The sequence below is a fragment of the Pinus tabuliformis genome, chromosome 1_1 (assembly GCF_031772625.1).
Source record: "Pinus tabuliformis cultivar Carrire ecotype Pingquan chromosome 1_1, CPIR1, whole genome shotgun sequence".
NCBI classification, from domain to species: domain Eukaryota; kingdom Viridiplantae; phylum Streptophyta; class Pinopsida; order Pinales; family Pinaceae; genus Pinus; species Pinus tabuliformis.
In genome coordinates, this window is record NC_142297.1 from 165,562,614 (window position 1) to 165,634,702 (window position 72,089).

The following is a 72,089-nucleotide window of genomic DNA, read 5'->3' on the forward strand; positions in this document are numbered from 1 at the left end:
TTCTTATTCTAATGGTAATGAACCAAGAGTTGGACTTTGGAGGAGGTGTTCAATCAAGTCATCCTCATCTTGTTGTCCTCCTCCCATGGTTGTTTCCAAAGCATAAAGTTGGGCGGAATAAACCTCATCTTCCTCCTCCTCCTCCAAACATAAAGGTAAATCATGCTCTAGAGACAGTTGAGCAGGAATGTATAGGGCTAACTGCATGGACATGTGCCCATTCTTGATGGTCATATTCCCAACTCTACAGCTATTGTAAGCATCACCTGTGGCTAACCATGGCCTCCCAAGGATGAGAGAATAACTAGTAAGCTTATCCTTAGGCTGGAGAACTAGAAAATATGTAGGGTACTCCCAGGAGTCAATGGAGACCATCACATCCTCCACAATTCCCTTAGGGGTTACTGTGGAACGATCTACAAGTTGCAGAATTGTTGTGGTCTTCCTCAATGACCCTTGGAGGTTGAGCTTGAGCATGGTGTCCTTGGTCATCACATTAATGGTAGCCCCAAGATTGATCAGAGTGTGTGGGAAAATGGTGTCATTGATGTGCACATCTACTACAGGGCTTCTAGGGTCCAAATATTTTGGACATATTACCTTCCCCAACATTAAGTCAGACAACTGCCCAATGACATTAATGGTAGGGGCATCCCTTTTTCACCTCCCTAGATGCTTGAAGCATTTCTCATTAATCAACTTATTGTAAATGGGAACATATTTTATTGCCTGGAGAAGGGGGATCTTTACACATAGATTTTTAATTCTCCCATAAGTTCAGTTTCTTTTAGGGTAGGCTGGAGTGGTTGGACTAATCTCTCAGGAAAAGGTGGATTTACTTTAAGGTTGTTTTCCTCTCTTTCTTCCTGAACCTCCCTAGGTAGGGGGGGTTGGTTATCTGGGAGAACTCTCCAATATCTTCGGTTAATCTCATGCATTTCCACAACATAAGATGGATATGATGTCTCTCCAATGTATACTTACTGAGCCTACCTATTGTTTAGGTTCAGATTTGGCTGGGTAGGAATCTGAAGTTGCTTGGGTGGATTAGAGTGTAGGAGTTGTGATTGGGAAGGTGGTAGAGGCAATAGAGCTGGATCATTGTTGTACTGGGGCCTCCACCCCTAGAGTGGTGTATTCCACTGAGGTTGTGGTGGAGCGCAAGGTTGAAATGATTGGCTGGCTTGCTGGGAATGATACTGAGATTCATAGGACCAAGGAGGGGGTGTAGACAAGGAAGGATGAGTAGGGGGTCCCCAAGAAGGTATAGTTGTGGTTTGGTTGGGGTTGTAATATGCATGGGATGACCCTTGCATTCCCTGCTGATATGGTCTATGCCGAGGAGGTATCCTTTAGTTAATGTAGCAAAGCTACTCAGTGATCCCTTCAACCCCTTGATATATAGCTTTGAGTCCAGGTAAAGAAGGGCACTTGTATATGGAGTGGTTTTCTTCAAAGACCGAGCAAATTTTAATACAGTTCAATGGACAATCATTCCTAGGATGCCTCCTAGTGTATCTAGGACAAAAGATGACCAAGGATCTCTCTGCTTCCTCTTGCTTCCTTTTAATGTTCATGGTGTCCATTTGCAAGGCAAGGGTTTTCACCATCTCACTTTTGAAATCTTCCAGCATATTTCCAATTCCACCCTTGATGACTGAGTTGGAAGATGATGTACTAGCCATAGGTTGACTACCCATACCCTTTTTCCTAACTGCCCTAGAATGGTTTCTAAAGATAGTCTTGATATTCTCATAGGGCAATTCATGGCTATCTCCTCCTACTAATAAGTGTAAGGTATCCAGAATGTCTTCTCTTACTCCCCTGAGCAGGACCAGCTTTAGTGACTTAGGGTCAAGTGTGCACCTGGGCCTTTTGTAACTGAGTTGGAATCTTTCTTCGTAGTCTTCTAAGGATTCATCCTGGCCTATGGTCATCCTGAAAATTTCTTCTTTAGTATCCTTTGAACTAGAATAGTCCCGATATTTGTTGTTAAAGGCATGTTGCATCTGAGCCCAAGTTGTGATGCTATCTCCACGTAAGCCCATGAACTAGCGCAATGCTGCATCCTTGAGGGTAGATGGAAATAGTTTTAAATTTTTCTCATCCTCTGTATAGTCATAGGTTCAACATATAACAACAAGCTCAAATAGGAAAGTTTTGGGGTCCTCTGTATTCAGGCCATGGAAATGAGGTAGGGCATAGGGGCTTATATTTTTCATCTTAGTGTCCTCGCTGGTTTCCCTGATGGGGAAGGCACCCTCAACTCTCTCTCTATTCCCTCTGTCATTTCGGTTTTCATCCATTGGTTCAGTAGGAATGGGTTCCTCTTCTTCTTCTTCCCCTGTAGGTTCTTCAAATATGTCAGGTTTCTCACCTAAAGGTTCCTCCAGTTCACAGCCACCGAAGAAGAGAGAAGGTTGACTGTTGGATGCAGTGGGGGTATTTGGAAAAAAATTTCCTAGGTTGTCCCTATTCCTATGAGGCATGAAAGGAAATGTTTTTGGGTTGGTTTTGTATTTTTTTAGAACTGGAAAGTACTTGTAGAAATGAAATTGTTGATTGAATGAAAATCACTGACAGAATGAAAAAGCTACTTGTTGAATTGAAATCCTACTTGCAGAATGGAAAGGAAAGCAGATAATGGACAATGAAAGAAAAGAAGCAACTAGATTACTTTTGCAGAAATAAACTAACAGCAGAATATTGAAGACAAGAAATGGAAGAGAAGCAAGCAGTAATCACATTCTACTCAAACACCTCCCCGGTAATGACGCCAAAAAGTGATGAGCGCCAGTATTGCAGGAAGGATGCTACAACTCCTGATCTACCAACTTTACTTATCAACCCGGGATTCGTACAAACTTGGAGGTGACAGTGCTATATGCACAAGTAAAAGTGAAGGTCTTGCCTGTTGTCACTCTTCTTTTAACAAGAGACCCCAAGGGTTCCAAGCCAGACTTCTATAGAGTCAGAAGAAGCTTGATTCTTTGATGGAAGGAGATCAAATCTACTCTAAGAGAGTTACTCTACTGCAGTAATGAAGAAAACAATATGTAATGTTAAATCATGCCATATCCTAGTTAATCATTTAAACAGCTATGCTAAGTAGAATTTCTAAATCAACACTAAAACAATTCTACTATCTAAGATGTAGAAGCAAAGAGCATCAAACCATACTAATTTGTAAGAAAAAAACTAGATAAATATGTTTTCACATTTTTGGTTTATTAGGCAAAATCAAGTATAAAAATTAATTGTTCTTGTGGATGGGACAGGTGGATGGAAGGTGATTGAGGATGGCTAGAAGGTTTGTGGAGTGATTAGATGGTGTGGAAGGGTCCTGGGAGGTTTTATGTGACTTCCTAGAGGTTTTCGATCAATTCGGCCTCAAAACAGGTCGTTTCTGGAAAACCTACAGGATGTATTAGAAACCTATAGGATGATCTTGTAGGAATTACAGGAAACCAACAGGATATAACAGAAAGATAATTGTGAGGTGTTGGAAAGCTTGGAAAAGGTGTATGATGAGTGGAATGGGGTGTTAGAAAGTATAGGAGCACTCAGGAATCAATATCCAGTATAAGAGATAGCTAGATTCGCTCAATGTAACTAAGTGAATTTCAATGAAAAATGATAAAATAACTAGTGAGGGTGATGGTGGAACAAGAGATGGCTAAGGTGGATGAAGTGGAAGGTGGTTTCTAGTGATGAAGTTTGGGTCTCCTCCTGAAGTTCCTGCTTTGCTTAAAAAATGTGTGTCTTCCAAGAACTATTCAAGAAGATACATTTTCATAAACTAGAAAAGCATGAATCAATTGCCTATATAATGCATGAAGAAATTTGTTGAAGGGAATGAAAGCATGAGTGAGAAATTATTGAAAAAATGGAGATGTAAAAAGGTGACAATGAAATCTTCCTTGCAACATGAACCAAATACTAAATCAAAGACAACAAACTCCAAAGCTCGTGCAAGAACCAGAAATTTGTGTTTTTGGGGCTGCTGAAGGGTCCCTTGCTCAAGTCATGGTCCCAGAGGGAGGAAGTGAGCCTGAGACACCTGCTGATAGCCTTATGGTGATCATTTTCCTCCTTGCTAACCTGCTACATGAAAGAAGGCACAAATGGAAGAAAACTATCACACAACCAATCTAATCTACACTATTGTAATGGAAATGAATCTACTAAGAAAATGAGCAATTAATCTATGAATCTATACTAGCATACATGTAAAATAAAAAGGAGCATTGGTTGCTAGGGTTGGGACCTAACCTAAGAGCTTCAGCCCTCTGAGTTAACTCAGTGCTGGCTCAAAAAAGAACTCATTCTTATTACCAAAACAATGGATTACATTAAAAATTGTCACAAGTCTTGCAGCTCAAAAATAGAGTAGAGTTTTACAATAAAAAATCTGAATCCTACTAAGGTCCTCGGCCTCTCTACTTATACATTTGAAGTCCCCAATGAATTCCTTAAAATTAGGGAGGCTCGGCTCCGAAATGCGAGATAAACGAGTGCTTTGTCTTTCACTTGGTCGGCTGCCTTCTAGTCCTCATGATTTGGTTGTTTGCAGTCCGAGTTGATGGAGGAATATTCGAATGGAGGGGTAGTAAATGAGGAGGATTTACCTCCTATAATCCCTCTCCCTTGTCCCATTTGATTTTTGACCATGGTATTTGCCAAAATTCCTTGCTTTTATCCTCTAATCCTACATTAAATGCACATTAGACTACAAAGCAAAATATCCAACTCTAACTCATCTCATAAACAAAATATAATCAAAAGTATGCAATAAGTTATGAGAATAGTTGGTTTGACTAAGCTAGGAGGTGAATTAAGGCCCATAAAATTACCCAATGATGAGGCTCATCAATAGTTTGGGAGAATTTTCCTGAAGGAGGAGGAGGAGATCCACACCAGTTTTGGGACCATGAAGAATTCAGACCAGATTAAGGATACCAGTGTTGCCATGGCATTGGATACTAGTAATATTGCAACCAAGAGGGTGAAAAAGGTACATAATTCTGACCAAAGTTCGTATTACTAAAATACTAAGATGGGTCTTGAGGCATACCTTGATTCATACTTGGTGGCTGTGATTGCCATGGTTTCCTTGATCCCATAAGATATAGTTGTTCTTCTTTTTCATTTGTCTCCTAAAAGACTGCCTTCAATCCAATAGCAATGGATTTTCCTCCCAAACCCATAAACCATCTCAAAGTTGGGCCCTTCAAAGTAACGAGAAATATCTTCAATTTCTGAGCATCAAAAATGTAATCATACCCCAAAAAAACAAGATCGAATTCGAAAATGAATGTGTCCGGATCCTTAGAAGTAAGAGAATGGAAATTGGGTAGTGTTGTCAAGGGAATTGGCTTCATAGGTGCATCACCTCTGATATCTCCAATTGGAAATTCAATTGAAGAAGTTGCAAGGGACATGAATATATGCCAATGCTCACTTGGAATTTCAACATGTTCTGGCTCTGGTTGTCCTATAACAGGTTATGGAAGTTATTTGATAACACTCCCTTTATATAATGGTGCCAAAAATTCCTTCAAACCTTCTTCCTCTGAACTTGCAATATGTAGTTCCTTAGATCCTCTTCTTGCCACTTCTTCTTCCCTACATTGCACTTATGCTCTTAGAGGAGGTTCTCATTGTGAAACTGATTTCCCTCCAGATCTCGTATGAGATCTTATCCTAGCAGTGGCTCGTGACGATTCTCCAGACTCAGCCCTTGAGATGATCTCCTGGATGTAAGTTTTTCTGCCCAAATCAACCCCGTTTCTTTTCAAGGGCCTCCCTCTACCCCTTTTATTAGTGTCTATGTTCATACAATCAGGAAATAAAAGGGAAAAATTTAAACAAATTAAAATCTCAAGACCTAGAGGAGGATAATAACTCCCTTCCCCAAGACGAGAGTGGCCCCTAAAAGAAAACAAAAGAAATAAAATAAGAAAATCATAGAAATCAAGCTCAGGACTTGAAACAGGGTGAAAAATAAAACTTCCCTTCCTAGGACGAGAGAAAAATACTCATGAAAAATAAACAAAACAATCTGAAGCTTTAGACCTGGAGCAAGGTGATAAAAACTTCCTTCCACGAGATGAGAGAATAATCCTACAAAAAAAATAAAATCAAAGAACCAAAGAACCAAACAATCTAATACTCAGGACCTGGAGCAAGGTGTAAGCTTCCTTCCCAAGGACGAGAGATCACTCCTATGGTCAATGTTGGTTGTACTTTCGTGCATTTGAGAACCTCCCCGGAAACGATGCCAAAATGTTGGTGTCCAAATATGGATCGTGCAATTCACCCAAACCACATTTATTGTCAACCCAGGGCTCTACGAGTTATTTCAACGCTATCATGCACTGTATATGCAGGCCATAGTTTCCCTTCCCATGAGTGAACATTAACTATAAATTCATCAATGTGTAACTTCAAGAAATACTGTAACAACAATAAGATTAACAATAGTTAATAATTGTAACAAAAAATACGAGTAACATCAATAAGGACTCATAACAACACACTAATAAACATTCACAACAATAATAAACTTATAGAAATAAACCTAACACGCATCCAATCCAAGAACACTTGGTCAGGAGAGTGGGCCCAGCTCCCTGATTAGGGTTGTGGTGAGATCAAAGAATCACTGTATGCTCAAAAGATAAATTTATCATTAATAAAAGGGATATTACAACTGTGTTGTTACACACTCAAAGTTAGAGTATTCTCTTGCAAACTTTACACCTCTTAACAGTGTTGGCTTTCACAACCCACAACTCTACTTTATACAGATTATCAATGATACAACTCCTGGAATTATGGCACTATCTGCCCTTAATTACATGGTGGTTTCTAGAATGAAATAGAATGCTAAAACATAGCAGTGTGTCAATTGATGATTTTATTCACCATTGCATCCAACATTCAATAATAATGCTTCGATTTTGATAACATAATTCATTGAGTCACGGTCCTAGCCATTCTCCCTTTAAATCTGTAGAAATAACTGAATTGGCAAGTCACTTTGGTAATAATCCCCTACGACTATGCTTCATTGGCCAATAATCCATAGAGACATGATGAGAGGTATACATGTGTACTTTAACATATCGATTAACCACTCTTGGCGTGAAATGGATAAGAGAACAGGGTAAAAAGGGTGAGTAAAAGTATGCAAATCTAGCCACGAACAAATGCCAAACATTAATTACCTTTATGACAATCTGCTCCTACCCCAAAGTCCAATGTTGCAACCTCATTATGATGTTCTTCATCTGCTACTCTATCTCATCCAACACATTAGTGTCATAACATATCAATATCACCCTGATGACCTAAATTGCATACCATGACTTCACAAGGCATATTTGACCTACTATTCATGCATAACTATAACCAAGACCATACGTGCATGACAATTGCATATAGACATATAACACATGAGTACAAAACCAGATACCCATCATTCTAGCTAGAGTCTAGTCATCAATGCATGATCATATCAACTACAGAAATGATGACCTCATGCATGACAACAACCATTACTCAATTGTACACATTGCCACATGCAACTATCAACATGAATAAGCAATGCCTAATCAACTACGCATACGTATGAATGCATGTAGTCAAGCATAAATGATCAAGTCTTGTAATCAACCTACAAGACTGATACTGTAATCAAAACATTCAAGAATGCACTTGACATACAAGGATGTAGTTAAGCGACATATAATCAACATGTAAGTGACATATAACCATATGCAACCAGTTATAAACTTTTGATGATACATCCCACAAAGTCACATCAAGTTCCTCATGAAAAGCTTACTACAATCATGATCAACATGATGCAATGCAAGAAGCACTTGGAATGCAAGTGTAAGAGACACACATGCAACTGACATGCACGCATGACTCAACACCTTCACCCAAGGAGAGCACAACCACGATCTGATACCACTATGTGGTATTAGATATAACCCAAAGAGAGCTCAACCCGCTTTAATACCAATATGTAACACCCCTTCCTCCTAGGTCCACCCAAGCAACCTTGCAGCCAAGAAAACATGTGATGAGAGAGGTTAATATAAGGGATTTAATCTCCTTGGTTACCTTAAGGAAATGGAATCAACATAACTCATCAAACAAACCCATCCACATCAACAATTACACCCCCAAGAGACATGTCAACCACTCAAACATCTTGTCCTTGGGTCCCACTGATGTTTTAATCCTATTAACCCAAATTCGTTCTCATGCTATAAGCAAGACAACGACCAACAAGTCAAAGTCGCTCTCATAGGCCTATGTGCCATCAACTGTGGACTTTTCTTAGAATCTTATGCCAGCGACCCTGAGATTTGAGCCACTTTTCTAGCCTATAATCTATGCCTCTTCTGAGAACATGCTACAACCTTCAAAATCAATCAAAGACATGATAAAAATGTTGATAAATAAATAATCAACCTCAGGACCAGGCCTGCTCATCCCCAAACATGACGAACATTCTATCAAACACTTGGCATAAATGCAACCTACAGGTCTAGGATACAAGACAAAGCATAAATGACTAAAATATCTTCTGAAACATAACCAGAAGGATCACCTCCTTCTCCATTGAACTATTATATCAACAATTAGGTCTTGCAACCATCCATTTAACAATTCCAAGTAAATACACCAAATAACCATGACATGAACCAATCATTTAACCATGCTTATAACTAGCATAAAACCATATAAATATCAAATATATGAAATCCATTAAATCCACATAAAAACCACTGAAAACATAAGAGAACTTAGCTTTTAGTAATCATACGCGAATTCAACCAGGTTCGGGACTTCCACGTATCACCCAACCATAGACATGGCTAAACCAAATCTCTCTTTCAGCTAGTCACCCCCGTGCCATATTGTAATCATGAATGTGAGAGCTCATATAACAACCAATCCAAGAAAAACCAAAGGATATTAGAGGTTAAACCATCTCCACCCTCACCAAACCGTGATCACACCAAAATCAGTGCTTCAATCTCAACTGAACCAAACTTGGAATGCCATCCATAATCCATACTATCCTTAAGGAAATTCCTGTCTCCTTGTCTCTCAGGCTTTACTACAATCCAATCCTGGAACACTAGGCCCTAAACTAAGACCAGTCTCTCAGGTTTTACCGCAAACCAAACTCGAATCACTGGTCCTCGAATTGAGACTTCTCCCTCGGGATTTACCATGTATCCATCCAAAATCGATCAAGGGATTCCTAAGATTTTGGGACTGAAACGTGATACCACCCCCACCTTGGATTCTAAAAAAATCTGGTAAGCCAAAGCTCAAAACCGAGATAAACATCGCAACATACCATGGCATCCGGAAGAAAGGCAAGCCTAGGATGAAAACCATTGTCTTAACCTGGCAAAACCATTCCACCAACAGCAAGAGAACCATACCCAAACATGAAAAACTAGGTATGACCAAACCATCTAGGAAATGACACATGCAAAAGGTTAGCTGCAAGTATTCCTGTTGAAGCTGGATCATCCTGCTCTTCTTCCTTGATCCTTGCTTTCCTCCATTTCCCTTTGTTTGTTTTTCCTTCCTTGATCCAAACTATAGTGCTCCAAGAAACTCTAAGTGACCAAGAGTCAGAGAGAGAGAGAGAGAATAATGAAAGAGCTCCAAAATTGAACTAATAAAAGGTTACATTGACCGAGCTTACCAACTGATCCTCAGAAGCCTTTTTATTAACGAGGCCTCTAATTTCTTCATTTTTCATTATTTTCCTTTAATTTTCTCGTCATATGAAAACTATGACCTTTCACCTTACTTTTCTCCTAATTTCCTTTATTTTCATAAATAAATGTGCCAAAAATGCATTTTTTCCTTTTAATGCCTTTGCCTTAGCCTTTTCCAATTTCCTTAGCAAAAACACACATCGAGTGATGACCACTACGATATCTTTTCCCAACATTAAGCTTGGAATACATGTCCCTTACCCATGGTCTTTTTTTTCCTTTATTAATGTTATTGTATGGAATTTTCATGAGGGTTTTTACAAATAATAAAATTAAATGTTTGTTGGTTTTCACCCTACGGGGTTTCTAGAGTATATCGATGTCTAATGATGTTATTATTTGTTGTGCAATTTTTATGATGTTGATTCCTTACATGATGAGATGGTTATATTATCAAGAACATGATTAACTAACTAAGTTAAAATAATCATAGAATTGATGCAAGGTTAATTAGGAAGTTTGAGTTAGTATGCTACAACAATGGCAGTTAATGGTTGTGTAACTCACTATTATTTTACTAAATATTACTATATGTAATGATGATGGTTTATCTTATGGTCATTGAAGAAATATGGAAATTAATTTAGAAATTAACACATTGGTAAATGTTTTAAAATTTCCTAACTCCATAGTTTTTCATGTAAGGTTATTGAGGGATGTTACAAGTGGATCAAAGAAAAAGGTTGTAACACTCGGGCCTTTTGGGAATAGTTAAGAGAAAAATAAGTAGAGGTATGAAGCTATTGGACATCATCTCAGGTATGATTCTAACTTAATTGTAGTAGACTATATTTGACATGAGATGCATTATTAATGACCGCATTAAAGAATAGTAAGTGATAATATCTACTTTAAAAATTGTTCCTATAATTTGAATATTGATGTGGATAAAAAATAGCAAAATCTCTATTTCATTTATGAACAAACTAATCAGTCACAATATATAGAGAGGATTAATTACTAGCATTTGCATGCGTACTATTACAATAATGATTATGGTCCATTTAAAAAAACAACATTACTAAAGTTACAATGCACTACTTATACAAAATGAATGCATGTATTTCACTCTGTGATAAATAAAAGATGTAAAAGGTGGGGTTGTTGTTGAGGAGGACAATAGAATGTTAAAGGACATTGAAAGAATCCCTTTAAATGTTGAAAATCAACAATAAGTCGAGTGGTAAAACTTGACCGCAATGGTTAATTTATGATTGAGTCTTGTCATGGTTGAATTTAAGATGATTGGTAGCATTAACTAGTTAGTATTGCATGACTAACTACCAAAACTTATATGGATGAATCGATTTTGATGAAATCTTATTGCAAGTTGTAAGCAAGTGATTGTGGTAGTTTACTTCATATTTTTGGTTTGCAAGTAACAATACACCATGGAATTGAGATTTTTTTTATTGTTTACATAATTGTTATTAATAGTTACACGTTGATGATAAATGAGTGTATTTGAATGATTAAAGTTATGTTTAAGATTCTTTGCACATGCAATGAAATTACAATGATTACACAAGTGAATATTGGTCTAACCATGCATAGCTATGATTGTATGTTCTTGAAGGTGACAAAGAACTTGGATCATGACACAATAATGTTGTTAACATAACTATTTTGGTAGCTCTACTAGCTTACTTTTAGAATTAGTAGTAATCAAATGATGTTGCTTACCTTGTTTGTTTATAAGTCACAACTACACGAATTGGTGATTATATGTTGATTTAGCTAGGTTACATCTTATATTTAACAAATATGTTAATTACATATTTTAGAAATTCATCCAGTGCATGTGAATACGGCGGTGACAAAACATAGTAAATATAATTATAAAAGTCCACCATGTTGTGGAAACATGGTGTTTTAAGTTATCATTACAAAACAAAAAAGATGGTGTTTGAATCTATTAGTGTTGCTTACAAATTGTTGGTTAGATGCATATGTGTAAATGAAATGACATGTTGCATGAGTTAGAAACTATGGGAATGACAATGATTAAAGTATTGTTCCCTTAACTGTTGTTTTGGAAACAACAACTTATGGAAACTTTATTGTGACACCTGGAGGATGTATCTTTACTTGTTATATTACTTTCAATGTATAAAAGAATGTTACAAAATATTTTCACAGAGTGCTATTACAGAATGTTGTTTATGGAAAGTAACAGGACCAATACCTTTCTACATGTTGAAATATTGAAAACATAGATGCATGTGAAAGTGAAATGCATCTTGAATGTATTTGACAAATGTTTTGTGCATAATAGTATTTTGGTAGAAGGTATGGTTTTATTAAAAACTGTTGTGACTAATATTGCTAATGTGATTAAGTAGGTGGCTTAATGACAACATAATAACCTCTGAAAAGGTAAAATGTTGCAATATGAATTGCAACCACAAGTGAAAAAGTATAATTTTATGATGTGTAAGATATGTTAATGCTTTTTTTCCAAGTTGCATAATTATTAATATGTCGAAATTTGGAATGTATACCACATGTATGACCTGTGATGATTTCCTGTCAACTTACTTTTACAGATTGTGGGACCCATGTTGAGGGTCAAATATGAATGCATGATGCACATAAATGTTCATTTTCTTTAATGATAATACGCAAATGTTCAATTATGTAAATTACAATGGATTATTAGACACTAACTATTTTTAGACATGGACTATTTTTTGATTGGATGGTTGTGGAAGCCATGTTTAAGATTTTGTGATGATATAATCGATTTAATTATTATTAAAAAATAAAAATGTTAGAAAAATACTCAGGAAATACCACTAGAGTTAGAATATTTCTTGCCACTTTAGAAACAACTGTTAGATGTTAAGTCTAAGATGAATCTTCCCTAAAAATCTCCTAAAAATCCCAAGGAGAAAACAATTGGAAATAAATGGATTTAATATGATGGGAGAGAAAGATCATATTAAATCACTTAGTTGGAGAAATATATTAAGTCTGGGTGAAATAAAGCATTGTGGGAGAAAAATGAAAGTTTTAAAGAAAAAGGAAATAACCTTTTTCGAAAATAAAAGAAAAAAGGCTTAGGCGAAAGGGTTCGTCGACCTAAAAGTGGGACGCTGCTAAAATATGATGAGGAAGAAATTTATAAAAGAAACCACTAAGGAATCAATGAGGTTGCTAATTCTAGTGGAAAGTAAATATCAACTCGGGTGAACTTGCAGAGGCAGTTCGTGGTCAAGAGGAACGTGCTCAGTTCCTCATTATTTTTCCTGATGTGGTTCTCATAGTAGAATAAGTTAATCAAGCAGATAAATGGCATGTTAAAGAGTAATTTTCTATATATTTGTGTTAGCATTTTATGTACATCTTAGCAAGAAAGGATGCTAGTGCTTAGAAAGTAATTATAGGATATGTCTTGTGAATGTCTTTATTAGGGGCTAAGACAATTTGCACTTGATGCAATTATCAATCATTTTGATGATTAGAGAGCTATAGGCTCTCTAAGTACTTGTAAAAAGTATCAATGTGTGGATTTATTTAGTGGGGTCTAAGACAATGTGCACTTAGTACAGTGATTTATCACTTTCATGATTACAGAGTTAGGTGCCCTATAAGTACACATAGAAGCACAATGATTGAAATATCACTTGACATTGCATAAGTGATTGATAGTGAAAAATATTTCATTTCATTGAAAATTTTGTGATTAATGTGATAGAATTTGTTGATTAGACATTACACGGTGTTTGCCATGGAGGCCATGGAACCACCTATAGTTAAATTTTTTGCATAAAGTGACCATGAATTCCAAGATTAATTGGTAAGAAACAATAAGTTGGTATATATATGTTTTTTTCATCTCAAAAAAAATATAATAATGGCTAAGTGAAGGAAAGTAGAAATTGCTTATTTTTTCCACTGTAAATAATTTCGATTATTGGTAAACATTATTGGTTTTACTTATTGAACATAAAAATTCTTCATTGTGAATGGAAATGATTTTCTTTTTGGCTATTTATATTGCTATATTATGAATAAAAGTTAAAGCTCCAACAATAGAGGAACACCAAGTACGATGTTCTCTTTAAAGTGGGGGAGTATGTAATATCCTTGGCGTAAGCTAGCGTAAGAACTCTCGTAAAATGAGTGTTTTTCAATAATTAAATATTATTATTTCTTATGGTGATATTACAAGAAGAATATTCTTCTAATTCTTAATCACAAGAATATTACAAGAATTGATTGTATTCTTCTATGTAAATTAAATGTGTTTTCCAAGTTGGTATATTTTATCAGTGTTAGAACTAATGAGTAATAGTTTTAGAAAAACTATGGATAGGTGATATTTTGTAAATAAAGCAAAAGAAAACCTACTTTGGAAAATAATGAGAGATTTAGGGATGATTTATTGTGTGATTTTAAAATTTAGAAAAATATGATTTATGGATGATTTATTGAGTGATTTTAGAATTTAGAAAAATATGATTTATGTATAATTTATTGAGTGATTTCAGGATTTGGGAAAAATATGATTTATGGAGTGATTTATGGGGATTTATGGAATGGTTCTAGGATTTAGAAAACCTAGTTCTTTTCATAATTATACTTATTGTAAGCCTATGGATAACGAGAACTAATCGCCAAATGTATGTACAATCAGGCCAAGGGAGATGAATGAGTGTTTTTGAATAATTATACGTACAAAAATTTGTTGAATAAAATTTGGTCCAATAGAGAACTCAGCGTATGATTGTTTCATCTCTTACCCGACCATTTTTTGCTATAGTGGTGTGGCAAAAAGTATCAATTCGACATATCATACTGTGTCATGAGTCTCGTTGGGATGAGGAATTCCAAGCATTAAAAGATAAGTTATATGTGCATTAATTTATTAAAAGAATTTTCATATGTGTGAGATCAATCTCTATTATATTATATTTCTCTTAGAAAATAAATCACATAGGCATGAGACTAATATAAAGAAAATCTACTTTGAAAAGGCATGAGAGATTTATGGATGATTTATTGTGCTATTTTAGAATCTAGAAAAATATGATTTATGGATGATTTATTGAGTGATTTTAGAATTTAGAAAAATATGATTTATGTATAATTTATCGAGTGATTTCAGGATTTGGGAAAAATATGATTTATGGAGTGATTTATGGGGATTTATGGAATGATTCTTGCGATGAGCACCAATATTACAGTAAGAATGTTGCAACTCTTGGGACTACCAACTTTACTTCATCAACCCAGGTTTCGTACAAACTTGGAGGTGACAGTGTTGTATACACAAATAGATGTAATGGTCTACTTTTTTCACTGTTCATCTTGGGAAATAGACCACTAGAGTTTCTCTAACCAACCTTCTACTAACTAGAAGAAGTCTGACTACCAACTGGAGAAGGAAAATTTACCTTAAATGAGAGAAAAGAAATTCTACCTACTTTAAGGAATGAAATACTAAATTGGAAGATGCTTGTAAAGTAACATGAAATCCTCTATCTACTCATTGACACATTTTTCTTGCAAAAGAACCCTAGTTTAACATTATTTATCACATGTGATGATTCAAACTAACTGAGCATGGAATCTGATCTAGAGAGTATTAACTTTTGCATGCATGTGCTACTTGAGAAATAAAAAGAACTATTTTGTATTTATCTTTTCGTTTTATGAATGCAAATGATAATCTTTCCTTGTTCTTTGGCAGGGAAGACAAGTATGGAGGAAGAGGGTTAGAATGGTTTTGATTGCATGGAGGTCTAGTAGAGGCCTAATACTAGATTTATTGATGATTTTTCTCAATTACGACTCAAAACAGGCTGCTACAGGATTTCCTACAGGAAAACTACAGGATGTCCTAGTTCTCCAACAAGATCCCCTGTTTTACTACAGGAACATGTCGAAAACTTAGGATGTGGTCTAGAATGTGGAATGAAGCTTGGGAAAGGTAGGTAATGGGAGAATAATCCATGGAGGTGGTGGACACTACCCAGAGCTCAAGCAAGTGCTTCAAGATGGTTGGATTTTCTCAATGCAATGTTTGCTTATAAAACAATAATTCAAATTAAGATTTTAGTAAACTTTGGCGACATGGGTAGATAAGGCTTGGATGAAGCAAACAAGATGCGGTCTCCCTACAATGTAGAAGCTCCTGCACAAACACACATTCTTTTCTACGTCTATACACAAATTCATTTGTTCATAGGAAAGATTTACTAAATGTAAGAAAATAGAGTTGTTACCATCCAATGGCTAAGTGCATGAATAGGAGTGATTGAAACCAATACAAAAGTGGTTTTAAACCAATAAAAAACCTAAGATATTAGAAAACTCACTTGCAACTTATCCTGAGAAACCTAAAGATAACTTCTCATTTTCATTAAAATATAAAAAATACAAAAGAGTGATCACTCACAAAGTTTCAACTCAAAAATGCTTCTTAGCTACAATGAACAAAAATCTGAATCCTAATGAGGCTCTAGGCCTTCTTATTTATACAATTGAAGTTACCAACAACTTGCTTAAATCTAGGGAGGTTTGAATCCCAGTCTTGAGATCAACTGGTCTTCAACTGTCACTGGCATGGCTGCCAATGATCTTAATGGCTTGGCTTCCTGCAACTCCAAACTAATGAGATTCGATGGAGGAATATTCGAGTGAGTGATGAGTTAAGGGGGGAGATTCCATCTCCTAAAATCCCTCTTGCTTGTCTCTTTCAAGTTCCTGCACTTTAATTAGCCAAAAATTTCTCCAAAACCTGCAACCAATGCACATTATACCGCTATACATGACATCTCATCTCCACCCTTCTCATTAAGCAAAATATAATAAAACATGTAAATAATTATGAGAAAAGTTGATTTTAGTAAGATAGAGAGTTGTATTAAGCTCCATATAATTTACTCCTTGATGAGCATCATCATCATCCTCTACTGAAAGTGTTTCTCATCCTCTGAGAGGTTCAATCTATGTCCATGTCATTCATTGCTTTGGTGGCCTCCCTGGCATTCCATGCTTCTGTTGTAGTCTCCTCCTATTGTGGATAAAACCTCGCATGCTTCTCTATCTCCTCCCACTGCTTTCTTAATTCTTCCTCCTTTCTCCCTTCTAACATGACCAAAAGAAATGGTGAACTGAGTTTCAAGCCAATTCGGTTGACTTTGAGTCTCTATAATGTTTGCTTATACATTGGGGTCCTTTCTAGTGCATCCCTCATTTTTTCAGGAGAATGATACTCCCTGGCCTTTAGGCTATAGGGAAAGGTCTTCCACCTCCTTTGGTAGGCTTGTTGCCTTTCTTCCCATAGAAATCTCAACATGTCCTCAAATGAATGACTGCTTTCGCTTGTGCAACTAGGTATCTTGGTGCAAGTTTGGGATCATTGTAAATGAGGTTGTGGGTACTAATGACAACCATGGAGTTGGCCTGTTCTACTCTCATGTAACGGGATTCTATTTCTTCTCTTGCTAATACCATTTTTTCTTATGTATCCTTGGCCTCCTCATGATATATCCATGATGCCAAGGCCATCAGTTGTAAGTCCCCTATCTTTAGATTAGGGTACCACACATTCAAATATGTTAGGGCCAATTTATGTAGGTAGAAATAAGATATATTGGCTTTGTCCTCAAGGGTGATTTGGTCACAGAGGTCAATGAACTGCCTGTAGTCTCGGAAAATCATAGTTCCTCTTTCTGCAAGGGTTTTTATCTGAAACTACAATGATTGTTCTGTGAGGTAGAAGGAATATGAATTTTCTAACATCCTGCACTGGGGTACCTCCATGGATAGAATTTCCATAGTTTCCAATTGGTTCTACTTCTCCTATTTTGGCCTCCTTAGCCATGTGTTCTCAGCCTCTAGTTGAGATTTCATCACTCTTGCCCTGTCTCTTATTATAATCAACTCTCTCCAAATTTCTATCAACTTTTCTTCCATATGACCTACATCCTATACACTTTTTGATTTATCAATTTTCATCCAATAATGTGTCCTTTCTCTCCCCTTTTCATGTTCAAAGAATAGAGGGATGGAATTATTTTTTGGTATCACTCTGCCCCCCTCAATGAATATGTAGTAGGAGCTGAGGTTTGGCTATGGGCTAGGTTCCTTCAGCTGCTAGGACTCTCCCTTTACTGTTTCTTGAGTATTTTCTACCTCTTTTACTTCCCTTTTCCCTATCAGTCCTTCCTTATCTTGTTTTTGTGTTTCCTATAGTTTTAATAAGGTATCCTGTAGGACTATTTTTGTAGGAATTTACAGGGTAAGTTCCTCAGAAAGAATACCAAAAGGACACCGCTCACAACCAGATCACAGATCAATACACCAGTACTTTTGACGTGGTTAAAACCCTCAAAGAGGGAAACAGTCCACGGCCTGTCCCAACGTGGGTACTACAGGCAATTTATTAATCAAAGAATGAAAATTTACATAAGCTTCTCTCATGCACGGATTACCCGAACAATGACCCTCCATGCGCTTTAAATAGAACTCATGGACCAATCGGGTGTCAAGCCACAGATCAAGTGTCGGTAATATCGAGGTGAGAGTGAATCGTCGGATCACTACATATCGTGACCGTCGGATTGTAAGTTACAAAATGTACAACGGTAAAGAAAGACACTTTACCTAACTCTATACCTAACTCTATACTAGACCAAGTTGAACTTAACTATATCCTATGTGTCGGAATATCCTAACATCCCCCCTTAAGAACAACTTGGGATAGGATTGAAGGATTTAAAAATATGACACAATAGGAGAAGGAAGGAGGCACTAGAGCCTATCCCCCCTTAGTGACAACTTCTTGAACTCCAAGCATATATCGAAGTTTAGTGAACTTCGCCTCTGTGAGAGCCTTTGTGAAGATGTCTGCAACCTGATCATCTGTTGAACAATATTGCACTTCAAGAACATGGTCATGAATGAGCTTTCTGATGAAGTGCATGTGTAGTTCAATGTGTTTGCTGCGCTGATGCTGGACTGGATCTTTGCATAGATGATGGCACTTTGATTATCACACCAAAGTGTGGTTGGATGCTGCTGCTCAAAGCCAAACTCTGATAGGATCTGACGAAGCCACAAGGCTTCCTTACTAGCTTCCACGGCACCACGATACTCTGCTTCTGCTGACGAAAGAGAAATGGCAGCCTGTTTCTTACAAGCCCATATAATAGGTCCTGAACCAAGAGTGAAGACATAATCGGCAGTAGACTTCCGATCATCAGGGTCACCAGCCCAATCAGAATCAGTGAAACCAACTAATAGAGGAGCTGCTTTGGCACTGTAATGAATCCCAAATTGTACTGTACCTTGAACATAACGAAGTATTCTTTTGGCTGCTTTCCAATGACTTTCACGGGGGTTTTGCATAAAACCAGCAACAAGGCCAACAGCAAAGGAAAGATCAGGACGAGTGTGGGTTAAATACAAGAGTTTTCCTACAAGTTGACGGTATAAGGTAGCATCAACTTCAAGAGAAGTACAAGAGACTGAAAGTTTGACTCCAGACTGAAAGGGAGAAGGGGCTGGCTTACAGTCTTCCATGTGAAAATGACGAAGAATATCACAAGCATACTTGGACTGGGAAAGGGAAATACCCTCCTTGGATTGCAAGACTTGAAGACCGAGAAAATAGTGTAAGTGTCCTAAGTCTGTCATTTCAAATTTCCTTTTGAGGCTAGACTTCACATGGTTTATAAGGTTGGGATCACTACCAGTAAGGATAAGATCATCAACATAAAGAACAAGGATGATAAGAGAGTTGCCCACTTTCTTGGTGTAGACAGTATTGTCAGAATGACACCTAGAAAAGCCAGATTCTAAAAGAAAGCTATCCATTTTGGCATACCAAGCCCGAGGAGCTTGCTTGAGACCATAAAGGGATTTCTTAAGTCGACAGACAAGGTTGGAGTCTGTTTGTATGAAGCCAATGGGTTGTTCCATATAGATTTCTTCCTGCAAGTCCCCATGCAAGAAGGCAGATTTAACATCCATCTGATGGACTTCCCATTTTAAGGAGGCAGCAAGGGAAATAACAAGGCGGATAGAGTTCATTTTGGAAACAGGGGAAAAGGTTTCAGTGTAGTCAATGCCTTCAACCTGTGAAAAACCCTTAGCAACAAGACGAGCTTTATGTTTATCAACTTTCCCGTCTGGTCCATACTTGGTTCTGTAAACCCATTTACATATAACAAGTTTGCGTCCCTTTGGTAGAGGAACAAGATCCCATGTATCATTTGTCATCAATGAATGATATTCTTCATTCATAGCTGCTTCCCAATGTGGATGGCCTAAAGCTTCTGCAAAAGTGTCAGGATCATGATTTACTGGAGCTTGAGCCAGTAAAGAAGAGGCTCTTTCAAACTGAGAACGTGTACGTCGCTGATCTGTAGGATCACCGGCAAGATCACCTGCTGCATCCCGAGTAGCACGGACCCATCTTGGAAGTTGAGGATCTTGAGAAGGTGGGGGAGGATTATCATCCTCACTCTCATCATCTGAAGAAGAAATGTTTTCAAAAGTAGAAGAGATAGGAAGAGGTGGCACATCCGCCGGACTAGGCTCGCAGGCCGATTTATTTTCATCAAATTTTACATCTCTTCTAATGATAACATTTTTGGAGTTAAATGGAATAAGTCTATAACCTTTTACATCTTCAGAATATCCAACAAAAGTACATTTCTCACTCTTAGGTTCTAAAGCTTTATGCTTTTCATCTGGAATATGGGCCCATGCTTCACTTCCAAAAACACGAAAGTGACTTACATCTGGTTTAATGGAACTCCAAGCTTCTTCTGGAGTGATATTCTGTAGAACCTTAGTAGGAGTGCGATTGATTATATAATTTGCACAATTAATTGCTTCGACCCAAAAACTAAGACTGAGTCCTTTAGATTGCAGCATACAATTAGCCATTTCCTTTAAGGTGCGATTTTTCCTTTCAGCTACACCATTTTGTTGTGAAGTGTATGGAACAGTATGTTGCATTTGAATTCCATTTTCGGTGCAAAAGTTGATGAATGTGTTTTTAACATATTCTCCACCATTATCAGTTCTTAGCTTAAGAATTTGATGTCCAGATTGTTTTTCAACAAAGGCTTTGAAGGCCAAAAATGTGTTAAATACTTCGCTCTTGAGTTTTAAGAAGTATACCCAAGTGCATCTGGAGAAATCATCAATGAAAGTTAAGAAATACTTGCAGCCAGAGAATGAAGCAACAGGAAGTGGACCACATAAATCACTGTGCACAAGCTGTAAAGGGGCTGAGGCGTGCCAAGAGGCACGTTTGTCAAAACTGTCCCGATGATGTTTTCCAAGTACACATCCGGAACAAACACCATCTCTGCAAGATACCATAGGAAGACCTGTCACCATATTTTCTTTACATAGATGCTGAAGGGAGCGATAGTTTAAGTGACCAAATCGCTCATGCCAAAGTTTGCTCACTTCATCATTATGAGCAACAAATGCTGAGGGAAGATTTGATGACCCAAAGTTGTGAAACTTATACAACCTTGTGGAATCATCAGCAATACCAGTAGCTAGAACCTGTTTAGGATCTCTTAGATCCTTGATTACAACATCATGAGGTGAAAATTCAACAATTTTACCTTCACCTGAATGAGTTATCTGATATACAGATAGAAGGTTGCAGGATAAGGTTGGAACACATAATACATCATTAAACTGACCATTGTCTAGATGAACAGTTCCAGTCCCTACAACATTGAGAGATCTATCATCACCAACATATATATTTTTGGTGTCACAATCATTTAAAGAAGAAAACATGGCTTGGTTTTTGGCCATGTGATAAGAGGCTCCAGAATCAATGAGCCACTCATGAGAAGGTGAAGAAGAAGATACATTTAATGCATAACCAGACTGAGATGATTGACAACGACATGCAGAAAGTGCCATTCTGGAAGTTGAAGTTGAAGTATGCTCCACATGGATGTTATGTTTCTTCATTGCGGCTTCCAAGGCTTCCATCTTCTTAAAGCATTTAGATTCTAAGTGGCCATCTAGATTACAAAAGTTACAATGTCTATCAGTCTTCTTCCATTTGTTTTTATTGGTCTTATCATTTTGCTGAAATGATCTTTCATTTTGAGGCTGAGGACCATTATTTTTAGGATATGACTTCTTAGGATTCTTTGAATTTGGTTGCTGCTGGGCGGCTAAGGCTTTCGTGGAAGAGTTTCCAAGATTAAGAAGACCAAGGTGTAAGAGTTTTTCTTGTTCTCTTATTAAGGAATCACAAAAGGAGTCAAAGGAAGGGGCCTTGTAGTCTTTTCCTTGACAAATGAAAGCTTCCCTTGTAGAATGGAAAGTGGAAACAAATACAGAGTAGGCTGGTCCCAACTTAGTAAGGATGGAATAAATAAGGTTACCATCTTCTTTCTTAACTTTAACACCTTCCAAGAGATATCTAAGGGTCTTGAATTTGGACAAGAAATCTTCAATGCAAGAAAAATTATTAGGATCCAAAGTAAGCAACTCATTTTCAAGTTGATGGGCTCTAATTTCATTTTTAATCCCAAAAACTTCAGCGAGTTTTTCCAATGCTTCATGAGGAGTCTCAAGTTCTGCAATATGGAATCTAAGATCAGGAGAAATAGACATCCCTATCAAACCACGTGCTTGATCTTGTCTATTTTCCCATTTTGCAGCCTTGTCTTCATCTTTTGGTTTCTTCTCTTGGTCTGTGGCTATTCTGAAGAGACCTTTACTTCTAAGTAAATCTTCCATGTAGGCTACCCATTGGAAGTAGTTAGTGCTGTCAAGAATGACTTGGCATGGACTTTCCATTTTTTAAAAAAACTGAAGCTGAAGATGCTGAAAGTAAGTGTTCCAATGGATAGATCTCGAAAAAATAGGCCGTTTTAAAAAAAACGGCTCTGAAAAAGGCTTCCGGATGAAGAAGTTATGGCCTTTTGAAAAAAATTTGTTGAAGTTGCCGGCAAAGTGCGCGAATGTGCGGGAATGAAAAAATCCGCCCCCACAAAATGGAGACTTGAACCCAAGACCTATACTCTCTTAAAATAGCTTTGAACCAATTGATCTATACAAAAAATTTCAGAGAGAGAGAGAGAGAGAGAGAGAGAGAGAGGGGGGGGGCCTTGGTTTGCGTGCTTGCCTTGAGAAAGCTCTTTTTCCCTACAAAACACAAAACACAAAACCCAACACGAATATGCAAAGAAAAACGAACCTTGCGGCTCGAAGTTAGCTTTAGCCAAAAAACTAGATATTTTTTTAAAAAAATCTCAAAGTTAGCTTTAGTCGAAAAACTAAATATTTTTCTCAATGTTTATGATTTTCCAAGATCACACTAAGGTGCAGGGAAAAGAGCATACGCATGAGAAAAATCCTTCCTTTCTGTTTCTGATTTGCCGAGATCGCACAGAGTCGCAGGGCAAAGAGCATACGCAGAAATGAAAGGTATAGATCTGGTTAAAAAAAAGGCTAAATAAACCGAAACCGAAATAAGCAGAGAGAAAATAACAGTAAACTGCAAAAACACTGTATACCTCCCGATCTGAAAAATGACGCAGCTAGGGCTACCGAAAACCTTTTCGCTTGAAACGAAAGGGGTTCTTCACTGGAACAGATGCTCCGAACGCAACAGAGCAGTCCTCTCAGCCCGAAAGCAATCAGAAACAACAGATCTAGGAAACGACAGCCGCATGCAGTTCTACCGGCTTCAGATTTGGATCACCAACGGACGCGGCCCTCAAATAGCTCTGATACCATGTAGGAATTTACAGGGTAAGTTCCTCAGAAAGAATACCAAAAGGAAACCGCTCACAACCAGATCACAGATCAATACACCAGTATTTTTGACGTGGTTAAAACCCTCAAAGAGGGAAACAGTCCACGGCCTGTCCCAACGTGGGTACTACAGGCAATTTATTAATCAAAGAATGAAAATTTACATAAGCTTCTCTCATGCACGGATTACCCGAACAATGACCCTCCATGCGCTTTAAATAGAACTCATGGACCAATCGGGTGTCAAGCCACGGATCAAGTGTCGGTAATACCGAGGTGAGAGTGAACCGTCGGATCACTACATATCGTGACCGTCGGATTGTAAGTTACAAAATGTACAACGGTAAAGAAAGACACTTTACCTAACTCTATACTAGACCAAGTTGAACTTAACTATATCCTATGTGTCGGAATATCCTAATAATTTTTCCTTCTTGTAGGGATGTCTTTCTTTCTTGTAGGAGACCTTTCCCTTTTTGAAAAGGGGTCAAAGGTTCTTTAACTTGATTTTTTGAGGTTCACCAAGTGATAGGACTCCTAGCATAGGTGATTGGTGACCTTGGGGAAGCTTTTTGTGAATTTCCTTCTTCTCCTCTCTTTACTAGAGGGACTAACTTCTCTTGTTCTTTTAGTGAGTCCTCTATGATAATGGGAATATTAGTAGGGGTTTGAGGTCTCCCCTGTTTTATTCTGGTGCTCGTCCTTGTTATGAAATAAAGTAGAGTCTGCCTCTGCCTCTTTCCTCTTAATTTGATAGGTGTACTTAGGGTAGTTAAAGCAGCTGCTATCTCATTCTTTGTGGGCTCCGGAGACACCCTTGGAGATTCCTCTTCTTTCCTGCTCTATATTTCAGGACTTTCTTCACCATTTTGTGTTTCATCCTTTGTCTCATTTATTTCTACCTCCTCTTCTTTGTTTTCTTCTTGTTGAGGCTCTTCTTCAAGATCTTCTTCTTCTTCAGGCTCTTCTTCTTCTTCTTTACGCTCTTCTCCCTCTTATTACCCACTATAAGTAGGTCTTTGTCATACTCAATGACTTTAATTTTATCTTCTTCATCCATGTCTACAAATTTTGACCACATAATAGGGATTCTAAAATTGTTTAGAGAATCTTCTAGGATGAGTTTGATGAACCCATTGTTGAGTTGCGAAATGGGTATGTATTTACTATTAATTTCATTACCTTTTTCCTTGGTTCTTATCGTTTTCATATCTTAATGCACTGATATATTGAGGAATTATGGTAAGAAATAGATGAATTATTTACAGTTACGATTTAGCTAAGTTTTACCCTTCTTTATGTAGGAAAGCGACAAAAGGAATGATTATTGTTCCCTGACGTTGGAACAACAAAATCTGACAAACAAAGGAAGGAACGCGTTAGTTGTAGATAAGGCTGAGGGTGAACCAGAGGGATTAGTGCGAAATAGGAAAGGTGTCTGAGGTTAGCAATCAGTTGCGAATCCCTTAGGATCAGAAGATCTTGAGGGATCGCATTCACCATTTACCCTTTACCCATTTCTGATTATAAAAGAAAGCCATTGTAGGAAGAAATGGAAGAATCTATGTTATTTTTCAAGTTGTAAATTTCATTACAGTCTTGCATTGTTGGAGAACGCAATTATATTGTAATGCTACTTAATTTTGATGATTAATATATAATTGAAGTTGTTGTTCCTTCCCATTATCTGAAGTAGCTCAGCAGCGTTTGTTGGCAGCTAAGGGCCCGACCTTTGGTGGATTTAACAGCTTTCTTGTGTTATATTTATGATTCTTCTAAAGTTTGGTTGGTTTGATAATTCCCTGTTTTTGTGAGTTTACTTTATTCGTTGTTTAGCATTCCCTGTAATGCAGTAGTACATGTTCTTTATATACTTTACAGTGTTGTCATTTGATTTGAGTTATATTTATTATAGAGTAAATTACTGAGATGGTGAATTGTATTGATTTAATCAGCTATAAGAGTTTGATTATCGCTATTGGACTCTCATAATTGATATCATTTCTATTTTGATTGCTTTATAGAGATTGAGTCTAGTTTAGATTGAATTAGCTAAGAAGAGGTGAGTTATTATTATTGTGCTCTCGGCTGATGATATTGTGATTTGAATTGCTATAGGATTTGATTTCAGTGTAGGATTGAGTTTTGATATTTCCTTTAATAATTGCAATTGGATTTTATTAGATGCATCCATTTATTCTTGTATCAAAGATCTATACTACAATTTAAGAAACATTACTCTCTGAATTTATAGCATCCACATATTGTGTACACTCTTGAAATAAGAGGACTTGCTCGGGTTTATAATTAATGTGGGGTAATTAGGAGTTTTAAAAGACACATTTTATCAGCCAACATTTTGGCACCGCGTTAGAAAGAGTGTTGTATATCTGATAATTGTTGTTGAGAAATAATTGGGTATTGAAAATGGAAGGTAAGAACCTATGTAAAGAGCAAGTAAAGTGCTTTCTCCTCCGCCCGCTTTTCAGTACAATTACAGAAAAGTGAAGTAGGTGTTTGATGCTCGTCTGTTGAGAGAGAACTGGGTATTAAAAATGGAAGGTAAGAACCTGCGTATGAAGCAAGTAAAATGCCTGCTCCTCCGCTCGCTTTCTAACAGAATTTCTAGGAACTTAAGGTAGAAATAAACATTTGAATTTTTTTTGCATGAATGACTAAGAATAAAAGACCACAAAACAATCCAAATCCACTTCCGAAACCTAAAAAATCTAAGGGACCGGTGACCCTTGGACGATCAACTTTTATCGGCGACATCTTAAGAAAAGCTGAATCTCAGCCATCAGTAGGTCCCTGAACCATTGCTTCCAAACAACCTACTATCTCCCTTCGGGCCACAGGCTCACCACCTATAGCCTATGCTGAGGTCCACAGTAAAACGGAAGGGACTGAGCAGAGTTTTCAAGACATCGAAAATTCATGCCCAATTTCCTCACAAGAAGGGAATTCTTGCAATATTCGTGAAGGAGGAGGAGAAATAGGGGAAACAAAGGAGCCGAGAACCCCTTAGGTAGTAATTGAGCAAAGGACACCCAGAGTCCCAAATCAAGGGAGTCCTGTTAGGATCATTTCCACTTCTTCTAGAGATCCTAGGGATAACTCTCTAGCTCCAGATATCCAGGAAGGGTACTGGCATATCTTTGACCAAATGGCCAATAATCCACAAGCACCCCAGACCTCTACATTATAGTATCCTATCGTTGATACAATTGTCAATGCACCCATGAAAGCTATCCCTCTACAAAATATTCCCACCTTTCATGGAATCACATCAAAAGATCCGGATGCATTTCTGTTTGAATTTGATGTATTATGCCGGGGTTATGGTTACACCACCGATCCCCAGAAACTAAAGCTATTTCCCTCTACATTAAAGGGAGCAGCTCTGCGTTGGTTTATGGGACTAGGTGGGGGCACCATAAATGATTTGGATCAAATTTTCCTTAAAAAATATCAGGATTATTGCAGATCTAGGGAATTAAAAGATGAAATATTCCAAATGGTAGCAAGACCTAGTGAAACGTTGGAAGAGTATGTGGAGCGTTTTCAATGTAACCTCCAAAGGTCTCCCTACGCAACCCTGCCTTTTCCTGATGATGTGATAAAAACTACACTAATTAAGGGGATGAAAGACCAATGGATAGAGACGTTAAATATTTTGGGTAAAGGTGATATATATCAAGAAGACTATGCTAACATTATTAATTTGTGCATTAGGTGCTCAAGAGTCAATACAAGATTGAAACTAGCAGAAAGAGATATGACCACGAGGGACAACAAAATATCTAGCGGAAGCATTACTCGTGTAGAAATCGACAACCTGCTGGAAGATTTCAAAACAGATATCTTGGGAACTTTGACAACACAATTAGACATTATGCAAGCCAAGCAAAAGCAGGCCGAAGTAGAACAGAACCTGGTGGTCTTTCGCCCTCGATGCAGGAAGAAGCATAGTCATAAAGAATGTCCACTAGATATGGTACAAACCTATGCCATATGCACTAAAGATCATACCACAGAAAATTTCCCATCGCTCCCAAGGTTAAAAGCAGTCTTCAAAGAGGCAGAGGAAGAAACGAAACCAGTCTACCTGTTAAATCAGATCGCCAATGACAAGCATGACAAACAGGTATGCCTAATGACCCATCTTCATTTTTTCAACCCTCGCAATATAATTCTCAACAATACACAGGAGATACATGGCAGAACTAGCCACCTTTTCCTAATTGGTCACTGCAAGCATTCTCTACGCCACCTTGGTCCAATCAATCAAATCAAAACAATTGTTGGCCAAATTTCTCTTACTTTCAACCATTCAGGCAGAACAATACGTATACATCCCAATGGCCACCCTCCACTTCACAAAACCAGAATTGGAAATTAAGCTAGCAAAGACCTACAAACCAGCCATTAGGAACAATCCCCCTACCTCAAGCTACACTGCCAGCACCTTACACATTGCAGTAGAACCATAAACCCAATCTACGACCATAGCTCCTAGCCCAGCGCAACCCGAACCCCAACAATAGACCAGTCCAATCGGTACAAATTATTGAAGGGCTGGATCTGGAAATTGAGTTGAGAGAGTGTAATGAACTCAAATTGAGATCTGGACAGATAATTGAGTCAGAGGGGGATAAAAATATACAATTAGAAGAATTGTTGCCTGTAGAACAAACACCTCAAACGGAGAATACAGTTAAATAGAATACCCACGATCAAACTATTACTTCTTCTCCACCATTCCCAAAAAGATTGATTATACCCCACCCAATGGAATATCATGATTTCGATCTTCTGGGAGAATTAAAAATTATTTGTGTAAAAATACCCCTCCTCCAGGCTATTCAGGACATTCCAATTTATGCAAAAAATATTAAGGAATTGTGTACCAAAAAGCCTAAGAGGAAAATAAAAACAACCCCAATTGTCCATGTAGTTGGAACTTTGTCTGATTTATTATCGGGGGGAGAAACATCGATGAAATATGAGGACCCAGGAAACCCTATAGTCACAATACAAATAAATGGATGTTCGTTTCCTAATGCATTAGTCGATCTAGGAGTAGCCATTAATATTCTCACAACAACAACCTATCAAAAACTTGGCATTATAGCCTTAGATCCAACTACGACCTTGTTGGAACTTGCTAACCGATCAATTGTCAAACCAGAAGGGACATTGGAGGATGTAATGGTGTCTGTATATTCTTGGGAATGCCCAACATATTTCTTGATTATTAATCCTAGAAACTCGCTAGATGGACATCCCCTAATTCTAGGAAGATCTTGGCTAGAGACTGCAGATGCTTATATAAGCTATCAAACAAGTCGTATGACTATAGCAAGAGGAAGTAATGTGAAGAATCTAGCTTTATATCCTCCATCTTAGCCAAGCCTAACAATAATAAAAACTCAGAAACAACTTGTGTCATATTTAACTGAAAATATTGGATCACCGGTAACTGTAGCATATGCTCTTGAATTTAAGAATCAAACAGAAGATGACATTATTAACACTTGCATTAACCACCCAGATGACGTATCTAATTTAAAATGTCACATGATTGAAACAACCCTGGATAACGAAATTGAAGAAGATCGTTAATCAACGACCAAACAATACCAACAAAAATAGTCTATAATGACAAACCCGTTGAAATTGAGCCAGGGAAAGTCCTAAACATTAACAAAATATTGACTTATGATCAGTAGCAGAGGCTTGTTCAACTCCTTAGAAAATATAAAGAGGCTTTCGCTTGGGACTACCCAGAAATGAAAGGGATTTATCCCCAATTATGTATGCACCAAATTTATACTAAGAAAGATGCGAGATCCACTCGACAACATCAACAAAGGTTAAACCCTCACCTTAAAGATGTTGTGAAAGATGAACTACAAAAACTGTTAGATGTAAATTTTATCTATCCTATATCTGATAGCAAATGGGTTTCTCCATTAGTTGTTGCTCCTAAAAAGAATGGGAAGTGGTGTATATGTGTCGATTATAGAGAGCTTAATAAAGAAACCCAAAAAGATCATATTCCCTTTCCATTCATCGACCAGGTTTTAGACACATTGGCAGGTAAAAAATTATTCTCTTTCCTAGATGGCTTTGGCTGCTACAACCAAATCCAAATTTCCCCTAAAGACCAAGATAAGACTACCTTCACCTACCGCTGGGGGACATTTGCTTACAGGGTATTACCTTTCATACTATACAATGCACCTGCCACTTTCTAGAGAGCCATACTCAACATTTTTTCAGACTTGATAAATGAGGGACTTGAGGTGTACATGGATGATTTTACACCCTGTGGAGATGACTTCGAGCCGGCATTACAAATGCTAGAAAAATTCCTAAAAATATGCATTGCTACCAGAATCTTCTTAAGCCATGAGAAATGCCACATGATGATGACCGAGGGCCTCATCCTGGGTCACTACATCTCAGCAGCTGGAATTCAGGTAGATCCAGCAAAAATTCAGATAATACTCTTAATATCTACCCCCTGCACACAAACTGAGGTACATAGTTTTTGGATTTTCTGGATATTATAGAAGATTTATATAGAATTTCTCCCAAATTGCTGCACCATTATATGCTTTAACAAGAAATATCGATTTTTTATGGACTAACAAATGTGACATTACCTTTGAAGAGTTAACACAACTAGTATCAACAACCCCAGTATTACGGGGCCTGAACTGGGATTTGCCATTTCAGATTTCATTTGATGCATCAGATACGGCCATTGGAGCAATTCTTGGCCAGGAGGAAGATAAGAAACCTTATGCGATATACTACATCAACAAGAATTTAACTCCTGCTGAGTTGAATTACACTGTGACTGAGAAAGAATTTCTAGCTGTAATATTATCAAATTCAGACACTATATAACAGGATACCCTATGGTTTTGTATACTGATCACTCTGCTATTAAATATTTAGCTAATATACCTGTTACGAATGGAAGAGTGACATGATGGTTAATTGTTTTTCAGGAATTCGACATAACAATCAAGGATCAACCAGGAAAGGAAAATCCGGTGGTAGACTTCCTCTCACGTGTGCCAAAGACAGACGACTCGGCAACAGTAGAAGACTAGTTCCCTGATGAGCACCTATTTGTTGTAACTGTGAAAACACCATGGTAAGCGAATGTCGTGAACTACCTAGTAGTGGGAAAATTACCCAAGCACCTAACACCTAGTGAAAGAAAACAAATAGTACAACACAGCACTCGGTTCTCCTAGATCGGAGTATACCTCTTTCACACAGGAGCCGATATGCATATCCGAAGGTGTGTCAGGGAAGATGAAATCTTCGAAATCTTGAAAGCTTTCCACGATGGGCCTTAAGGTGGACATTTTGCAGACCGCGAGACTAGGCATAAATTCTTACCGATGGGCTATTATTGGCCCACCATTTTTAAGGATGCCAAGAAGTTTGTCCAGCCATGTGATAGCTGCCAAAGAATGGGTTGCCCTGGTTAGTCTGATGAGATGCCCCTGCATCCACAGTTAGTCGTTAAACCTTTTGAACGATGGGTGTTAGATTTCATTGGCCCAATAAACCCATCATCTAATCAAAAGACATATATACTCGTTGCAACAGAATATGTGACCAAATGGGTGGAGGCAGAAGCAATACCAAGGGAAACGGAGGACACAGTAATCCACTTTCTTTTCCAAATTTTCATGCGGTATGGCTTGCCTAGAGAAATAATCACGGATGGAGGGCCACAATTTGTAAGCCATAAGATTGCTGGTACATTAAAAAATCATCATATTACACACAAAATCACATCTCCATACCACCCGCAAGCAAACGACCAGGTAGAAAGTACCAACAAAGTAATCAAGGCTATACTAACAAAGACAGTTGCCTCACATATACGTGACTCAGCTACCAAATTTCTAGAAGCCCTGTGGGAATATCACACGACTTGGAGGAATACCACAGGATACTCCCCATATTAGCTAGTGTTTGGCAAAGAACCTATCTTCCCAATAGAATTTGAAATTTAGACATTGAGGATATCCTAAGAAGTAGGCTTGGATTTGAATGAAGCACAAATTAACAAGCTACATCAAATCAATGAATTGGATGAAATCCAGCTATCAGCTCTTCAGCATACTGCACTGATCCAACAACAAAGAGAAAAATGGCATGATGCCCTTATCAAGAAAAAGATCTTCCATGAAGGTGATTGGGCACTTCTGTATGATTCTAGGTTCTAGGATTTCCTGGGCAAAATCCAGACTAGATGGTTAGGCCCCTACGAGATACAAGAGGTGCATGACAATGGCACCCTTACATTAACCACCATTGATGGGTCTGGCTACTCTTTTAAATTGAATGGACATCGAATATGCCTCTATCACAAACCTCTTACAAGGGAATCCTTTTGCCAACAGTTACGGGAAGATTCCACTATACAAATTCTTGTTGAGGAGGGCAACCATTCCATGGCACCAGTCCAGTGAAGAATTTATTCTTTTGAAACCTGTACATAAATTTCTCTTTCTGTTTTCTTTCTATTTTATTAGATATTCTTGGATAATAGAATGTATATTATTATTTTTCTCTATTTTTTCTTTGTTGTTCCCTATAGGGAGCAGTTGTTGTTCCCTATAAGGAACAGTAATTTTCATGTCTATTTCGCTTTGCTGTTCCAGGGAACAACAATTTTCGTGTGAATTTTGCATTGTTGTTCCCTACAGGGAACAACTGTTGTTCCCTCTAAGGAACAACAATTTTGGTGTGAATTTTTTCTTGTTGTTCCCTATAGGGAACAACAATTTTCATGTGTATTTGGACTTGATGTTCCCTATAAGGAACAATAACCTTTGCGTGTATTTTTCCTTGTTGTTCACTACAGGGAACAGTTGCAAAATTTTTGCGTGTATTTTTCTTTGATGTTCCCTGTAGGGAACAACTATTTTTCCCTACAGGGAACAATAATTTTTAGCATGTATTTCCCTTGTTGTTCCCTACAGGGAACAACTGTTGTTCCCTCTAAGGAACAAAAATTTTCGTGTGTATTCCCTTTGATGTTCCCTACAGGGAACAACGTCGTTTTGCATCTGTTTTATTTGTTGTTACCTACAAGGAACTACTGTTGTTCCCTATAAGGAACAACACATTTTTTTGCAATTTTTCTTTGCTATTCCTTACAGGGAACAACTGCTATTCCCTATAAGGAACAACACTTTTTGTGTGGAATTTTCTTTTGCTTTTCCCTTCAAGGAACAACACTTTGTGAATACTTTTGAGAACATCCTATTTCTCTTCCTTGCATAATCATCCCTAAACCATCCCAGTTCACTCTTTATGATCCTTTTAATGGCATGAAATGTACAATACATATTTAAGGACAACAAGTATGGATTCTAGTGGAACAGGAAAATATCTTGAATACTATCATCTTTAACAAGATTGCTTTGTGATGATCAAAAAGGAAAAGGACACAGTTATCTATAACACTTCATTGTCCACATTTCCACTATAAACCAAACTGATTGATTGTCTGTACCATGCTGGTTCCCCGTTTCTTGTATAACTCTCTCTGTGTATTATCAATAAGATTATGGGTATATATATATTTTTTTTTCTATTGATATGTTCAAACTACTTCTGCCATCCCTACTCTTAAGGAGTGCGGAGCCACCCTCTATGTATAAAATGGGGAGTCTCTCTCTCTCTCTCTCTCTCTCTCTCTCTCTCTCTCTCTCTCTCTCTCTCTATATATATATATATATATATATATATATATATATATATATATATATATATATATATATATATATAATAAAAATAATAAAAATATATTTGCGAATAGTTTTATGATTTTTTTCCACAGATGGAGGATAGGGGGTCTCATCACGAGCAAGCCTACCATGATCATAAGGAAGGATCGAAGTGGCATTCCCACTATGGCCACCACACTAGGGATATGATCCAATGGATGCATAAACAAACAAAGTCCTTAGAAATAGGAGGTCTCATCACGAGTCGGCCTGACCACTTTCACTACCTCCCAGTGAATGGCAATGTGATCACCTGGTTACCATGCCAGCACATTGGTCTCTACTATAAACATCATAAGGAACTTCCCCAATTATACATAGAGGACCATGGTTACCAAGGGTTAGAAAGAAACTCTGTCGAGGCTATGGATGCCTGCAGGCAACAGACACTCCACTGATGGTATTGAAGCTTTATTTTACATCAATAATTATTATAATACCCTCTTCTTATGTTTTTATCTTTTCTACAGAGAGATTATGTCCCTAACGTACCTTGAACCTTTATGCATGAGTAATTTTTTTAAATCAATCACAACAGTTTAAGTGGAATAACGACAGTAAAGTAGTATTTCCTGCATATGCTGTCCCTTTTTCTTTATCATATCACATCACGAAAACCTATCACTTATTGATAGTTATCGTTACCTGCCTTGTTTTCATCACTCCAATATTCTTTATGATCCTTTCATTAATATGTGTACATTTCCACCTTCATTACTCAATACATTACCCCTATACTTCGCCGCCACCACGTTATCCTTCCATTCATTCGGTCGTAGGTGACCTATTATTTCGGAGGGGGGCGGGGTGCTCCATTGTACTTACGCATGCGTTGTCATATTTTCATTGGATTTTGTAGAATGATATGACATTTCGTGATCACAGAGCATGTGGCATTATAACATTCCTCAATAACAGTATTTATGCTTATAAAGTATCACCTGATAGAACCATTACAATCATTTGATGTTCCATCACTCGGCTCTGTTCGTTTCTGTGCTATCTCCGCTACACTAATTGTTTGTAGAATTCAAGCATTATGGGAGGAAGAATAGTGCGGCAAGAACCGTTAATACTGTCTGTCTCTGATGAAGCCAGGGAAATTTTAGCTCGAGCTATAGCATACTTTACGAGATTTCAACCACCCAACGAGGAAATAGCCATCAAATTCTTACGAAATAAATAGAATGGAAAATCGGTGGTAAGAGGCAGAAAAATCATAGTATCTAACACGGTGATAGCAGAAGTATCCGGGATATCGGCAGAAGGACCAGTATCGGATGGTAAGCAATTGAAGCTACATGAAACTATCGAGGCTTTTAGGGATGAAGGACAGGAGCTGATCAAGAAGGGAAAAGGAATTCGTTAATCTTCTCTTGGAGAGCAATGGGGAGAATGGGCACGAATCGTCCAGAACTACATTACCTGCGATGGGTGTAAAGATGTGGTAAGGCCGCATCACAAACTTTTAGCAGTTCTAAAATGAAAGTGCTTTGTTAATTTACCTGCATTGTTGAATTATTTACAGCATGACACTGCCAAGAGGCTAAGACAGTCCCAACGCATAGAAACTTTAGTAAACCACCGCTGTCTAATCAGGCTAATAGTTAGCTATAACCTTGCCCTGCAACAATCAAGCTGGGATGATATAATATTAGCCCTCGAAGGAGGTATAGCCCTGCCAGCACCTAACCCTGTGCCAAAAAGAAAGACGACTGCCCTTTCAGTGAGCATACCTCACAAGCGTAGATGATCCATAAGGATGTGGTCAAAACACGGAGCGTTTGCAAATCCTCAAGGCAGCACTAGTCAAGCTATAGAATTATCCAGCCCAGTAAGTGAACAATACCTGCAACTAGAGTTAGAAGGACAGGACGATGAGGTAGGAGCAGGGCATTCTAGAGATGAACAATGAAATGAAGTGGGACTTCCCTCAACACCATATGAGTCCCGAAGGCGATTTGTTGCACAATTTTGAATTGGCCAAGGTCCTAGCCAACATGAAAGTTTACATGTAGCCTGAAGGACTGCTCAATCTCAACTCAAGAGAAAACCAATCTCCTAGGAATTCTAGCTATAACATAATTATATCTCCCTCAAAAGATGTAAGCCACGAAGTGGAAATGGATGTAGAGGCCATTCAAGAAGAAGAGAAAGAATTTGGTGACACACCTCTAGTAGAAACCAGCCAGGTAGGCCTAAGCACATAAAACATAGGCCAAGAAGAAGAAGTTAAGACAGAAATAATTTAGGAAACCGATAACCAATCTGGAGACACAATATTATTAGAATAGAGCTAGGGAGAGCAAATACACTCTTTAGAAGTGGAAACTATTAACGAGAATGTCAACAGAACAGTTTCTTCTCCGAAAAAGTATAGAGCCAAATTGAAAAAGCTTAGGAAAGAACAACATAAGCTTCACAAAACAATCAGAAGGCTCAGAAGAAAAATAAATGAAATATTAGTGGGAAAGGTTTCGAACAAAACCCCGGAGACAGTAAACGCGACTGTACAGACAGATTCATATGAAGGGAAGACTACAGGGACTCAAACTGAGCCCATACCCTCTCAACCAGTCATTATTCAAGAGAAACAACATGCAATTCTAGTATTCAGATAGAGGATGTACCCTCTTGTAGCATGGTTACCCAAACGGAGGTTTGGACCTCCCATAATAAGGAAATTCAGACAGAAAACATCCCTTCTCATAGCATAAGAACTCAGACAAGCTTACAAGCTAAAGATGTCATGACACACAACGACCCTATTATACTAAATCTTCAGGAAGAATTAGCACAAGATCGAATTGCGTTGGAACAGCTTGAAAAAGAAACCATTTCCCAACAGAGATATCGAGAGCTATAGAGACGCTCCAGGAAATGAATGCAACAGAGAGCGAGACTTTTGACAGATATAGAAAAGCAGAAGAGAAAATAGAGAGAATCAAGCTCAAATTAGATAGGGTCATAGGACAGACAGACACCATCTTCATTATATACATATGTCTTAGCATGCAGGGCTCCTGCTACTAATTAAGCCTTGTTTCTGTTAGAATGACACTTGCTGTTGAAAATTAAAGCTGTAAGAGCTGGAAAATCAATTGAATTAAAAACAGTCAAAGATTTTATAAATTGCTGCAAACAACATGGTGTAAAGGTTCAAAGGCTGATTTGTGGATTTTACCTGCATAATTTTGTATTAGAGGATGACGTGGAAAAGAACCCTAACTGTTATAGACATTTTTGTGCCTTACAACTTTTAGCATGAAATGTCCATAATCTAAGGGATCCAAAGTCCCTAAACATGTTGTTCCTACCCCTAGAGGAACAAGGCTAACTAACCACAGCAATTCATAGAAGTTCTCCACCTGAAACTACTCAAAAACAAGTCAATTCAGGATCATGTCAACTTCTCCACTGAGCATCTGCGCTGAATGTCAACTGCTCCACTGTCTACCTGCGTTGAATGTCAACTGCAACAAAGGCTACCTGCGCTGAGCGAGTTTGGACAAGTGGCAGGCTCATTCCTCAAGGTGTCAATGCCCAGGAAGCTTCCAAAGTGACACTTGCCTCAGGGAATTCGATTGGTGATGAGTAAGAGGTTCCAAATCTCCAAGTGGAAGCAAGAACCTCCAAGTGGACTCAAGAACTGAGAGAGGGAGAGGACACTAGTCAGATCTCAAGCTGACTCATCCTCTCTCCAAAATAACTATATATAGATCTCTCCTCCATGAGATCTAGAGGCTGGAATTTTGTTATTGCAAAGAATTGTTGTTGGTTTGAGACTGGAATCATTGGGTTCTTAATGCTTTGAAGGGAGCTGAAGAAGGAATTCCATTCTGCTGGGAAGGAGATGCTAGATTGGAGCCCTTTGGGTTGTATCTCTTCCTAAACCTTGTTATCAATCAATAAAGCTATCTTGGTTCTTTCCTATATGCTGGTGTATTTTGTATGATTGCATTAGTGTATTTGATTTACTTCTAATCCTGAATCATTTATGAATATGAATATTTGCCTTTGTGTTGTGTTCTTCTCTTGTCGCAAGTAGTTGTTCTCTTGTCACAGGTAGCTGTTCTCTTGTGATCTCGCGGGAATCAAGTAGCTGTTCTCTTGGACGAACGAGGAGGCAAGTAGCTGTGAACACCCAAAGAGAAGAGGGTCTAGATCAAGGGACAAACAGAAGACACCGGTAAGTCTATTGATCTCCCCTCTTTCACATTTCATAAAGGAAAGAACCAGAATAGCTGTATCTGTTTGTTGCTAAGGCACTGTCACACCTTAGGTGAATAGGATCGTCCTGCATAGGCATTTTTCCCCACAAAAAATTGGCGACTCCGCTGGGGAGATTTGTTCTAGTCATTTTATTTGTGTTTACATCATTGTTTACCTCATAGACTCAACAGCAACGATCGAACTGCTTCTGCAAAGTAGAAAGTTGCTGCCTTGATCCTTCACTAGATTTTGTCTATGATCTGAACAATGGACTCACAAATGACTTGATGATCCTTTGTGATAGTCTTTAGTACCCTCTCAAAGCATCCCTCTGATTATACCTTGCTTGTGTTTCTGATTTGGCCTGAAACTGTTGATTTTTGAGCATTTTATGACCCAGAACCCAAGGGAAACGAGAGTTTCTCCTTCAGCGCAGACACTGTGAAGGCAGTCTGCATTTCAACGCAGGTCCCGTGAAGGCTACCTGCGCTGAATGTCAACTCCACAGTGCTGGACTTGCGCTGAACCAGTTTAGCCTTGTGCAGCTGGGGTTCTCTGCTGTCTGTTGCCCTGTTTTGATCTCTGTTTTTACAGCCTTTAACCAGCATAGGTACCAGTCTAATAACCCCTTTTCTTTGCTTGAATTCTGCCTCCTTTTGTACAAAAAGACTGTAAGTGTTTTTATGTGTTTGTGGCGTCATTTACAGTTTTCCTTTGCATAAGTGAAATAATCATCCTGTAGCCCTTGATTCAGATCTGATTGGCTGTGATCTTAGGAGAGAGTTCATTGGCTATTTACAGTTGATTATCATTTGCTTTTGCTTATTGGTTTGAGTTTGTCTCTTTTAAGTGTCGAAACAAGTATTCATTTCGAAAGTCGCAAAGTGATTGTAATCTCTTCTACCCTTGCTGATTTTGGAAAAAGTAAACTTGTTTGTATCTGTCATTTAAAAGCAAATTCAAAGTTGTACAAAAAACTTTCTTTGTAGGCATCTATACTAAGAAAGCGGAAAACAAACACCTGCATTGTGCATTTGCATTTTGATAAGTTTGCATGCTTGATTTAGGAAGAGTGCATTAGAGTGTGCTGATTGCTCTTTGAGAAAAGATAGTGTCTTTCTTTTCCCTTAGTAGCTAGGATTTTCAAAGTTGAAAAGATTATAAAGCTTGCTTATCATCTTAAACTGCATTTAGGAATTGTACCATACATCTCGTGGTGATCCTGAAAGGCAAACTTCTAAAAAGATCAACTTAAAATAAACTGAATGAACCTAACAACGCTTTGCAACATAACACACAACATAGAGGTCTAGGCTAGAGACGTGTTCCGGCGTCGTTAAGCCTAGTGACTGTCGATCTCGTGGAAGGTGGGTGATTCCTCCTGAGGGACGATAGCGCTAGTACGGATTGTGCTCCCACGTACCGTCGCGTATATATTGGGAGACACCTATAGGCATATATCCTTTATCCTTAGGAAGCCGTGTCGGCCGCCCTACTGATCGCAATGCAGTGAACACAGCATTCACGAAGATCGACCGCCCATACCTTAAAAAGTATTCTACGGTTTTGCGAAAAGTTTGGCACACCCTCTGCCTAGAACTCCAGAGCAGTTTCTTTTGGCCTTTTTCAGACTCTATAACAGAAAAAGTCCATCTGAGCATTTGTCACTTCGGGCTCATTAAAACATCGAAGGAGACTAGAGTCATCTTTAGCTTTTTCTCGACTCTTTAAAAGTGAAAAAGCAAGTTGTGTCTAAAGCGTCTAATAAAATTCATTCAATTCGGAAACACATTTTCCCCTTTTTGTATTTTAGTTGATCGAGTAATCCGCAATCGTGGAAGAAAGTCAATTGAAACCCCGTCGTTCGCGGAGGCTTGCGAGTCAACCGTCTTTGTCTCCGGAATCAAAAACAGTACGGACAAAGTGAACTCGTTTAACCGGTTCGAAATCTCCTATCAAAGTTAGAACAAGTGTTCCAACAACATCTGAGATTCTGGTTACTCCAAACATTTCTGGAAACCCTGCCTCTATTGAAGAAGTTCAACAGCCACAGAGGGACAGTAGCACTGATCCTAGTCTGAGAACAAGTACTTGCGATACTGAACCAGTTCCATCTGTAACCGGTCCAGAGAGTCTTGTTCCTCAAACAACTGTCGCTGTCGAAACAACCCCTTCTTCGGCACCAGAAATATTTTACGGACCTGACGGTCTTCCTCTTCCACCTGGTTTGATTGCGATAGAGGAAATTGTATAGGATCCGCAAGCAACTACTCCAACCCATTTTGGAGTAGGGGTCACTCTTTTTCCTTCTACATCAGAAGTTAGTCCATCACCAGTGGAAGTTCCTGTAGAATCGCTAGGAAATCTATTGGATAGACTCAAAATGTCTGAGCAACCGTCGACATCTAGGACTGTGTCAAACGACACAGCGATAGCGGAACCTCCTGCCGTCACTCCAACGATGTTTGCCAGTGTACCATCTGTCCCAACTAGCTCGCAAACGCTAGAAGGAGTCCACCCAGGGACTATTTCGACAGTGTGGTCTGTTCCAGTTTGTTCCTCCGGGATAATACCCAGTAACTCTTATGTTGAGACTAGACAGATTGATCCCTATGGAGGTCAATTTGGGCCATCCAGTCCCCAAGGGCAAACAATTCCCTTGAGTTCCGGATTGCTACCGTATGGGGGGCAGTATGCCCTTTCATTACCCCCTCTGGGAGGATATCCATACGGCGGTTCTCAACAGTATTCAGGTTATGCTGGAGTTACGACAAGTGGTTGGGTACCTATGCTACCCCAACAGCCAAGAGTTGTGTATTCTATGCAACAATGTGTACCTGTGTCGAACATCCCGACAACACCAGCTATTGTAACAGTGTCACAAGTTCAAACGATGCCTGTTGTATGTCAACCTCAGATTTCTCAGGTTGTAATGCAACAACCCCTTGACCCTGTGACACAACCACAATCGCCAACTGGCGGGGCGACACAGGTCCAAACGAGTACAATTACCCCACATCTTGGTCCGTCGGTTAGTATAGCACAGCAGAGCATGGCTTCACAACTGTGGCTGGTGCAATACCAACAACCACAATTCCAGCAGGTGTACCAAGGTTCTGAGCAGCAGATCTTTGCGAATAGTGGACAACCGTATATTCAAAACGGTTTAAACCAACCGCTTTACAGTGGTCAAGTCCACCAACCGTATCAGTCATACCAACATCAATTACATTATGCTGGTATGCAAAGGCCTACTGTTCAGGCGATTCCATCGTATCCTGGGTACGCCTCGCCTAACCTGAATCAACAGTTACCATTCGTGGCAACTTTAGAATTACCGGATTTACACCGATTAACGAACGATCCAATTGCTTACGCCCCTTGGTGGCCAGCGATTCCTCACAAGATTCCATCGGACATTCCTAAATTCAACGGAAATCCAGGTGAAGACCCGTCGAATCACGTGATGACATTTCATCTGTGGTGTTCGTCGAACACCCTGAACAATGATTCGATAAGGCTTCGCCTTTTTCAGAGGACATTGACAGGTCCAGCGGCTAAATGGTATATTGAATTACCTAGAGCCTCTTTCGACAATTTCAGTTCCCTAGCCGCGACTATAATATACCCATTTTCAATTACCGATAAGGTATGAAACTGGAATAGAAATCTTAACCAACTTCAAGCAGACAACAACTACTCATATATCCGATCATATACATGAGTGGCGTCGTCGTCGCAGAATGGTGAAGACTTACGTTCCCAATCAGCTATTAGCTGAATGGTTTATAAATTCGTTACTTCCTGCCATAACGGAAGATGTGGCCAAGGGGGGAGTCGTAACAGAGGACCAAGTTATTGCTCGTGCACAGTATCTAGACTTAGTATATACTCAGTCTGGCACGCTCTACGACAAAATAGCTGATGCCCCTAGACCGGAATTTTCAATTCCTCCTCCTCCTAAATCAAATAGTGACTCTCATGCCGGCGATGGTGTGATTGGCACTGCGAATGCAAAGTCGACAAAGGCTTCGTCTAAGAAAGCCCGTAAGACTTCGGATCAAAATGAAAATCAAGAAATTCTTGCTTCGGAAGTAAATGTTGTATCAGCAGATAAAGGCAAAGAACCCAATCAACCAGGAAGCAAGAAGAAGCAAAACAAAGGGAAGAAGAAGAAATAGGGTGAGTCATCCCCTGAGAAAACTTCTTCAAACCCTCCTGGAAATAGGAAATATCCGTGTCAGATATGCGATGAAGAGGATCATCGGATAACGAATTGTCCGTTAAGAGCTGAGCTTAAGAAATTCTTTAAGAGTTCTAAAACCTCAGCTGTGTTGACTGATCCGTTTCCCAATCCAGGTCAAAATATGGTTGATAATGGAAATGCTTCCCCGTCGCAAGTGCTGATGTTGTCGATCTCCAAGAAACAGAATGACGCTTTGATTTCGACAAGGAACAAATATTACGGGAATCCTCCGCTATCGAACGACAAAGGTAAAGATCAACCAAGTAGTTCGACAACAACTTCGACAGAAGTTGTACCACCCATCATTCCTGAATTAACAATAAAACCGCCGAAGGGAGTAGTACACAAGTCGACATTTAATCCTCGCGCCAGAGCGGTGCAGCATTATAACATAGTGGAAGATTTGGCCCAATCGCCATCCGCTATGTCGACTCTTGAGGTACTACAAAATTGCCCATCCCAAAGGCAGGCGTTGTTATCGGCTATTGGTGGGGTTGATCCTAAGGATTCCAATCTTGTATCCTTCGACCACAAAGGATATGATCCTCAGTTACCAGCTCAACTAGCTTTCCTTATTCAAGGGAAAGCCCTCAACAAAACAGTTCACCAAACAATTATTGATGAGGGGGCATCTACATGTATCATGTCGATGAGTTACTGGAAAACTCTCGGATCTCCAACCTTGTCGCGATCTTCGACAACGTTAAAAGCATTCGACGGAAGGACGTACACCTCGTACGGTATCCTAAATAACTTGAAGGTTGAACTAGGAGGAAAAACAGTGGAAATTGATGTTGAAGTCATCGATGGAAATCTTGACTATAACATCCTACTGGGAAGACCATGGATATATGCCATGGCAGCTGTAGTGTCGACTTATTTTAGGAAGATCGCATTCCCTTTTCAAGGAGGGATTACGGTCGTCGACCAACAAAACTTCCTCCCTAATGGTTCACAAGTTACAGGAAGCATTCCCATGATCCATGAGAGCAACCATTCGCTTCAAGATATCGGAGTAGGCCTACTGAAAGACCCCACAATGATGGGAACTTTCGCACTTCCACCTCCTATCTACATAGGAAATATAGCGTTAGTAGCAACCTGCAACATGATATCTTCCACAAAGGTCGCAGAAGACGAAGTCGACATGGATCATGCAATGGTTTTGCCCCCAAGCCCAATTGAAATATTGTAGCAATCAATGTTTCAGGCATGGGAGGCGAACCCAAATCAACGCTCGTCAAGCGTTTGGGTAGATAGGTCTAGAGAATATGGTACCTCATTAGATCCTTGGTCGAAAGTGCATGGGACTGACGAAGGAATCTTACAATCAATGTTGATTGAAGGGGCACCATGGAATGATCACCACCATCGTTCCCGTCTTCCAGAATACGAAGAAGATACTCAACATGACCTCTATCACCCTTCAGTCTTTGAATTCCTATCAAATACTGTAAATATGGTGGATTCCGAGCGAAACCTATCCAATATCGAAGAGACTATAGCCATAAATATCTCGACTAAACCAAACATTGTAAAGAATATTTATGTCGGAAAAGGTTGTTCTCCTTCAGAACTGGAAATATATAACGCTCTTTTTCGTGAGTTCAGAGATGTCTTTTCTTGGTCATATGATGAAATTCCAGGCATTGACTCGAGTATAGTTGAACATGAAACTAAAATGTATCCTGATGTCAAACCAGTAAGACAACGGCTTCGGCAGGTGCACCCCAAGAAAGCCGCTGCCATTAAAGCAGAAGTTGAAAAGCTTCTCCATGCTGGTTTCATCTACCCGGTTCCTCTAACCGATTGGGTATCGAATATTGTCCCTGTTATGAAAAAACAAGGGACAATTAGAGTGTGTGTCGACTATAGGGATGTAAACCAAGCTTGTCCGAAGGACAACTACCCTACACCCTTCATCGACCAGATAATTGATGAATGCGCCGGATGTGAAATCTTTTCATTTATGGATGGATTTTCCTGGTATAATCAAATAAATATCCGCCCACAGGACCAGTCAAAGACTGCATTTATTTGTCCGTGGGGCACATTCGCTTATCGAAAATTACCCTTCGGTTTAAAGAACGCAGGGGCGAAGTCTCAGAGGGCAATGAATTATGCCTTCCATGACATCAAGAACATAGTTCAACCATATCTCGACGACCTTCCGGCTCATTCGCGAAAGCGGACTGATCATCCGCAGCATTTAAGAGCGATATTTCTGCGTTGCCGACACTACAAGATAAGACTCAATCCGCACAAGTGTGTGTTTTGCGTCGGTTCTGGTCGTTTACTTGGCTTTGTAGTCTCTAAGGATGGGATTCGTCTCGACCCTTGCAAGGTTCAGGCAATCATTAATTTGCCTCCACCTTCAAATTTGCTTCAGATTCAGAAACTCCAAGGGAAAGCAAACTTTCTGAGGAGGTTCATTCCAAATTACGCAGAACTTGCTAAAGGTTATACTCGTCTTTTGAAAAAGGATGTACCTTTTTTCTGGGATCAGGTGGCGCAAGCTTCCTTTGATGCTCTGAAAGATTCTCTAGTAAAAGCATCATTAATGTATGCCCCAGACTATCAAAGAGATTTTAACCTGTATCTGGCTGCAGCGGATACGACCTTTGCGATGGTTTTAGTTCAAGAAGTCGACGGAATTGAACATTCTATATATTATTTAAGTAAAAACTTGAATGATACAGAAAGCAAATATTCTTATGTTGAAAAACTAGCGCTTGCAGTTGTTCAAGCGATTCAAAGATTTCGACATTATGTCCTCTTTCGGAAAACTACCATTTTATCAGATTGCAACCCCATGACTTATATACTGTCGCGACAGTTGCTGGGGGCAAATATTCAAAATGGATAGCGATCCTTCAAGAGTTTGATCTGGAATTTGTAAAATCCAAATCAAAGAAAGCTCTAGTTTTCGCAGAATTATTGTGCGATCTCCCATCGTCGTCCAACGATGAAACCTCCAAAGAATCAATCGTGGACGAGAGTTTGTTTCTAATATCTGCAAGCAATGAGTGGTATGGAGATATCATAATTTATCTCCAAACCCAAAAGTTCAGGCCTAACACCTCTCACTCTGAACAGAAACGTATACGATACCAAGCTAAAGACTACATGATCGTCGGTGATACGCTTTACCATCGTGGTATCGATACAGTTCTGAGGAGGTGCCTTACCCATGAGGAGGCCGAAAAAGCCCTGAATGAGTGTCATTCAAGCGCGTGTGGGGGGCATCAATCTGGATATGCAACAGCACAAAAAATCTTACGAGCAGGATACTTCTGGCCAACCATGTTCAAAGATTGCATAATCGTAGTCAGAAGTTGCCATGCTTGTCAAATTTTTGATAGCAAAACCAAAAGACCACCCGCACCTTTACAGCCAATAGTTGCTGTTGGGCCTTTCGCCAAATGGGGCATCGATTTCATGCAATGTAACCCCACCTCGACCGGGGGGCATGGGTATATTATAGTCGCCGTTGACTATTTTACCAAATGGGCCGAGGCGATGCCTACATTAGATAACACTGGTGAAACAACTGCCCTTTTCTTTTTCAATCATGTAGTCGCCAGGTTCGGCGTACCACAGGCTATAGTTACAGATCATGGATCGCATTTTCGCAATCACATGATGGTTGAATTAGCTACCAAGCTAGGGCTATCTCACGACAGCTCTACCCCGTATTATCCGTAAGCCAACGGACAAGTTGAAGCAATCAACAAGGTCCTGAAGCGTATGTTGCAAAGGATGATCGGGGTTCACAAAAGAAGGTGGCACCTAATCCTGTACTCAGCCTTGTGGGCTTACCGGACATCGGTAAAGAATGCGACTGGGTTCACACCTTTCCAACTGGTGTATGGCCTGGAGGCAGTCTTACCAGTCCAGTGCGAAATTTCGTCTCTTAAACTCGCAATTGATCTCCTCCCCGGAACTTTAGAAGAAGAGGCACGTTTCTTGGAATTAATCCAATTGGATGAAACCCGTCGTGACGCCGCTTTGGCTAACGAAGCCCATAAGAAACGAGTCAAGGTGCAGTTCGACAAAAATGTCAAACCCCGTGTCTTCTCAGAAGGTGACTTGGTCTTGCTTTACGACCAAGAATCCGACAAATTGGGAGCAGGAAAATTTAATTCTTTATGGATGGGCCCCTATATTGTTAAACGAGTGTTAGCAAAAGGAGCCTACGAGTTAATGGATTATGACAGAATTCCACTGGCGCAACCCCGCAATGGGTTGTACCTCAAGCGTTACTATGCTTAAATAGTAACCTGTGTGCTTTTGTTGTATTTTGTTTTCGCTAAAGTGTTTGTTTTGGTCAAGTAATCCACCTTTTTACATTTATTGCAGATGTCGAACCTTTCTGAGACATGTGTGGGATATGCTGACGGAGCGAGTCGTAGTTCACGGAACCTGTCCTCTGCGGCCTGGGCCATTTTTGATCCAAGCGGCGAGTTAGTGAGTTTCAGAGGTGTGTGTATTGGGCAATCAACGAATAATATCGCTGAGTATAGCGCGTTGATAGAACTCCTCTCTGATGCCATCACCCATGGTATACGCCGACTGATCGTCAGGCTAGACTCACAACTCGTGATACTACAACTCAATGGTATATACTCTGTCCGTAATCTAGCTATTTATCGTATGTTTCTAAGGGTTAAGATTTTGGAAAGACAGTTTGATTTAATTCAATACCAACATATTTCCAGGAACTTAAACACATTAACCGACTCATTAGCAAACTATGTGTTAGATAGACATTTGCGACATTTATAAAAAGAAATGCATCATCAATATTGTGCAAGTGGATCATATAACTCAACCAGAATAAACCCCGAAAATCAAAATATATATATATAAGCTGTTTATCATTTACACATAATGTTCTGTAACCAAGACAAAAATTGGTCGCATGACCCAAAAGCTCAAAAGTGCTAGGGGGCACCCTAGCCTAGTGATGCTCATGATAGCACGTCACGGCCTGTGCAATCATGCACAAGAGACGAGTCCATCGTCTAGGCACACCAGTAGTATGTCACTGCAACTGTAAAGGTAACTCGTCGATCCGTACATCCGGAATACCGAGAGTAAGGCTCTCAACCTGCTCCTGCACAGCTGTAAGGGTCTCGGCCACATCAAGGTCGCGAAGAATAACCCTCCCAGCAAGCTCCCCTGCTGGAGTAGCGACTGGCGGTCTCGGGCGAACTGCTGGACGTACAGGACCAACATCTGCAATGCACACAAGAGTTTGATTAAAGTCTTGACAGAATAAAGCACAGCAACATTATAAATAAAAACAGTAAATAGTGATATGGTCAAAGATTTTACCAATAGCGCCCCACTGTTCGCCATCCGGTAGCACCAAATCCGGATCACCTCGGAAATCCATGCCGACATATGGATACTCGGAATAGACCATCTCCTGGCGCTCGAACCACCTGAAGAAGGTATCAGTGAAAGTAATCTGAGATTGACCAGCATGCCTAGACATGTGGTCAACCCATCTCTGCATGTGTGGCTCGGTCGGAGAAGGCAAGTCGAGCGCAATATACTGAGGCTGCATCAGTGGTATTTTCTCCAAGGCGAAGGCAGTCAAAATAGAACCAAATCCAAAGTTCTTCAGCTTCCCGTCCCTTACCTTGGTCAATTGACTTTTAATCTGAATAAGTACTGCATCACACCAGTTGAATACTTTCGGTTGGAGACACTCCAAGGCGTGCTGCACATAAGATCTGTTGGCAACGTGAAGAGATGCACTACCGGCCATCCTACCAATAGTATACAGAATGGACCTGAGAGACCTGTCGGTAATCTCACGGATAAAAACTTTGCCATCTCTGCTCGGCTGGGAACCTTCCCTACAATACTGGCGAACATAGTCTCTCACGGAGTCATTCCCCCGGGCCGAACCTGACAAAGAAATGGGGGCACCCCGCCTTGACAACCCAGTCAAGAAGTAAATGTCCACTATGGTCAAGGGGATAGATTTTCCCCTAATCTGGAATACTTGGTTGATGGGATCCCAAGCATCAAGCATATACTGCAGTAAGGAGATCTGTGCTCTCATGCTCAAGATACGGAAAAACTTCAGCAGGCCACAATTCCGCAGTGAGTTCACCGTGACAGGATCGTGGAGGGCAATCATGTCCTCTTCTTCATGTTCTCATTCTCGCCATGTAAGGGACATTTTGCTCAAAGATCCCTGCAAAACAAACAAGAGAAAGAGTAAGTTCCTGAATTTGATGAGAAACTGGCGAAATTTCATCAAAAAACTGTGCAAAAAGACCTGTTTTTGTGCCCAACGCAGGTAACTAGTGTTCCACCTGCGTTGAATGTCAGACTGCCTTAAGGCAGCTTGACATTCAACGCAGGTTTCGAGTGGACCACCTGCGTTGATGGCAGGGCGCCCTGGCAAAACCCCAGGTGCTCAGGAAGACAAGGAAACATGCACAGAATGGAAAAATGAAACCATGAAAAGAAAGAGCTAGGGTTTAGCTCCTACCTGGTCCTGACGGCGCCGAGAATCGTCCACAGAATCTCCCGAAATCAGCTGGTGAAAATCAAGGGGGAAGAGGCACCTCCAAAGCTCCAACAAACCAAGTTCAAATGAAATGGTAAAATGAGAGGTAAAAACACTTTTTAATTGCTTTTTACGTAATTCAAAGCGAAATATTAGGGTTTTAATCTCATTTTCAAGTGAATGTTATTCATTTCTAACTAAGTTTGATGCAGCAATTGAGAAAGCAGTACTATCCTTGAAAAGAGAAAAGCTAGTTATGGTAAAAATCAAAATTTGACTATATAAACGAGCAGTTTTAGCATAAAGTTCATGCGCGTTAAAAAATAAACGCAAGATCCGAGCAGTTTTAGCACATAGTTCATGCTCGTTAAAAAATAAACATAAGTCCGAGTAGTGTTTTGGCGCATTCAAGCTCGTTAAAAAATGAACCTATTCCGGTAAATAACCATTGTGTATGTAACCTCATCTGCCATAAAAGCCTTGGTCGTGTTTGCACCGTCACCTCCACTTTTCATTTGGCCGATCGTTCACCTCCATATGATTGTTTACCCATTTTGAGGAACAGCTGCGAAGAGTGGTTTCACCTGGCCATCCTTGTGACACTGTCGTGATTGGAGAATTCCAACCTGTACCTGGAATCAGCTACTAACCCTGTTCATCACTCGTTCCTCAAAAGATGAGTCTTCTTTAAGCTCTTTTCATCTGACTCGTAAAATATTAAAAGATTGCCGAGTTTTGGCCTTCCAGCTCGTTAAAGCGACCGGAAGAGCTATCCCTCCTCTAGATTTTAATCTTTTTGGACCTGAGGGATTATTGCACAAAAAGATCGAGCGCTTGTTTTGTTCGGCTCGTTAAAACTATCGAAAAATCATCCCTTCTGTATTGTTTTATACTTTTTCGGACTTAAGGGATTAGATGACGAAAAAGGAATTTTGGAGTTAACTTTATGTACCTTTTCAGACTCTCTAAAAATGAAAAGGACCGAGTTATCCTTGTCGTTAGACTCGTTAAACCACTAAATAGCGACAAACTTGTCTTTAGACGAGAACGAGTTTCACTATCGCTAGGCTCGTTAAAACATAGCGATGGGCTTGCCCGAAGGGCAGGTTATAGAACAAGCATATGTTATCCCCCTCAAGCTTGACAAAAATAAAGAGGTATTGGTCAGCAATGACTGGGGAAAAATTGGGAGAAAACTAAAGAAAACTTTGATGGTAGCAGGTCGCTCTTGAACATGACACTTTTCCTCCGTACCACAATCGGGTTGGGTTGTTTCATTCACCGGTCACATCACCATGGTCTCGCCATACCATCCATATTTGGGGTAATGCTACCGATCCATCACATCAGTGTCGCCATATGTTCAAGGGAAGTCGTTCAGAAAGTGTCAACCGGGTCCCATCCACTGCCATACATTATCCTTCATCCATTCATGACCCCCACCCTGAATCATATGTCACAGATCGTTTTCACCTCCATTAAAATCATTAGCTCCGTTCCGTGTCACTGATGTGGGATTCATTAAGGCCCTCCTTTGACGGATCGCTTCTTGTCGACATCAACTCATTATCCAAGAAGTCGATCTAGGAACAACCCCTTCAGTACTTTGAAGCTTGCATGCCTCAATGGCAAGTTTCTCACTTCCGGCGACAGGTATACATCAATGACCTTCGACCAGAAGATTTTACGTGGTGTTCGACACCAAGTCCTTTATTCACACCACGTGAATTGTACTACAGTACCTTGAGGGTCATTATCATTATCGGTGATTCCTCTCGCGCTTGTTAACGGTTTACATCATTGACCGGTAATCAAGCGATGTCTTTCCATGTTCGACTTCAGCGCAATTCTCACATGGATCGACTTGTACTTAGAGTGAAGATCGAACGAGTTTGAAGACCCCGGATCTAGTTTCATCCATCCGGGCTGTGATATATATTCAGGAGAAATAAAGACATTTGACATGTACATCATTGCAGCAGATGATCATCCTACTCAAAGGATGATAATTTCACCAAAATTATCAGTATACCATCAGACGATTGTCTGTGCTATGTACAAAAATGAATTTATAAAGCTGAGCATGGGAATGCCCACCTCAGCTAGATCATGAAAGCAGTATGAATCATAATGTATTGTATTGTATCTTATTACAGGTCTCCTCCCAGCAAATGGATGAACTTCGGACCCTCCTGGATAAATCATTTCACCCGATAAACGGCCTCATACTTTAGGGGGAAACTGTTATAGACATTTTTGTGGCTTACAAATTTGAGCATGAAATGTCCATAATCTAAGGGATCCAAAGTCCCTAAACATGTTGTTCCTACCCCTAGAGGAACAAGGCTAACTAACCACAACAATTCACAGAAGTTCTCCACCTGAAACTGCTCAAAAACAAGTCAATTCAGGATCATGTCAACTGCTCCACTGAGCATCTGCGCTGAATGTCAACTGCTCCACTGTCTACCTACGTTGAATGTCAACTACAACAAAGGCTACCTGCGCTGAGCGAGTTTGGGCAAGTGGCAGGCTCATTCCTCAAGGTGTCAATGCCCAGGAAGCTTCCAAAGTGACACTTGCCTCAGGGAATTCGACTGGTGATGAGTAAGAGGTTCCAAATCTCCAAGTGGAAGCAAGAACCTCCAAGTGGACTCAAGAACTGAGAGAGGGAGAGGACACTAGTCAGATCTCAAGCTGACTCATCCTCTCTCCAAAATAACTATATATAGATCTCTCCTCCATGAGATCTAGAGGCTGGAATTTTGTTATTGCAAAGAATTGTTGTTGGTTTGAGACTGGAATCATTGGGTGCTTAATGCTTTGAAGGGAGCTGAAGAAGGAATTCCATTCTGCTGGGAAGGAGATGCTGGATTGGAGCCCTCTGGGTTGTATCTCTTCCTAAACCTTGTTATCAATCAATAAAGCTATCTTGGTTCTTTCCTATATGCTGGTGTATTTTGTATGATTGCATTAGTGTATTTGATTTACTTCTAATCCTGAATCATTTATGAATATGAATATTTGCCTTTGTGTTGTGTTCTTCTCTTGTCGCAAGTAGTTGTTCTCTTGTCACAGGTAGTTGTTCTCTTGTGATCTCGCGTGAATCAAGTAGCTGTTCTCTTGGACGAACGAGGAAGCAAGTAGCTGTGAACACCCAAAGAGAAGAGGGTCTAGATCGAGGGACAAACGGAAGACACCGGTAAGTCTATTGATCTCCCCTCTTTCACATTTCATAAAGGAAAGAACCAGAATAGTTGTATCTGTTTCTTGCTAAGGCACTGTCACACCTTAGGTGGATAGGATCGTCCTGCATAGGCATTTTTCCCCACAACACTAACTCTTTTGTGGGAGATTTTCAATTCCAAGCCAATCAAATTAAATGGTTTAAGGATCATAACGCATTCCAAAGACAAGAGCATGGATTTGATCTTTGGGTAAGAAGTGAACCTAAGCACCCTTTGCACATGCTTGCCAACCATAAGAGTCTGGTGACAAGGGAAGGGGTGATTAAAATTTTAGGGCCTATTCATAAGGAGATTGTACAGAACGGAATATCATATTTTCAATCCATTCAAGAAATCTCTCTGGCTGCATCCAAGCTTAGGTGAGCGATCTCCACTAGTAGTGTGCAGGATAGGAAGCCATTCAATTACATAAATTTTAAAGCAGTTGTGGCATGCTTTGTCACCTATAGCAACCTTATTTTGAGAGAGGGAACTTATTGGTTAGGGTGTCGGTTTCGTAGCCCCATCATTTGGTATCCTCCTAAGGGTTACAGGGCCATCTACGAATTTCCTGAAGGAAAGGAAGGGCCCACCTTTGCGCTCCTAGCTCAACACCATGGTTTCAGACCAATTTTTGATGCTCCTTCTCCAGACTCCTCTTTAACTCCACTCCATCAGAATTACTTACTTTTCATGAGGACATGAAATAGGGTAAGCAAGGGAGTATGTTGAGTTGTGAAATGGGTATGTATTTACTATTAATTTCATTACCTTTTTCCTTGATTCTTATCGTTTTCATATCTTAATGCATTGATATATTGAGGAATTATGGTAAGAAACAAATGAATTATTTACAGTTACAATTCAGCTAACTTTTACCCTTCTTTATGCAGGAAAGCGACAAAAGGAACAATTGTCATTCCCTGATGTTGGAACAACAAAATCTGACAAACAAAGGAAGGAATGTGTTGGTTGCAGATAAGGATGAGGGCGAACCATAGGGATCAGTGCAAAATAGGAAAGGTGTCTGAAGTTAGCAATCGGTTGTGAATCCCTCAGGATCAGGAGATCCTGAGGGATCGCATTCACCATTTACCCTTTACCCCATTCTGATTATAAAAGAAAGTGATTGTAGGAAGAAAAGGAAGAATCTCTATTATTTTTCAAGTTGTAAATTTAATTATAGACTTGCACTGTTGGAGAACGCAATTATATTGTCATGATACTTAAGTTCGATGATTAATATATAATTGAAGTTGTTGTTCCTTTGCATTATCTGAAGTAGCTGAGCAGTGTTTGCTGGCGGCTAAGGTCCTGACCTCTAGTGGATTTAACTGCTTTCTTGTGTTATATTTCTAATTCTTCCAGGTTTGATAATTCCCTGTTTTTGTGAGTTTACTTTATTAATTGTTTATCATTCCCTGTGTTGCAGTAGTATATGTTCTTTATATACTTTACAGTGTTGTCATTTGATTTGAGTTATGTTTATTATAGAGTAAATTACTTAGATGGTGAATTGTATTGATTTAATCAGCTGTAAGAGTTTGATTATCGCTATTGGACTCTCAGAATTGATATCATTTCTATTTTTATTGCTTTATAGAGTTTGAGTCTAGTTTAGATTGAATCAGCTAAGAAAAGATGAGTTATTTTTACTGAGCTCTCGGCTGATGCTGTTGTGATTTGAATTGTTGTAGGATTTGATTTCAGTATAGGATTTAGTTTTGATATTTCCTTTAATAATTGAAATTGTAGTTTATTAGATGCATCCATTTATTCTTGTATCAAAGATTTATACTACAATTTAATAAACATTACTCTCTGAATTTATAGCATCCACATATTGTGTACACTTTTGAAATAAGAGGACTTGCCCGAGTTGATAATTAATGTGGGGTAACTAGGAGTTTTAAAAGACACCTTCTATCAGCCAACACCCATTATGTGTCAGTTGTTGATGTTTTCCTTCTTGTACCTTGATGCTCATGTCTATCATCGATTGTAACAAAAAGTAAGGCACACTAAGTCTTCTATGAGGGGGTATCTTTTCTCCAAATCTCAACTCATGGAGGAGTCTAAACTGGTACCCATAGACTATACTCAATCTACCCTCACATGAAATATACTTGATGATGTGATAGCTTACGTCATTCCAACGATATGGAATTCTTTCCCTTCTAACCCAATTTTTGTCTTCAATTGGTTCTTCTTGTTCCAGGAAAAAGTGTAGTGATCCTACTTATGCTCTTAGGGGTAATTGTTACTGAAAAACCCCTCACTACAACAGTGGCACTAGCTCTATCTAGGGGTATGAGTGACATTGAAAATTCTCTAGCTACATCATCATCATATCCCCTAAGTAGCTCAAAGAACCCCATTCATTGATGTCTTGTAAACATTTTTACCAGAGGAGGATGTTGGTGTATTCTCGTTATTCTTGTGTGCTCCCTTTTGTTGAAACCCCCTGTCATATTTCCTCTCTATCAACCTGTTTGTATGAGGTTTGGGTTGCTATAACACAAGAAATTCTCTAGGTGATGAATGTTTAGAGTTTACCCTAGAGAATCTTCCACATAATTCTATCTATCTCTATGTACATTGCAAATACTTAAAAGAAATGACAATTTCTTTCCTTTTTCTGAAAAAATAGGGGATAGGACACCTATGTTCCTCTGTAATGCTATAGTGATGAGAATTCTTGAATTTCTTGCCCTAGGCACCCACTTACAACATTTGTAACAATTCTCTTTATTTCCTCTATCTTTCCTGTAGTTTCATGTAGGTGCTCACTGTTTCGTATAGTTTTTCACTATAGGTAGGTCGTGACTCACTTTTCCTTTTGATGGCTCCTCGAGGTTATCTTTGCTCTCAAACTCTTGAAATAAACAATAATTTACATGGGAGTCAGTGAATATTTATATTTATGGTTGAGTGATGTGCTAGTCAGCGAGTACGTATTTCTCCTTTTGGACCATTGGTCCCACTACTAGTTAATCATGCCACCCTTCCTCGTAATCATGTCCCACCTCTATTCACCATAACTTGACCAATTTTCTTATTTATTCCCATTTTGATGTGATCTTGCCACGTGTCCAATTGACTAACCCTTTACTTTTCTTTATCGGATTGAGGGTGGCCAAGTTAACTGGCCATCTTCGCTTATAAAATCAACTGCCTGCATATTCCTACAGTTTAATCATATCCGTACCTATGACGTAGTATTGGTGAGATGACATACACGTTGGTCCTTTGCCTTGTTGATGCATGCTGGAGCGTGGTGTTGTTGTGTTGCTCATGACCCAGTTACACCTTCTTGACTGCCTTTTTCATTTTCTTCTTTTGTTGATGGGTTGCTTTCTTGATGATGTGAAGGTGTTGGCTTCCTCTATTGTTGTTGATATCTGGAGGATTTTTATTTTTCCTACATTCATGCTTATTCTCTCTCAATCATTGTAGTGAAGGTTAGGCCTAGACTTGTTGTTTCTTCATAATAGGCTGCTATAGGATTTCCTACAAGAAAGCTACAAGATGTCCTGTAGCTGTTGTTTTCTTGAATTTTTTCATCCTACCTCTGTTCTGAGGGTGAATAGGTATTTAAATGAGTGGAAGGTGTGGCCATGTAGTGGCAGGTGAGGTAGGCAGCTGGTGGAATTCCCCTTTGATTTTCTTTCTCTTTTTTCTCTTTTTCTTTGAATTGTTTTTTCTAACTTGATTTTTTTTCTTTCTAATGGACATGTTAGCGTTCTGTAATTTCAAGGCTAAAGAAAAAACCATGGAAGCAAAATCAAAACCTCTTTCGAGCTTAGGATCTAGCCCTCCTAAACTCAGAGAGGGATCTCTTTGTGAGATTTGGCTTTGTTTAGTGGGAATTTCAGGCTAGTTATTGGGCCCAGAGTTTGGTTTTTGAATTGGTTTGGTTGGAACAACAAAGGGAAGGCCATTGGGAAATGGAGTTAGAAGAGCTTGGGATGATCAATTTGCAGAAGTATCAAGATTAAGTGAAACAGGGCAAGCTAGGCATACTATTGGATCTTTTAGATTTAAATGAAATGAAGTAGAAGAATGGAAATAGATTCAATTGAAGCTAAAGAGAAATTAAGAATTATTTAACCTAACATTAGAGGAAAACATGTCGAATTAACAGCAACCAAAATAGGGTGCTCTAGGTAACGAATCCTGTTTATCAAAACTTTTGTTGATTAATTCAGAATAGAGAATACATAAGCATGATAGATAGATAAAATAAACAAAGAACAGTGGATGCACTTCACCAATAGATATGACACATGAATCCTAAAACAACTTGTATTGTATTACCGCAAAAGGTCACTTGAACTCAGTGGCAGATTTACGATGAATGGTAGTCTTTATCATTACAAATCCCAACCCTTTCTTACTTCAAATGATGAAGTATTTATACAAATTCTAAAATAAAATATAATTGATAAACACCTCAAAACATTTTTAAAAATATCCTAAACTATTTTACAAAAATAGAAATGAAATGTAGGACATTCAAAACTAATTTATCTACTTGGAACTATCATTATGGATTTTTGTTGAAAAAGAAGATAAATTCGAATTTGATTGCAACTCTTAGTTGATGAGGTGGCTAACTGTCTTTGAACATTTTCCTCCCGAAATCATGCAAAATGGGGTCCAGGAATCCCTTTGTATATCTAAATATGAGATAGATATGTAAAACGTGAGAGAGGATATTGTAGATAAATAGTTTCTTGAGATACACCACTCTTAGTTTCCCAAAATTCAGCTCCAGCTGTTCCCAATATTCTCTGCAAAACGGTAGTTGAAACATGACTTTGCATAGTTTGCAAAATAGGCTGTAAAGATGTAAATGTTTCTCTCATTCTATAATAGCTGTGTAAAGTATGAAGTTGGTTATTATACTTTGGCATCTTAAGAACACACAACTCCTTCATTTTCTTAAGATTCATCTCTTATTGGCCACAATATGTTCTAAGAAAGTATGACTAAACATGAAAATTTGGGAAAATATGTCTGCAAAGCTTCATCTGCATATCCCAAACCATAATAGATGTTAGAAAACTAAAAGAGTTTTTTGTACATGAGGATGTTGGCAGAAAAAAACTCTTTCAGTTTCTGAAAAATTATTCCTCATTGGTTTGGAAACAATGTTGGAAGTCAATGTGACGTATAGGAAAAAAACATAGTTTCAACTAATCATGAGATAGATGAATGACGTGGATGAGGGAAAGTTTCAACTTTTTAAACCCATGTGACAAAATCCATTTTGTCATTTTCAACCTTATAATAAAACCAAAATATAGTACCAAGGCTTTTATTAAAGTTTTATCTAATCTCATTTAAATGATGTGATTAATTTAATCTAAACATACTTAATTATCTTCTAACACTGCATTTTGTCTTGCAAGCATATTTTTTAATTTTTCATAAGGTTTTCACCTTTTTTGGAAATAATTTACAATATGGAATATTATTTACAATATCCAAAATATAATAATCATCAGCTATATTCAAGCAATCCTATAAAAATTATAGGACCCCAATAGTGGCTCCACTTAGGGATGTTACTTCCTAGTGAAGTGTCAAGAACACCATAGACTAGTAGCTTGATCCATTGGGCCGATCCTAAAACCTGCAACCTATTTTTCCATAAAATATATGCTACTGTAAAACTCTAAACTGAAATCAAAACCATTCTTCACACTGAAATCTGAAATATACACTGAAATGAAAGTCGCATTGCAATTTGAAACTAAAACTAGAAAGAATGCTTTGAAAAACACAAATGCTCAATGTACTGAGCTTATTTGCACTCTACTACCTACTTTAATCTAATAAAATGACTGCCATATCACGTGATAACAAACATCCAGTGAAACCATTCAAGTAAATGGATACTTAACTGAAGTTTGCATTCTACTTCTTTAGGTGGAAAAATAAATTCAGAAAATGGCAACTCAACTTTTCCACTGGATCCAATAGTTGCATTAATGAATCTAGAAAATTCTCCCTTCACCAATGAATGCAAAAAAATTACCAAAGGATCATGGAAAACATGCAACATAATATCTTTATCATGTAAATCTAATTGGTCTTTAATCACTGAAGAAAACACTACTTATTGAAAATGTTCTTATGGATCAAGAGGATTAAGTTCTGCTAGCTCTTCTTTCAGATCACAAGAATGTTGTAAATCAACAAATGAATGTTCAAAAATATGCTTAATTACCTTTACTTGTTGATTAGTACAAGGAATTTGTTCTTTAATTTGATCTTATCCATTTGAGACAACCACAGTGTTAATGTGTTCATCCATGGTATCTAAAATACCCTGCTGATTTTCAATGTTGTCCTCTTCTTGATCAGGTTCAGGTTGCTGAATTTCTTCCTTTACCTCTGGTTGATCAGTTTGTCGTGGTGCTGCAATAATTATTTTCTGTGGGGAATCATCATGAACATATAGACAACATACATCCTCGGTTTCTTCCTGAGGGAAAGACAATTCAAGAAAGACTTCTACTTTTTGTTCATAATGCTGAAAAGGATTTCCATCTAGTATTTCATCGTTTGTGAATTGGTCATCATCATAGTAATCTTCTAGAGAGTGAATAAAACTTTCAAAATGATCACAACAGTTTTGAATCAGCAACAAAGATGGATAGTCCCCTCTGTATTTCTGACAAAAAAACAGAATGAAAATGCTTTAATGAACATATACTAGTAGCAAATAGATTTTCATACCAAGATCTAGCCTTTTCCTCCAAAGTTGCCATAAAAATTTTCATAAGACAATCTTCATTAAATTTTATTTTAAGCTTATGGTTGTGCATATGAAATCTCAATAAATTTACAACAACATCATCTCCTTTTTTATCTTTAAAAAATGGAAGATAGGTTAACCAATCACTGTTGGGCATGGGATTTGGAAAACCTTGAATTCTTGATCTATCCATAGGAGCATACCTGCATTGTATTCTTGAACTCATTTTTAAAACAATCAACAATGGAATGGGGTCACCGTAAGTGCTATACAATTTTGTATTCTTTGATAAGGGGGTTTCCATGCAAACTTTGAGCTCTGGATTCTTGAAACATGGAGTCACCAAGTGAATAATTTAGCCTTCTTATGCCTGACCATTGTTCATCATTAGCAATCAGATCTGCAACTTGATACAATTTTTTGAGGAAGATAAAATGTCCTCCCCAATATGGTCACCACTATGTTAGCATCTATAATTTCAAGGCTAAAGAGAAAACCACGGAGGCAATGTCAAAACCGCTTTCGAATTTAGGATCTAGCCCTCCTAAACTCAGAGAGGGATATGTCTATGAGATTTAGCTTTATTTACTGGGAATTTTAGGCTAGTTATTGGGCTCAAAGTTCTGTTTTTGAATTGGTATGGTTGGAACAACAAAGGGAAGGCCATTGGGAAATGGAGTTAGAAGAGCTTGGGGTGATTAGTTTACAAAAGTATCAAGCTTAAGTGAAACAGGTCAAGCTGATGCAGGAGCACTCAACTCAACATTATCATTGTATTTTAGTAGACATAGGGGGTCTTGTGTTTCAAGGAAGTTGGTTTCCTAAGTATTGAATTAATGTAATTATTTAATCTTTTGAGTGATTTTAATGAGAATAGGGATTAATTGAATATTGTGAGGCATAATTGTAAATGTTCTCGAATGTAGGAAAACATGAGAGATTTAGGATAGTTGAGTGATGAGAGGATTTAGAATTGATTGTAAATATTAGATTAAGAGTTAGTTCATGATATTGTGCATTTGAAAGAATCCTTAGGGATCAGGAAGAGATTTTAGGATTTTGTTAAGGAGTGTATGGATCTAAACCAGGAATTTGTTTTAGAATCCCTTTGTATAAATGTAAGCCAAAAAGGCATAGATAGAGGTTGGAGAGGTTGAATAGGTTAGATAGATAGCAAATTGGAGTGTGATTGTAAGCCTATGGGAAGCTTGTAAATCAAAGGCCACTGACATTAGAAGATCAGGCCCAATATATAGAAATTGTGTAATTATTTGGTTATCAATACAGAGGTTTAATTCCAAGCCCATATAAATGTGTGTTTTGAGATTTGACTGATAAATTATAGTAAATCAGAGAGTCACATAGATATATGTATGTAGGCGTGGTCGAGGCGAATACACAGAGGAGAAGAAATACAATCGAAGGGAATGGAGCGTTGAATCCATTCGAAGAGACCCAATAATGTTTTGAAGGAACAGGAACTAAAGAAACTCACAGAGTTAAGCTCAGGAGGAGTCGCATAGCGGAGTGTCGAGATCCTAGAAAAAAATCGAAAACCACATAAAACTTGAGGAAATAGCGTAAAAACTAAGAAAAGGGGAAAACAAGAAGTGAAGAAACGATGAACAACAACTGTTGGATCTTTAATATCAACGGTCAGGATACAATCCTAGAGGAGATGAAGGAATATCACATCAACTGTTTTTAAACAGTGAAGGCGGATTTCGGGCGGTCTCAAAACCGTAAGTGGTATTGAGTACGGTGCAAATGATTCCATTAAGTGTTTGACACGTGGTAGCGAGGAGGAGAGAGGAAACTACTTATCGGGTGGTTAATCCTTGCGTAAGTTGTCTGACCGAAAAATTTGTGGACAGTCAGATCTGTCGCAAGATAATCAACGGCGGAGGATCAACGATTGGTTTCATTGATTGGATGTAACGTCAACCATTGGATCACGAGACTGATCGACGGTTGAGATGTAATCACATATTGCAAGGTTAAGAGCTAAAGGGTGGTGTGATAGCCGATAGTGATAGTGATAGTCGTTGATCGGATGTCAAGCATTTTGGAGATCAGAGCAATAGTGTGGGAGGACTTGGCATTAACGAACCCGATGACATTTATGAACGTGGGTGTAAAACATTTGATGTCCAGCCTTATATGGTTCGGAGCAGAGTTGTAATGTATTTCCTTTGTATTTCTATAAAGTGTTGTGCCGAGGGTTTTAATGAAAAGGTGTGATTTAAATGTTCTCATAGTCGAATATTGGAGTCGGAAGGGGTGACGAGGCATCTATGTGGTGTGACCACGAGGAATGCGATGAGCGATTGTGACAAAGGCGTTTATCGATCACTGTGCAAAGGTTTATGAAATGCGGAAAAGGTATGATCTATGTGAATTTATGTGATAACTATTATAAAGGGTTATAACAGTATCAGAGTGCAATATGGATTTATGGATTAAGCCTATGTATGACCCAAAATTTAATAATGGCTTAGAGGGACTATATGAGTCCCGATATTAAACGGAATGAAGGTTGAGGGGTGATTGAGTCCCGATGAAAAAGTTAATGGGGGTTTAGACTTTGGTTAGTCTATTAATATGTTACCGCATGAGTTCTAGTGAAAAGGGCCTTAACCATCACCATTATTGAAGATTTGACCGGGTAGGTCATTGTAAATTCCTGGGGAAAATGGTTTATGAATAGGTCTATATGCATACTTTCGATAAAGCAGGGGTTACCCTGCGACATTTGGTATCAGAGCTGAAAAAAGAAATTATGTGTGAAAGTTTCTTTGAAATAATTTAGAACAAAGATATGTGATATGTGAAAATATGCATATGCAGGAAAGGGAGATCAGATTCTAATCTAACAACGAAGCAACAAGAGTAAACCTAGGAGATTGGTAAGAGGAACACTAATCTTGATATTTTTGCATTTTGATAGAATGTTCAGATGTTGAGAAAAGTAGAAAAAATGATTTATGGCCAATTAATTTGTATAATTGGAATTGTGAAATGTTTAAAATTGAAATTGGAGAAGAAAAATTAAGTTCTTAGAGGCAGGTGAGTAAGAATTAAGAATATATTGCAGAAACATAAAGAATCCACATTTATGTTTTGGAGAATGGAGATCCATTCGATAGTGGATGGAGATTGCTTGTGAAATCATACAGATATTGTTTTATTTAACAATAATTTGAGTTTTGTTGGATAAAGAAATAGAATGAAGATTGATAGTTGCAGCTAATGAAGTATCTCAACAAAAGAAGATCAAGCCTTAAGAATTAGTAATGAAGGAAACTGTTAAGGATTTCTGAGTGGGAAAAAAACTCAGCAAAGAAGAAATTTTTGCCGATAGCTAAGCTTTGCCAAGATAAACCTAGAATATTAGAAGAAAGAATTAGATTCTAGATCTGATTGACAGTGGTTGAATATTGAGAATTTGTGCATTGGAAGCATGAAGATGTGCTGAAACAGGTTTGCAGAAATGGTGAGATCCTAAAGGTAGGTGAAGGTATGCAAATTTGTTTAATGATTAGCAGATATTGAATGAGTGAAATTTAGAGCAGGATAACAATAGTTAAACTGTAAGAGGGATGTTTATTAGTTTTTGAAGTAGAAAAATTTGAAGATACAGCTAAAAGCTAGTGAAAAGAACAATCCATTCAAAAGTGCAGGTGAATGGGAGGACAAGATCAGACAAAGATCTTGAAGGTAAGATGATATGGTTTTATTTTAATTGGATTTGAAGATTGGAAAATTGTAGCCTTTGCATTGATGAAAAATTATTGTTGCAACTTCCAAAGGCAATTCCACAATGGATGTGGGTAGAATTGCTAAGAGATAAGAGAAGTTGGTAATAGTTTCTAAGTGAAAGAAGAATGTGGCAGAACCTTGAGGAATTCCAACAAATATTGGATAAATAGGACAGTTGTGTTCTTAGAAGGTGCAAATGAGTTGAAGCCTAGAAGGAGCAAATAGAATTGCTCAAAGGAGGTTCCATAGATAGAGAACCAATTGCTTGCCAAAAGACCGAGTACAGAGGAAAGTTTGGTGAGGTAAGTTGCAACAAGGAGGACTTGTTGTTGTAGAGGATTTAGTGCAACTCATAGTGAGTGAGTGAGGAACTCATAGAGATGGAGAGGATGATGACTAGTGATAGTCATAACAGAGGTTCTGAAAGAAACCACGGCCAAGGACAAAAGAAAGGAGATGCCAAGGCAAATGGCATACAAAGACAGTTTAGTAAAGAAGAATATGAGAGGGAGAAGGTTGAGATAGCAATTCATCTTGAAGTATTAATGGAAATGTTGCAGATAAATGATACGGACCAAAAATATGGTTATGTTATGAGAAAGAAAGTAAAGTGGCAGAGGCTACAAGAGAAGAGGGAACAATAGGTGAATATGCAGTTAATAAAGGAGCTAAGGGAACTTGAACAGATTATAGAGAAGCTTGAAAGAGTTGAGCTACAGCAAAAGGGAGATGCTGAAGAAGATGTTGAAGTTTTGATGTCTAAACTAGAATGTGGACCATTAGTTTTTGAAAGTGATGAATAGACAGAGGAGTTGGATCATATGAATGATTCAAAGCAGCCAGAAGACTTCATGACTGAAGCATTAAATGAGGCTGAAAGGTCTTGTATTTTTAAAATTAACGATTTGTGTATGAATGCAGGTTTGGAAGAGGATAGGTAGTCTTTTAAAGTTGTCAAAAACATGAAAGAATACCTTCCAGAAGATGAAAGTTTTGAAGAAGAATATCACAAGGAGATTGGAAAAGAATCAGTTCACTATAGTGGACAAGTGCTGAAAGACATCATTGAAACAGATGATGAGAAGGAAAGACTAGTTGATAGTCTCAAGAGTTATTTGAGTTTGAATCAACATACTAATATGCTGACAGAAGAAGAGAGATCTGAGTAGCATACTGAAGTGTTGCCAAAGGAAGAAGAGGTACAGAGGCCTTATATTTTTTATTGTGATGATTGTCTTATAATTAAAGATTTTGTTGCAGAAAATGGAACATATTTGGCACAGGTGGATAGCCAAATGAAAGAAGGAGAGGAAGAACATCTACTGAAGGATGTTAAGAAATATTTAGTAGAGGAAGAAGGACCATGTGATGATGGATCAACAAAAAATGAAGAAATGGGAGATTGTGTAAAATTTCCAAAGTTTACCCCAAGTAAAATCATTGAGTTATATAGGGAATTAGACTTCCACAGGAGGAAGTTAGAAGGACAGAGGATAAATGTTTAGGATAAATTGTTGAAGAAGGATGACAAAGAAGTTTTCATAAATAATAATCAAGAAGAAGTTGACAAGTACAAAAAACAGAAGCAGGAAATTGTTCTGAAATACAATATAGCAGTAGCTGAAAAGGTGCAAGATAATAGTAAAGAAGAGGGTAAGGATGTAAGAGTGGAAGAAAGAATGAGAGTTCAACAATCAAGAGTTGAAGACAATCAGCAGACAGAGGATATACTAGACAGAGAAATTGAGTTTATAAGAAGGTTAATGATGAAAGTGTCTCTGAAGAAGACAATAGTAAGAAAGGAGAGGAGTGACAACAAGAGGAAGGAAGTAGCAGACTATGAAAGCAAAGCAAGTGGAGCATTGCAGCATAAGGTATGGAAACCTGGAGAATAGCAGCAGACGACAGCAACAATGGAACAATGGACAAGCAAAAACAGATTACAAAATAAAGTTTGGGATCCAAGGAGGAATCAATTATCTAGACTTATGACCAGCAGGTGATAAATTTTCATGCTTGGGGAGCCTAATGCAGGAGCATTCAGCTCAACATTATCATTGTATTTTAGTAGACATAGGGGTTCTTCCGTTTCAAGGAAGTTGGTTTCCTAAGTATTGAATTAATGTAATTATTTAATGTTTTGAGTGAAATTAATGAGATAGGGATTAATTGAATATTGTGAGGAATAATTGTAAATGTTCTCAAATGTAGGAGAACACGAGAGATTTAGGATAGTTGAGTGATGAGTGGATTGAGAACTGATTCTAAATCTTAGATTAGGAGTGAGTTCATGATTTTGTGGATTTGAGAGAATCCTTAGGGATGAGGAAGAGATTTTAGGATTTTTTTGAGGAGTTTATGGATTGAAACCAGGAATTGGTTTTAGAATACCTTTGTATAAATGTAAGCCAAAAAGGCATAGACAGAGGTTGGAGAGGTCGAATAGGTTAGATAAACAACAAATTGGAGTGTGATTATAAGCCTATGGGAAGCTTGTAAATCAGAGGCCACTAACATTAGAAGATCAGGCCGAAGATAGAGAAACTGTGTAACTATTTGTTTACCAATACAGAGGTTTAATTCCAAGCCCATATAAATGTGTGCTTCAAGATTTGATTGATAAATTATAGTAAATTAGAGAGTTGCATAGATATATGTATGCAGGCGGGGTCGAGGCGAATACACAGAGGAGAAGAAATACAGTGGAAGGGAATGGAGCGTTGAATCCATTCGAAGAGCCCCAATAATGTTTTGAAGGAACAAGAAATAAAGAAACTCACAGAGTTAAGCTCAAGAGGAGTCGCACATCGGAGTGTCGAGATCCCAAAAGAAAACTGAAAACCACAGAAACCTTGAGGAAATAGCGTAAAAACTAAGTAAAAGGAAAAACAAGAAGCGAAGAAATGATGAACAACAACCATTAGATCTTGAAGATCAATGGCCAGGATCCAATCCCAGAGGAGACGAAGGAATATCGCATTGGCGGTTTTTAAACAGTGAAAGTAGATTTCGGGCGGTCTCAAAACCGTAAGTGGTATTGAGTGCGACGCAACCGATTCCATTAAGCATTCGACATGTGGCAGTGAGGAGGAGAGAGGAAACTGCTTATCGAGCGGTTAATCCTCGCTTAAGTTGTCCAGCCGAAAACTTTATGGACCGTCAAATCTATTGCAAGATAATCGACAACGGAGGATCAACGATTGGTTTCATTGATAGAATGTAACTTCAACCGTCGGATCGTGAGCCTGATCAACGGTTGAGATTTAATCACATATCGCAAGGATAAGAGCTGAAGGGTGGTGAAATAGCCAATAGCGAAGCGATAGTCGTTGATCGAAGGTCAGGCATTTCGGAGATCAGAGAAATTGTGCAAGAGGACTTGGTATTAATGGACCTGACAACATTTATGAACGTGGGTGTAAAACATTTGAAGTCAGACCTTATATGGTTCTGAGCGGAGTTGTAATGCATTTCCTTTGTATTTCTATAAAGTGTTGTGCCGAGGGTTTTAATGCAAAGGTGTGATTTAAAAATTCTCGTAGTCGAATATTGGAGTCGGAAGGGGTGATGAGGCATATATGTGGTGTGACCGCGAGCACTGTGATTAGCGATTGCGACAAAGGCATTTATCAATAACTGTGCAAAGGTTTATGAAAGGTAGAAAAGGTATGATCTATGTGGGTTTATGTGATAACTATTATAAAGGGTTATAATAGTATGAAAACGTGATAACGATTTGTGGATTAAGCCTATGTATAACCCAAAGTTTAATAATGGCTTAGAGGGATTTTATGAGTCCTCATATTAAAGGGAATGAAGGTTGAGGAGTGATCGAGTCCCGATGAAAAATTTAACGGGGGCTTAGACTTTGGTTAGTCTATTAATATGTTTATGCATGAATTCTAATGAAAAGGGCCTTAACCATCACCATTACTAAAGATTTGACCGGGTAGGTCATTATAAATTCCTGGAGAAAATGTTTTATGCATAGGTCTATATACATACTGTGGGTAAAGCAGGGGTTACCCTGCATCACAAGCTAGGCATACTATTGGATCTTTTAGATTTAAATGAAATTAAGTAGAAGAAGGGAAATAGATTCAATTGAAGCTAAAGAGAAATTAAGAATTATTTAACTTGATATGAGAGGGAAACATGTAGAACTAACAATAGCCAAAATAGGGCGCTCTAGGTAATGAATCCTATTTATCACAACTTTTGTTGATTAATTCATAATAGAGAATACATAAGCATGATAGACAAAGAAAGTAAACAAAGCACAATAGATGCACTTCACCAATAGATATGACACATGAATCCTGAAACAACTTGTCTTTTATTACTGCAAAAGGTCACTTGAACTCAATGAAAAACTTTACAATGAATGGTAGTCTTTCTCATTACAAATCCAAACCATTTCTTACTTCAAATGATGAAGTATTTATACAAATTCTAAACTAAAATATCTTGATAAAAACCTCTCTCCATTTACCAAAATGAAGCTCTAGCGGTTCCCCATATTCTCTACAATAAGGTGGCTGAAACTGGAGTTTGCACAGTCTGAACAATAACCTTTAAAGATGTAAATGTATCTCTAATTCTGTAACAGTTGTGTAAAATATTAAGTAGGTTATGGTACTTTGCAATATTAGGAACAAAAACCTCCTCCATATTCTCAATATTCATCTCTTATTGGCCACAATATGTTCTGTAATCATATGAATAAACATGAAAATTTAGGAAAATATGTCTGCAAAGCTCCATCTGTCTATCCCAAACCATAATAGCTAATAGAAAACAGAGAGAGGTTTTTGTACATGACAATGTTGGCAAAAAAAACCTCTTCCAGTTTCTGAAATTTAGTCCTCATTGGTTTGGAAACAATGTTTGAAATCAATGTGGCGTATAGAAAAAGCATAGTTTCAACTGATCATGAGACAGATGAATAATGTGGATGCGGGAAAGTTGCAAGTGTTTACCCAATGTGAAAAAATCCATTTTTATGGTTTTCAACCTTATAATAAAATCAAACTATAGTACCAAGGCCTTTATTACAGTTTTATCTAATCACATTTAAATGATGTGATTAATTTAATCTAAAGATACTTAACTATTCTCTAATGTTGCATTTTGTCTTGCAAGCATATTTTTTTATTTTTCTTAAGGTTTTGACCTTTTTTGGAAATAATTTACAATATGGAATATTATTTACAATATCCAAAATATAATAATCGTTAGCTATAATCAAGAAATCCTATAAAAATTATAGGACCCTAACACCCTTCTTCGCCATTCTTTCTAACACTGTTTTCTGCGGAGGTTTCCTGAAATGAAGCAAATGGAATTTATTAGATTATGACAATGAGAATTAAAAGATACAGTTAACCTCGAAAGGTGACAAGAAAGGAGATTTTATTCAAAACACAGATGAGAAGATATCAAATCATGTTGAGTCGATCTTAAAATAAATGCTATTAAACTTATTAAATACCCACTAAGGTCTCTTATCATTGCATTTATTACTCATTTAAACTACTGCATCGCAAATAGGAAAGGGAAAAATTTAAGGTGGTGAGTTTAAAGTGCGAAATGCCGATTATGTGATTGCGATAAGATTATCGCAATATCAAAAATCGCACTATCGCATTTTCAGTTTTGTGTTTTTCCAGTTGTTTATAATTCTGTGGGATGTAAGGTGAGTGGCATAATTTTCATTGTTTAGAGCGAACTTTGCCTAAATGAATAATTACTTCATAAAGTTCCTTTTTACTAAGCGTCAAACTTAACTTGTAGTTTATAACATTTGTTTTTATCGGGTCCGGGTTCTATCGAACTTAGAAAACTTTTATAATTCACAAGATTGTCTTTTAAGTAAAGTTCCACGATGCGATAAGTATTGGATTTCTCTACCACAATATCGCAGTTCGCATATTATGACAGACTCTGTGAGTTTCGTCTTTTATAAACGCTGATATGCGATTGTGATAGGTGCTTTAGTTTGCAAAAAATTCCTTAAGTCTTAGCTTTTAAATTGAAAGTCTAATGATATCATAATTTAAATTCGATGATCCCTTCCATCGCAATTCGAGGATCCTGGTTGTTAATTAACCTTTGATACACTTGGTCCAACGATATGCGATAAAAATGAGATTTTCTAGTCTTAAAGGGATTTGGCTTAATGTCTTAATTTATTTCTAAAAATTAAAAAAGAAAGCACCTAAGTGATAAATTTTTCTTGGAGGGTTTTTAATAAAGGGCCCCCATTTATTAATAGAATATTAACCATAAAATCAATAAATTGGGGGCTTGTTGAATAGCACAACATGCCCGAAGACATAGTCCACACTAAATGAACTCCATTATCAAATTATTGTGTGAATTGTCTTATGGTCTCCTTTACGTTGCTTATTCTTAAAGTGTTTCCATATTTGGTTTTTACATTTTCTTTCATGCAATTATGTGAACATCAACTGAAGAAAAGATCTTGGATAATGCTGGTACCATAGAAATACCGAATCAATTTTGGAATCAGACTAGTGTTCTTGTTGATGAGAATCACGAGTGTGAATGATAAGTAGAGATTGGATATGCGACACGAAGAAGGATAATGGAGAATGACAAAGCTTTCAGTGAATCTTTCTATAGGATGGCAGACATGGTAGATAAATTGTTTGCAAATTATGACAAGAGAATAACAATGAAGGAAAATAAAAAGGAAGGGAAAGAAGAGGACAATGCTTTGATAAATTAAAGAGAACCTCCATCTCTAACTTTGAGTGAATGTTATTCTTCGTTATCTTCTTCTCATCATTCAAAATACCATCACCAAAGCCTTCAAGGAGAGAATTCTAAATTGAGGAGACTGCTACAAGAAGTAGGAGAGAAGAAGAAGACATTGCACCTTCAGCTACAAGCCGTAGAAGAGGCCTTAGAAAAATTAAAGTGAAAAGAAGGCTTAGTAAAGTTTTCATCACTTGCATCAAAATTGGTAATTGAGGTAGAAAGTGTCCATGATTCTTTAGTTTCATGTTTTCATTATGATGATGATTTTGGTGCATTTGAAAAGCACACTATAGGAATTGGTTCAAAGCTAATGAAGAAGATGGGATATGAAGGCAACGACCTAGGTTTTAATGGACAAGGAATTGTGAATAATATCCAAGTGGTGGAATTACCTTGATATGCAGGATTTAACTATGTCAGAAAGGAAGAGACATGAGAGTCTTCAAGTGACAAGTATATGACAATGCAGGATGTTGGGATCACATCACAACCTTCCAGTTATAGTGAGAATTTTGAAGCAAGAGATAAGGCAAGCTCTCCTCACTAGGGCCACATGAAATAAATTTGTTTATATAAGGTCTGGAAAGTTTGGAGGAAGAAAAATCATTGCAAGCATTGCAAAAAGGGTGGACATCATAGATCCAAATGTTGGATGCTCCAGTCAAAGAAATGACCAAAAAAGGACAGGGAGCATATGAAAGTTCTTGTGAAGGAACCGACCAATGAAGAAGTTGAACTAGGAATCCAATTATGGGAATAGATCCCGTTAACTTAGTTATGGAAGAAAGAGGTACCTTTTCAAAATAATTTGGGATGACCACCATTGTAAAACACATGTTGCGAAAGTGTTTGTAAAAGTGATGCATTGTATAACATCATTAATGAATGCAATAAAATGATATTTTGGCCTTTCGATATCATGGGTATGATTTCTATTGTAAAACTTGATCATGAGTGTGTTATAAATTGTTGGAAAGTATGGTATTGTTTGGAATCTTGCAAGTTGGAAATGTATTATTAGCTACATATTTTTGTATCAATACAGGCGTTGGCTTCATCATTCCAAGTTTCGAAGAATGGAGATGAAGGAAAGGGAAGGTAGCATGTTAGATGCATTTGTTATGCAGATCAAGATTGCAGTACTGTTTATAATTTTGGAGGAAAAAAAGTACATTATTGGGGAGAAATGATCTAGGTGGATCCCTGATGGCCCAAAAATCAAAGTCCTTATATTGTAGAAAAACAACAACCAGATTCAAGAGCTCGTTGTAAGCTTTCCAATGACGAAGCGGCGCCTCAATCCTACTTCATATGCAAACTCTATGCACAATCAAACTTATGGTAAAAAATGACTCAAGGATAGGATTTATTGGTAGCTAGAAAAATTTGGAGCATCAACAAATTTGGAAATCCAGCCAAATTTGGTGACATAAGGGCTAACTTTAGTTGGCCTCTAGATAAAGAGAGTAGCACCACTACAGTTGGCGGAACCACCAAATATGATGGCACTCCACTAAGTTTGGCAATGGTGACTAGGCGCTAGTTGGCCGAACATAAAGGGGCCACATGGCCCAATTAGTTGGCGCCACGTGGATCCCTAGGGTGGCCCATAAAAAATCCTAGTCATCAAGTGGTGGTTTTGGGTTGTCAAGTTCTATGTTAATTATTTCCAAGTTATGTCAGTGGATTGTTTGAAAATATTGATGGTCGCATATGGTTTGTTAGTGGTTTTAATGTTTGTTATGTTAAATACCAACTGAGCGGTATTCCAAATATATCTGGTGGCGATTTGAGAATAATGACGGTCAAAATAATTATTACCAACAAATGGTTTTATCGGCAGTTAGTTTCAAAATATAACTCATGTTTAAATATAAATGGAAGAATGATGGAGTTCCATATACAACCTACTGCCAACACAATATAACAATAAAATTAGCAATCATTGGCATTGTGGTTTCAACAACTGTGGTTACCATATGATGTGGAAGTTTTAAATGTTGGCAATTTGATGCCAAATGGAATAGGCCATACAAACCAACATTCAACGTGACTGTGAAGATGGTTTAGTTAACATCAGCAGAACTGTTAATGGTTAACCAATGCTTATGGATAAAAACACTATTTAAAAATATATGCCAACGGAAAATTGAAAATGTTCCTGATGGATTTTATAATGTTCAATAGTGACATAATAGTTGCAAGTATAACCATGGGTCCTCAGGTTTCAGCATGTGACCCGTCCAACCCAAAACTCTAATTTTAGCCATGCCAGCCAATCAGCGAACGGACTTTTTTTTAATGCCACCCAAACCATTACTTAAACTTCATTCAATTATTATTCGACTAGCAAAGGGTTGAGTGTTAGATGAGGAGGACGTTGAAGGAACTTAGAGTGGATAAAACCTAGACTAGTGGGAACGATAACAGGGGTGAAACCCTGGCATAGAGGGAACCTTTCCCCAACACGAATTTTGAGAATGGATATTATCAAAATATTCTATGTAGAACATGTGAGGAATCTAAAATATTCCCTAAGGGGCCAAAATTGCAGGTGGCAAAATATACACTCAGTTTAACCAAATTTTCATAAGGATCATAGTGGTGCAATCTATTTCTACATCTGAGTAGTATATTTCAGGGTTCATTGAAAAAACCTACATTCTTCATTAATTGTTGGCCACAAAGGTCAAAAAAAAATGAACCTTTAAAAAGTGGGTCATTTTTATAGTAAAAATTCTAAGGAGGATGAGATGGACCTGTTGATTCTATGATTGTTGTGTTTTGAGAAGTCGAATTCATGTCACTCCTAGGATTAGAGGTATAATCATGTATTCTTCCATGTATTATTTTTTATTTCTTTGAGATGGATGAAGTGGCCTCCCCACTATTGAAGCAAGGCCGGGAGATGTAGTCCACACTGGATGAACTCCATTATCTAATTATTGTGTGCATTATATTTACGGTCTCCTTTATGTTTCTTCTTCTTTAAGTGTTTACATATATTTTTTTTACTTTCTCTTTCATGCAATTCTACTAAAATCAACCGAAGAAAAGATCTTGGATAATTCTTGTATTAGAGAAATACTAGATCAAGTTACCTTCAAATTTGTCTCCCTTTGAAAAAATTATTCGACCACTATTAGAAAAGCTTCTTT